The sequence below is a fragment of the Vanacampus margaritifer genome, chromosome 4 (genome assembly GCF_051991255.1).
Source record: "Vanacampus margaritifer isolate UIUO_Vmar chromosome 4, RoL_Vmar_1.0, whole genome shotgun sequence".
Classification (NCBI taxonomy): domain Eukaryota; kingdom Metazoa; phylum Chordata; class Actinopteri; order Syngnathiformes; family Syngnathidae; genus Vanacampus; species Vanacampus margaritifer.
The window spans coordinates 13,066,681-13,138,417 of NC_135435.1; the positions used below are offsets into that span (position 1 = coordinate 13,066,681).

The 71,737-nt window shown below is 39.7% G+C and overlaps 3 protein-coding genes and 1 long non-coding RNA gene across 13 annotated transcripts; 2 read left to right on the forward strand and 2 right to left on the reverse strand.

Moving 5' to 3' along the window:
• Positions 1-2,313: 2,313 nt before the first annotated feature.
• cyp19a1a (cytochrome P450, family 19, subfamily A, polypeptide 1a) lies at positions 2,314-7,480 on the reverse strand. The gene is made up of 9 exons (XM_077563173.1): positions 7,285-7,480; positions 7,059-7,209; positions 5,960-6,114; positions 5,714-5,896; positions 4,091-4,205; positions 3,905-4,013; positions 3,664-3,826; positions 3,344-3,585; positions 2,314-2,835 (listed from the first exon to the last, which is right to left on the reverse strand). Exons 1-9 carry the CDS (start codon positions 7,478-7,480, stop codon positions 2,578-2,580), a joined length of 1,572 nt encoding a protein of 523 aa, XP_077419299.1. The 3' UTR covers positions 2,314-2,577.
• On the forward strand, positions 3,051-4,284 carry LOC144050154 (uncharacterized). Its single transcript, XR_013293794.1, has 2 exons — positions 3,051-3,559; positions 3,659-4,284. It is a non-coding gene; the product is annotated as an uncharacterized LOC144050154 (long non-coding RNA).
• Positions 7,481-12,675: 5,195 nt separating the features above from the next.
• Positions 12,676-18,558, forward strand: gldn (gliomedin). 2 transcript variants are annotated; one of them, XM_077563172.1, is made up of 10 exons: positions 12,676-13,440; positions 14,051-14,102; positions 14,178-14,195; positions 14,294-14,392; positions 16,130-16,231; positions 16,303-16,419; positions 16,570-16,653; positions 17,476-17,601; positions 17,679-17,829; positions 17,914-18,558. In XM_077563172.1, exons 1-10 carry the CDS (start codon positions 12,847-12,849, stop codon positions 18,377-18,379), a joined length of 1,809 nt encoding a protein of 602 aa, XP_077419298.1. In that variant the 5' UTR covers positions 12,676-12,846; the 3' UTR covers positions 18,380-18,558. The 2 variants fall into 2 exon arrangements, with proteins under 2 accessions (XP_077419298.1, XP_077419297.1); XM_077563171.1 differs by having other exon boundaries at positions 14,051-14,195.
• Positions 18,559-20,262: 1,704 nt separating this feature from the next.
• On the reverse strand, positions 20,263-59,085 carry dmxl2 (Dmx-like 2). 9 transcript variants are annotated; one of them, XM_077562982.1, is made up of 55 exons: positions 58,642-59,085; positions 52,449-52,574; positions 51,389-51,460; positions 51,174-51,249; positions 50,809-50,953; positions 50,360-50,426; positions 50,086-50,258; positions 49,825-50,005; positions 49,540-49,720; positions 49,167-49,385; positions 48,796-49,067; positions 47,717-47,986; positions 47,414-47,643; positions 47,132-47,334; positions 46,741-46,862; positions 46,450-46,539; positions 46,216-46,324; positions 45,994-46,113; positions 45,586-45,813; positions 45,164-45,450; positions 44,573-44,739; positions 43,834-44,485; positions 41,296-41,625; positions 41,098-41,217; positions 40,757-40,892; positions 38,960-39,070; positions 38,664-38,833; positions 38,176-38,273; positions 37,882-38,047; positions 37,300-37,564; positions 36,978-37,180; positions 36,421-36,792; positions 35,866-36,048; positions 35,490-35,786; positions 35,210-35,401; positions 35,048-35,124; positions 34,693-34,820; positions 34,049-34,294; positions 33,302-33,376; positions 32,212-32,402; positions 31,938-32,071; positions 31,764-31,849; positions 31,467-31,668; positions 31,033-31,150; positions 30,052-30,117; positions 29,345-29,431; positions 28,711-28,832; positions 28,467-28,605; positions 26,247-26,307; positions 25,983-26,110; positions 25,828-25,905; positions 24,678-24,769; positions 24,554-24,606; positions 24,236-24,453; positions 20,263-22,083 (listed from the first exon to the last, which is right to left on the reverse strand). In XM_077562982.1, the coding sequence occupies exons 1-55, from the start codon at positions 58,726-58,728 to the stop codon at positions 21,874-21,876; spliced, it is 9,231 nt and encodes a 3,076-aa protein (XP_077419108.1). In that variant the 5' UTR covers positions 58,729-59,085; the 3' UTR covers positions 20,263-21,873. The 9 variants fall into 9 exon arrangements, with proteins under 9 accessions (XP_077419108.1, XP_077419102.1, XP_077419101.1 ...); XM_077562976.1 differs by having other exon boundaries at positions 34,693-34,823; XM_077562975.1 differs by having other exon boundaries at positions 51,174-51,252.
• Between the last annotated feature and the right edge of the window lie 12,652 nt (positions 59,086-71,737).

Below are 71,737 nucleotides of genomic sequence, written 5' to 3' on the forward strand. Positions count from 1 at the left end.
ATTTAGTCAAAAGTAATTATCTAGCGCCTTGTTGTGTCACCTTGTTGCCAAGGAACTATATTGACGTGTGTTGAGGAGCATAATTTCGACAAAAATAGTGCACTGGCACCTTCTTGTGTCACCTTGGCGCCAAGGAAATATGTTGATGTAAGTTGGAGCTCTTTAGACAAAAGCAGTGCTTTGCCGCCATGTCGGGGCATCTTAGTGTCAAGGAACTCTGTTGAAGTGAGTTGAGGAGCTTAATTTAGTCAAAGGTGGAAATGTGCTGCCATCTTGTGGCTTACCACCAAACAACATTGTTACATAAATAAATAAATATACTGTGCTGAAATATTGATCTCATCGCAATTATTCATACTATTTACTTGAACGTGTACACGTGTCATGATTATTATATGAATTCACCACGTGGACACACAAGAACTTCTGCCAACCATCATAACAGCATTTAATGATTCTGCCCGTCACTCGACATCACCAGCATAGAGAAATAACCAAAAATCCATTCTTTGACATAAATAAATCGTTTTCAGGCCAACTGTATGCAATTGGATCATTTCCTCTAGCACACCTGCTGATCAGTTGAAAACTTTTGGGATGATGAAACAGCATCTGAGGGGGCTGCTGAACTTTTCTAGACATCGCTCACATGATCCGTACCGGCGAAGAGCAAGTTTGCTCCCGATCCAAGCGAAATTGTGTGCAGAGGCTGCTTGGGTAGGGAAGTAAATACTTGCATGCTGTCCATCTGTCACAAACAACCTCAACTTTAATTTCTCACAAAGAAGCTCTTCTAAATTCTCGCTCACCAACCATTTGAATCACAAGAAGGCAGACACAAGAACTAACAAACCGCTAAGAATTGATCACAATACTTGGCGAGCGATACGCAAGCTGAGCAATCTGGCAGACACTGACTCGAATCCCACAAACCGCCAAACATCACAGAGCATAGTTCATAGGTCGCCGCGAAGTAAAGCTGAGTTCTAAGGCCAGCTCATTTCAAAGTCAACTAAGGAGAATAACATACCTCAAAGCAAAGTCACAAATACAGGAAACTTGTGAAAACTATCAAACACAGGAAAGTACGGTAACTAAAAATAAAAGCGCAGCAAAACAACACAGATGACAACAATGCCAGAAAAACAAACATTTTGGCCAAGCTTGCTACTAAAAGCAATTACTCGTCCTTGATATCCAGTTTAAGATCCATTCTTGTACACTCTTTTTCCTCAAGCATAATATTAGAATGACTAGGGCGCACTAGTAGAAAAATTCACGACTGTATAACATATACATTAGGGGTGGGAATCTTTGAATGTCTCACGATTCAATTAGATTCCAATTTTTGGGTCTGCGATTCGATTCAGAATCGCTTTTCGATTAAGGACGATTTTTGATTCAAAATGATTTGATTGACAATTAGTTTTGCTTCAATCTATAGATGTGCAAGGAATTGTAATGATCTACTCAAGTCTGACTCACTAATGCTAATTAGCGCGCTACTCGCGGCACTTTTAGCATTCAAAAGAACGTCTCCACAATGCAAAAAATATAACTTTTATTGGAATAACTTGATCGTGACTTTTTCCTTCTACTCTCTAATGTGGCTAGAACTTAACAGTGTATTAGACCACTTGGAACCACACTGCTCCTAAGTGGCCAAATCGGGTACAACATGAACAGCGCTCCAAATAAAGGCACACACAGACAAAGGTAAGACAGTATAAAATAATTTAGATAAAATCGATTTTAGGACATTTAAAATCGATTCTGAATCGTACTGAATGAGAATCGCGATTCTTATGAGAATCGATTTTATGGCACATCCCTAATATACATACACTACTGTGACTACTTTGGCATACTAATAAAAATGTATTTACTAGTAAACTCAACGAGGCTACCAGTGTGTGATATATGCCTACTATTTAGGCCTAGTAGTGTTACTAGGGCAACACAGGTTGAATTACTTACTAGTTGGCTTCTAAGTGGTACTAGTAGTGGAGAAAAAAAACTTTTTTGGGGGCCTAAAGACATAAAAAAAAAAATCTTCATCCTATTCAAAGACATCATACTGGGTGTATCTCAACATCTCTATGTAAAATAAAACACTAGGTTTGAATAGAACATCATGAAAGTCAGATCTAATTGCTGTTCTGGTTGAGGACCTCATTGTACTGTTACAGTGACCTCTTGTGGCTGCTATTGGTAACGACAACACGTGAAATAGTATGAGCGTTCTTTTTTGTTGGATCGGCGCGTCCTAATGCACGACTAAAATGTTGCACAACAGGGGAAAAAATGCAACAATCTTCTGCAATAATTTATTGAAAGTGAAAAATATAATAATGAAATACAGTTTAATATGGTGTGATAGTTAATTTGATACACATTGACAAACATAACAAATAAGCTCTGTACAGCCATGCAACACATACTGGCTAAAATATATTCACGTGTAATTTTTTTTATATTGAATAAGGTGTACCCAATAAATACAGGTAAGCAATAATGTTCTGTATGTGTGTCGTCACTATATAAAAGTCTGGGAACAGGAAAGGCGGCCAAAAAGTCTCAAAGAGGGTCCCAGTGTCCTCTCTTTCGGGGTAAGAATGTCATGGCTAGACTTTGGCTGTCATGCTGTTGCGCCACAGGCTGTTGGGAGAGGTTGTTGGTCTGCGGGATGCCGTCCAGGGTTAAACCCTGATGAGGGCACACACAATACTGGGAGAGCAGCGTCACCAGGATTGATTTCATCATCACCAAAGCCACGTGTTTGCCCACGCAGGCTCGCGGACCCGATCCAAATGGTTGGAAGTACCGATGTGGGGCCTGGAGAAGGAAAGACACTTGGAAGTTATCAAAGACTTACTTCAGTCCAGTTTTATTTATAGTAAACCTTCACATATTCACAGTTTAGCATTTGCAGATTTATTTTTATTTATTATAATTTTTTTAAGTATCTTGTGGCCACCATCTTGTGGCCTTTTTCGGCAACTAAACCTTTTTAGCCAATGAATATGTTGACGTGAGTTGAGGTGCTTAATTTAGACCAAAAAAGTACTTTGCTACCATCTATTGGCATCTTTAGGCAATTACAGATATATATAAACATTGCTCTGGTGCCACCTAGTGGCATGGTGGTGCCAAGCAACTGTGTTGACTTGATGGGAGGAGCTTTTTAGCCGGGGTCACTGTAGTGTGGAATCTTTGTTTTAGAGCAAAATATTAATCCCATCAACCTTAGTTAAGAAAAGGAAGGACTAACGCGAACTGTTGTGAATATTGAGTATGAAAAAGATCGACCTTGTTCCTCTGAACACATTTTTTGTCTACTTACATTTTTTTCAAAGTTTTTTAGACTCAGTTCATTGGGTTTGGGGAAGAACTCTGTGCGATGCATGCGGCCAGTGTTGAGAATGATATTTGTGCCCTTTGGGACCCTGTAGCCGTCAATGACGTCATCAGACAGCGCACGCCGCATGGTGAAGTCCACTACTGGGTGGAAACGCAAGCATTCTTTGATGAAGCTCTCCAACACTTGCAGCTTGGGAAGGTCGTCATTTTGCAGGGCTCGCTCACCTAAAAGCAAACAATTCACCTCAGTTAAATACTAGAACATTTTGACTTATTTATTTATTTATTTATTTTGTAGCTCACCTATGACGCTGTCTATCTCCTGGAGCAGCTGCAGCTCCACACATGGATGCTGTTTGAGAAGCAGCAGCATGAAGAAGAGGCTGACCGACAGAGTGTCGGGCGCGGCGATCACCATCTCCAGCACACACTGCCTTACGTTCTCAGCAGAAAGTTCACCCCGATTCTAAAAGCAAATATTAACAGTTAAACCATCTTGTGAAGTCGAGGATGGAACAGACTGAACAACTTTTTTTTGTCCAACCTGTGCGAATATGAGCTCGGCAGTGAAGTTGATGTCCAGTTTATCCGCCTGCTCCATTTCTCTCCTCTTATGTTCCACGAGGCGCTCGATGGCATCTTGGAGCCCCTGGCTGAAAAGTGAACGATAACATTGACAATGAATTCGGTGAGTTGATTTGATGGATTTCAGCTCAATAACAGGACTCACGCTGTCGCCTTGTGCCTTTGGTGGATCCAGTCAAACTTAAAGTAGACGTCTGGTTTGATCAGGACGCTCTGCCAGGTGTCAAAATACTTTAAAATCTTCTGCATCAGCTCCTTTTCTGGACAACAATGCAACATTAGAAAGGCTTGTTTAATCTACATCACAAATGAAATCTCAATAAATTATTATCTACTTCATGTTTCTTGCTAAATTGCTTTGTTCATTTCATGGGTGGAGTTTACATGTTCTTTCCGGCCGTGCCTGTGTTAAAAAAAAAAATTTTTTCCCGGTACTCGGGTTTCCTCCCAAATTCCAAAAGACATGCGTGATGTATTAATTTCGTAGTCTGAATTGAGTTTGAATGGTCGTTTGTCTATGTGTGCCCTGTAATTGGCTGGCAACCAATTCAAAGTTGACCCCGTCTATTGCCTGAAGCCAGCTGAGATGGGCTCCAGCACCCCTGCGACCCTTGTGAGGAATAAATGGAGCTAATACTCATGCCGCACTTTTCTGAGAGCACCACTGCCACCTAGTGCAGCCAAATAAATATGTTGAGGGTTGCGTTATTGTCACTGAAGAAAGCCTCATTATGTTATTGCAATACACCAGAGGGGTCTGTGAGCTGAAGTGCCAGGATGAGGCGACTTTTGCATTCACATGACATCAAAGAGCAACATAAATTGTCTATATTAGGGTTTACTTCCATATTTAAACATTCTATATGAGGAAGTGTATTATTGCACTGAGATTTAAATAGTGCTTAACTGTAGTTTGTGTGCCTATTCATCTGCATGTCAGTCTAATTTTTATTATTAAATATGAATAGATTTGATAGATGTTTGGACTTGTTTTTTTTTCCAGACAACCTACTGTACACACTTTAAACACAGACTGGGATCCAATCTATGAAACAGTAAGTAGTGATGGACAAATGAAGCTTCATGAAGCACTTGTGATATGTTTTGACTCCTCTAGATGGCACTCCTGGCTTAAAGATGCAGTGGAAATTTAATCAGTTTCAATTGCACTAGCCTTTATCTTTAAGCTAAGAGCACCATCTAGAGGAGTGAAAAAAAATTGCAAGTGCTCCATGAAGCTTTATTTCCCTATCACTACCTATGGATAAAAGTGTCATCATAAAATCGTCTTTTTTTTTTCTTTTTCAAAATGCCATAATTTGATGAAAACCACAAATTTTGTTAAAAACAAGAAGAAGTAATCATTGCCATATAAATCACCAGGATAGAATTTTCCAAGATTTTATTGCAGAATTTGCAGCCATTTAACTTTAACAGAGCCTCCAGCAAGATGCCAAACATGGAGTTATCCCACCCAAGTTCTCAATGACTCAATTGTACATCAGGCTGAAACCTTCCAAAATCGTCACTTTTCAGGAAACCCCAAAAACGGCATTAACATTGCATCATCAAAGTGAGCGAGCCATTTGGAACCCTTTATTTTGGTCAATAATGTGTTAAAATACCACCTGCATGTGGACATTTTTGAAAAAATATCAAATTGAGATGATGTTGATGCATTTTGTGACTTTCACAGTCACAGCAGGAAGCAAAACTACAATGTGACCAAAAATGTGTTTAGTCTCAATCAAAGTCCAAGCCTACTTACCATTAAAAGGCACATCCAAGAAGAGTCTATTGGAGATGTCAACCACAGTGCAACGCAGCAGATTCAGAACATCCACATTTGTCAAGCTGTCTCCTCCCGCAGCCTTCTTCAGTTGCTCCAGGTGGTTCTGCGTGGAGGAGACGCACACCTCCAAGGTCCGTTGAAGGCCCGGGCCTGTCAAGGCTGCAGCACAATGTCGAGGTCGGTCATATCCTTTCCTTGACCCAGTAGAAGTGCACTCGTTACCTTTGATGAAATATATGCGTGCCTTTCTCCACTGGGTGACGTCGTTGTTGAATATAATCCCTCTCTCGTTCATCCCGATGCAGCTCAATCCTAATTTGCTCCCAAACCGTGAGGTGTAATGTCCATGTTTTAAGACGTGGTGCACCGCCGATGCTCTGGTAGATGATAAAATCATTTTCAGGGGTTATGAAATTCCAGGAATGAACAAGAATTCCTGGGAATGAAGCAGGAGTTTACTAAATTGAAGATTGGCGGAATTTTTTTTTTTTTAGCTTAATCCTGACGAAAACCGGATTTTGTGCAAGTACGGTTGTCATGCAAATAAAATGTTATTAGATAGAATATTGCTGGCATTCAGTCGAAACTTTATGTCACAATTTGGCAAATTTCTTTCTTTTTTTTTCAAATCTAAAATTTAGGTCAGTCCCCACGTGGGTATGCTTTTTCTGAATTATTAATATTAATTAAGTGATAAAAATGTCTTGCTCTCTTGGATGATGCAATGTTAATGGTTGACATTTTTGGGGTCTCCTGAAGTGACCATTTTGGAGGTACAAGGGTTTGGCCCGACACTATCTTAGTGACATAGCATAACTGCTTGTAATTTTTTACTCATTGTCACAATATCCATAAATAAAATACCACTGTGCTTACAAAAAAAAGTGTTTTGTCTTCCCTGTGTAGATTCACAGTTACGGTACTATCGAGGTAATGATAAGGTAAGGTTGAGTCAAAGCAAATGGACTGTTTTTGTGTTTTTTTCCTCATTTTGCGAGAACATTTCAAATATATTTTCTGCTTGAAAAAAAATTGCCAAGTAAATGTCCAATTCTTCAAACTGTGCATAATATCTCAGTGACTTCCAACTTCATAAAAAAATACAAATAATAATAATCCTATGATGTTGGTAAAATATGATACTTTTGCATTAATGACCCTCCATTTCAATTCATTCCCAGTCATTCTCATGGAAAGTTTCTCATTTGAAGTATTTCCAAAATTCCAACTCATCTTCCCATGAAATACAAATAATAACAATAACAATATTACATATTACAATGTGAACGATTGACCTGTTTAGAGTTAAGTGAAAGCCAACCTGCTGAGAATTAGAGTCTCCTCGCCATCAATCCAAACTCTGACAATGTCACCATACTTGTCGTTGTAGTAATTGCTGGCTGTGCCAATGCCCGTCCAAATAAATCTCACATAAGACATTAGTGGCCCCAATCCCAGACAGAAATATGGACCTGTGGTAAAGAAAGGTAATTTTTTTTCAAACCTTGACTGAGAAAGACACCATTCATCTATTCGAGATGACCGACCTGGTACTCGCCGCTTGTCCGCGTGGCCCCAAGCCACCAGCAGTAGACAAACCATTAAAAGCAGACTTCTAGTTGCCACGGAAATCCCAACCGCTGCCCCCGCAGTTGCATTCTGGGACGTGGGGGCCAATTCCGACGCCATCGCCTCCAGCTCTACCACAGCCATGGTGCGTTCACAAGCAGAGATCAGCTCCATAAGAAAGTTGATTGAAAATACGCAGGACAAAAACGCCACGATGAAAGCCACGCAAGCGCTTCTTCTTTATAGGCTGTCGGCGTTGGTTATGAGCCAGGTCAGGGTAACGCAAAAGCCACAACACAAGGGGGAAAAGGGTAAACAATACACTTGGAACCTTGACGCTTGGATTGGGGCCCGTGTCCTTGAGCATACGCTACAGTGCAGTATTTGACATTTCGCTGATGAGAAGAAGGAGTTGCACTCCTTTGAACATCAAACGATGCATGCTTGGAAAACTCACAAATGAACACCTGTTTGAGGGAGGAAGACTTTTTAGAGTTACAATCATACTGTAAACTAACAGGTCATGGCATTATATATCACCTGCATAATCTATCAAAGCTTTTGACAAATACGAACATTTCTGATGTTTCCTCAATGCAACGCAATTTTAAATGCGTCCTTTACACGGTGAAAACAAATGGTGGATTGTAATGCATTTTGCCTTTTCATTTCAAAATGTCGTTTGACAACTGAAAATGTTAAGGCCAGCCACCATTTTGTCTCGTGACGTAAACTCGGGATTGTCAATAGCGCTCCCACTAGCACTTGAAGGGATACTTGACTCATTGAGCCAAAATATTTTGTCTGTTTCTCATGAACAATTAATACCTTTAAAAAAACTGTGCCATGATTGGTCATTACTTCCTTCCTCAGCACAGGTGATGTCCTCTTCAGTCAACAGCAAGTGGGAAAATGTGTTTTAAAGGTATTAATTGTACATGAAAAATAATACAGTTATCAAATTAATTCTGAACAAAATACAAGTATCCCTTAAAATCCCTGTAAGTTACAATAAATGCCACATTATAGATGAGTGTGCTGCCCAGTCTGCCTGGCAAGCTAGAAGGGCAACTGGAGTCCTTCCTGGTGTCTCAACATGTGGCGAAATGACACGTTGAGCTGCTGTCGTCATCTCAAGAAGGAATGTTTATTCTTTAGGCATAATTCAAGTTTCAATAACAAAATAACAATCCAAATGTTTTCAATGTCGGTGTTGTCAAAAAAAAATGCCATAAGGTGAGTTATAAAACTTCAGCAAGCTATTAGCCTTAAATGCAATAAAACAAAATATCTCTGCAAAATTGCCTCACACTGTAAACTATTTTCACATGAAATAAAGTCTCAAGCAAACATTTACTATTTCAAATGGGGTCTGATGCCAAAGTGTGCCACTGGGCGCCATTTTAGCACACCCAAAAAACAGTTTAAAAATGCTACAATTGAGTAATGAAGTTCTCAGTCTGCAAGTTCTTATCAATTTTCTTCAAACAAATCTATCAATTCATTTTATAGGTTCTTTAAGTAGCAGAAAAGATATGTGTGCAAAAACTGGTTTAAAAGTAAAAAACAAAACCTGAATGTAATTAAGTAAAAAAGTAAAGAGTACAAAATATTTTTGACTGTCAACTACATATATATATACACATGTATAATATATACACATGTATACATGATACAATGCACTGAAACACACGAACACACAGATAACATGGTGCATACTGTTGTTTAAGAGCGAGCTAGTGTTGGCATGAAAAGCCGTCAGAAAAAAAAAAGAAAGAAAATTCAGCTAGCTACCTAAAACAGGTAGGTAAATTAATTGCTAATGAGTACAGTACAGTATTTATATTTCTTTACTTACTAGCAGTCAGTTTTTTTTATTAACACTTTTTTCAGAACTGCATGTCAGCACAACATTTTTATTATTTTGCAAACACATTTTATTTTTATTTATTTTTTATTATTTATTTTTTTATGAGCAAACACATTTTAAATGGATTCATTTTGTTAGTTGATTCAATTTAATACATTCTTTATCACACTATCATCCTGAGTCACAAATTGGAATTGCACAGTTCAGAATTTCTTGACTTTGGTAATGAACAGAATGTATTGAAAGAGTGACAAAGCCTTTGCTGTTTGCCAGAAAAAATGCCTTTGTTGTAACGAGTATCAGTCAGCCGCCGCCCACTCTCGTCCGAGAATGCTCTGCGTTCAAATGGCCGACTGTGTTCTGAGACCTCGATGTGATGGCGGCGTGTTCCACATGATGTCAGAGACCCAGATTGTTTTGCATGATTAAGCAATGGTCCTCATGAGCAGATGTTAATCTAACCTCGCCTCTGAGCTCTGTGTTGTGGTAAACCACATCCCCCTTTGTTTCAAGGGTCAACAAGCGCATTTAGAGTGTGAATTATTATGGATAAATCAACAATCATTTATACAGAGCGAAGATGTTAAAATAAATATGATAGGGATTTAATGGACAGTGAATTCAAACTAATATGGTTAACATTATCATTGAACTGTACTTTAAATAATTCACAAATACAAATATTTGATACATCTCCTGAACTTAGGTCATCATAATTCCTTGGCTTCCAAGATGGTGGAAAACTACTACTTTTGTCAAGTGAAGTTCCTCAGTTCACGTCAATGTAGCACCATTGAATTGAGAAGTCAGTTTTATAACAGTAGCACATCTGCGTATGATTTAAAATACAACGACGTTTGTCCTTGTCTGGAGTAACCAAGCGTGACATCATAAGCTTGTGTTTGGAAAGAGATAAGGTCGACAGCTGCACCTCAGGAAGGGTGGAGGAGGGGCCATAGCGGGACTTCACTCGCACTACTGTACTTATGTTGAATATGCTAACTTGCAGTTAGCTGCACTTAATGGATGAACATATTGAGATTGATCTATCATCATCCATTTTCTGTCCTCATTTTGGGTCAAGCTAGACCACATTCAACACAAATAAAAATGTTTCTTATATTTCATATTTTCCTAGCCAGGTGTTTCAATACTTTTGTCCACATTATAAATCTCCTTGTAGTGTACAAATCCTCTTTAAGATGCATGTTTGCATGCTTACCCAGATAAGCACGCGATCATATTTGCTCTTTTATGTGTTTACATTTTGCCCGCAGTCTCGCCTGTCTCGGAGTGAATGAAAGGCAACAAAGAAGAGCGCCCTGACGTGCTCTTAATGCAGGATGTGCGCACGTGCGCTGGAGGGAGTCAAGCTGCTCAATAAACCGTCTGTCGGTGACCTACAGCTTCAGGCCAGAACACCAACTCTGCTTCATGGAGTCCAGGACCTGCAACCAACTGTAATCTTACGCTTCCAGCCGTCTCTTATGTGCGTGCGTGGATGTGTGCACGAGTACTTTTAGTTGAGTAGACAAGATGGACATATTACATATTGCATTTAGGGTATCTTTCTTTCTTTCTTTCCTTCCTTTGTTCCCTCCTTTCTTTCTTTCTTAATTCATTTTTTTCTTTCTTTCTTTCTTCCCTTCCTTCCTTTGTTCCTTTTTTCTTTATTTTACTTCCTTTTTCCTTTCTTTCTTCCTTTCCTTCCTTTGTTCCTTTCTTTCTTCATTCCTTTTTCTTTCTTTCTCCCTTCCTTTCTTCATTCCTTTTTTCTTTCTTTCTTTCTTCCCTTCCTTCCTTTCTTTCTTCATTCCTTTTTCTTTCTTTCTTTCTTCCCTTCCTTCCTTTGTTCCTTTTTTTCTTTCTTTTGTTCGTTCCTTCCTTCCTTTGTTCCTTTCTTTCTGTCTTTCTTCATTCCTTTTTTCTTTCCTTCCTTCCTTCCTTTCTTTCTTTCTTTCTTCATTTATTTTTTCTTTCCTTCCTTCCTTTCTTTCTTCGTTCCTTTTTTTCTTTCCTTCCTTTGTTCCTTTCTTTCTTTCTTTCTTTCTTTTTTCTCCCTCATCACTCTCCCTCCCTCATCTCTCTCTCTCTCTCTCTCTCTCTCTGTTTGTCTGTCTGTCCATCCATCCATCCGATTGTATTTGTTAGCATGTCTACGGTGCTTTGCATTATTCGTTAGCTATATGCTAAACAGGGTATCTATCTATCTATCTATCTATCTATCTATCTATCTATCTATCTATCTATCTATCTATCTATCTATCTATCTATCTATCTATCTATCTATCTATCTATCTATCTATCTAGTCAATGGGTAGAGATGATGGAAACATTGCTCATGATACACTATGCTAAAATAATCCTGCTTATCTCAAATAGATACCCACAGTTTTTTTTAATGTTGCCATTGAAACATTTAATTTGAGTGAGACCGTGGTAACAGTGTTCAAGAGGGAGCTTGAAACAGTCATGATAACGCCAGACAGGCTATGATTACATTTTGAAAGATGTGAAAGGGTGAGGCTTCACACAGTCGTTAAGGTTCAAATTGTACGAGATTTCCTGATCATGCATTCACATAGTTTATTTAACCGTCATGTATGCGCTACAATGCATGCAACAGGAAGTAGCCACTCTTTCACTGTCAAGAGCATTCAAGGCCTCCAGCAACTTTGCAGGACCTGTCATTTTCCCGCAGAAATGTCACTTTTACGGCCCAAATCGAAGCAATGGAAACAGGTCATTGTCACAGTTAGTGGATGGAAGCTGCGAGGATGTGACAAGAACGAGGGCTGCGGGGAGAAAATGTAGGGTGTATGAGTGTGTGGAGAGGGGGGGGTCTTGCCGGAAGAGAGGTCATGAACTGTCTTGGGGGAAAGTCTGCAACTATGACACGTTGACGGGAAGAGTATTTCTTTGATTATCAATGATGGAATGAATTTGTCGTTAGCACCCTGAAAAAGTGGAACGATGGGAATTCATTAAAAATGCATTCATTTTAAATGAAATGGCGCCTCACTGACTGAAGCAAACTTTACTCCCTTCAAATTGAATTAAAAGCAATAGTTTGACTTTAAAGTAGCACTAAGGAACTTTTCAACCTTAATAAAATATTTTTATAACTCTTCTGATAAAACTGACGAAAGGCAGAGCAGGAAATAGAAAAGTGGTTAGAAAAGGAGAGAAGTAGGCCTATGATAAAAAATATATATTGAAAAGTCAGTCCATGGTCTTAAGCAAACTATAAATTATAGTACATATAAATTATATTTGCACTACAGCTGAATTTGTAGAGATATGTGAGTGCTTTTATGTGTGTGTGTGCTGGTGTGTGTCTGCCCACGGCGATGCTCTAGAATGGACTGCGCTGAATATAAATCAGGTGACTGAACAGGCGGGGGTTTCTTCCCGGACCAGTCCAGAAGATTGTGTCATGCCCACTCCTACATAACTGCTTTTCATGTACACGCACACGCATGTACGCAACCCACTTGGCCAGCAGCACAACAAGCACTGTATTGACCAGCCAGCCTTCACGTAGTCTACAGACTCACTTGACTGGTCTCTTTAGAGTCTCATCTCATTTCTGGAAGGAAGGACGACTTTTTTTGTGTGGACTTCACAGTGGTGGCTGTAAATATTTCTAAAGTAAATTTAGATTCCGCTGATGCTGAGGTGCATGGGTGACTCCAAGAGAAGAGCAGGTGACGTGGTAACCATGTGGATCCCGACCCCCAGCATGACTCGCCTTCAACGGCTGGTGCTGTACGGAACGTGCGCAGTGGCCTTATTGAACTCTGTGGGCCTCCTGGTGCTTCTGTTCCAGCAGAATCAACAGCACGTCCTTCTGGAGCAGGCGGAAGCCAGGCTGACCCAGGTGGAGCAGAGCTCCGTGGTGGAGTTTCTCCAGGAGGTGCCCAGAGATCAGAGGAATGTCGGGAAACCCCGTTATCAATATTCCAGAAACAAGAGGAGTGATGCGCTCGAGCTGGATGAGGAGCAGGAGAAGGCGTTAGAGGGGACGCAAGAGAAGGAAATACGGATGGATGAGGAGCGGGAAGAAGAGCAAGAGCTGGAGAAGGAGCTTCACCGCGGGGAAGATGTGGAGACCAACCAGCAGGAGGTCAGCCAAGAAGTCGGAGAGGAAACTGAGATGAAAGCCAAGAATAATCGGAAGTACAAACACCGTCATAATCATCGTTACCACAAGGAGGGCGTGCACGATGACATGATGACCATGCTCACTTATTCCATGGTGCCGGTAAGATCACAGATAGATAGATAGATAGATAGATAGATAGATAGATAGAAACGCCATTTAGCATATAGCTAACAAATAGCGCAAAGCACCATAGACATGCTAACAAATACAATCGGTGCAACAGTGATGCCACCAATATGCAAAATAGGATTACACAGGCGTATATTCTTTATCCTCTGCAAAAAAATGAAAAAAGTGGCCAATATTACTGAAGCTGACTTTTCTTCCTGTCTCTCTGTTTGCATTATACTGTCACACAGTGGCCAAGGTGTGAACAACAGAAAGAGCAGCACAATGCCCATTGAATTGATGCAGAAAATAATTGTCATTTATAAAATAAAAAAAATCTACAAACAAGTGAATGCTTAGGGGTTCACCATCGAAATTATTTTTATTTTATTTTATTTTATCTAAATAAATGGTAAGCATAATTTAGACAAAAATTTACGTATTTTTTTTCTATGTAAAAAAATAAAACTTTCCCAAAAAAATGCTTAAATTGATCAGTTTCACATTTCTTTACTTAATGTACAGAAAATATACCCTTTAAATTGTAAATAAGTTTAACACTTTATTCCTATTCAAACTAAATGTTCTTCTTTTGTTCCAGATTAAATTGTTGATGGACATTTGTAACAGCACCAAAGGAGTCTGCCTAGTCGGTACAGTCTCACTCATCCGTGCACGATTTGTATTCGCCCCCATATTGTCTAATGTTCCTCAACTGTCTGTTACAGGGCCCCCGGGACCTCCTGGTATGTGCCATTCACTTCTTAACATCATGTTGTGTAGGTCACCCATTCTCGTTCTGGTTCAGAGCCCAACTTTTTTTTCTTTTTTTCCCTTACTCTAGGTTTGCCCGGTGCAGACGGCATGCCTGGCATTAACGGGACAGACGGCGTTCCGGGGCTGAATGGCCTTCCTGGAACTGATGGTAAACGCGGAAAAAGAGGTGAGGACGATTTGTTTAGTACTTTTTACAAACTAAAAAGCTTTAATCTGAGTATCTGCTACCATCTGAGTGTAGTGAGTTCTGTATCTAAGTATGATCAGGACAGCAAAAATAAAAATGACATAATTAGGACATAAAACACATTACTGTAGCTCATTTCTTAATTAATCCGTGCATCACAACCGATATATTGCTGCAAACAAATTAAAAAAAAATAAATAAATACACAGCTTTTGGCGAGTTTTTTGTTATGAGTGAGAGTTTTTCATGAGCATGATTTTTTTTTTTAGTGTGATAAAGTTTTTGTGTGTGTGTGAACGTGTTTTTTTGTGCCTGTGTGAGAGTTTTTGTATAAGTGATGTTTTGGTGAGTTTGAGAGGTTTGGGGGCTGATAATGAGAGTTTTATTTTAGTGTGAGTAATTTTTTTGTGAGAATGTGACTTCTGAGAATTTGAGAGTTGTTTATGTGTGTGAGAGGCTTTTAGTGTGAGTGACAGCTTTCCCGCTGGCAGAGAGTTTTTTTGATGGTTGTGAGATTTTTGTTTGTGAACATTTGTGTGAGACTTTTTTGTGTGAGAGTTGTTTCGTGACTGACTGTTTTTAAGTGAGAGATTTATGTGTGATGTCAGAATGTGTGTTGCACTATGGTGTGCTTAAGAATTTTTTGGTACATTTGAGAATTTTTGGGTGTGAGTAAGAAGTTCTTTTTGTGTACAATGTGAGAGGTTCTCTTGGCACGAGTGACAGACTTTTGGTCTGAGAGGTGTTTGAGAGGTTTTTTGTTTGGGTGAGAGGTTCCTTTGGTGTATGAGAGCGGTATCGTTGTTGTATTTGAGAGTTTTGGGTGAGGGTAAGATAATTTTGGTGATAATGAGAGTTTTTTGCATGAGTGAGAGGATTTCTTGTAAGAGTCCTGTGATTAGGAGGTTTGTGCATGTGAGAGTTTTTGTATGAGTGATGTTTTGGTGAGTTTGAGAGGTTTGGGGGTTGAACGTAAGAGTTTTATTATAGTAGGAGTCATTTTTTGTGAGTATGTGACTTGTGAGAATGTGATAGTTGATGTGTGTGAGAGGTTTCCCGTGTGAGTGACAGTTTTTTTGTCTGGCTGAGAGTTGTTTTGGTGATTGTGACTTTTTGTTTGTGAACATTCGTGTGAGAGAGGTATTTTTTGGTGACAGAATTGTTTCATGACTGCGAATGTGAGCGAGAGTTTTGGGTGAGGCAAGAGAGTTTTGGTGAATATTAGAATTTTTTTGTATGACTGAGATGATTTAGTGTAAGAGTTCTGTGATTGGGAGGTTTGTGCATGTGAGTTTTTTTTGGGTGAGCGTACATCTTAAGTGAGTGTTTTTTGTGCATGTGAAAGTTAATTTTGTGTGGTTATTTTTCAGGTAAGTGAATTGTGTTTTTTTTTTTTTTGCCATGTTTGAGATGTTTTTTTTTATGGTGTGAGAGTTGTTTTGCGAGTGGGAAAGACAATAATAATTTTTGTGTATGAGGCTTTCTGGTGAGAGTGACAGGTCTTTTGGTTTGTGTGAGAGTTTTTTAATAAAATGCATGAGATTTTTGGGGGATGTGGGTAAGAGGTTTTTGGTTCGTGTGAGAGGTTTTCGGTTTGTGTGAGAGGTAAATGGTATTGTTGGCCCATCCTGCACCTCTGCACAATCTCTCCAGTTCATGAGATGTTTTTAAAAGCATTGTTGATTGCATGAACACAGTCTTGATTGTCGTCCAAAGGACTTCAAGGTGAAAAAGGCGAACCGGGGGAAAAAGGAGACCAAGGAGAGCCCGGCAGCCCCGGAGAGGACGGGCAACCATCCAACGACGTCATCATCGAGGGTGAGTTGCGGCGGGTTGTTGTCATTCCGATCATTATGAACCCTGAGGACTTTTAACTTTTTTTTGTGTAGGTCCTCCTGGCCCTCCTGGTCCCCCTGGACCTGTGGGCCCCCCTGGATCTCCAGGTCCTCAAGGGCCCCCAAGAACGAGGCACCACAGAGCCCACCTGCAAGCGGCTCAGACCATGGGTGAGGGGCAATATGGATTTTACACGTATTTGATCTTTTATATTTGATACAGATTAGTTACTGCGAGTGTGGGACAAGGAAATAAACCATTTTAGGGTTATGTGCTATTTGGTTTTTTAAATAATGGATTCCCTTTAATGCCTTTTTCAGAGCCATTCTATTCAATTCCAAATGATGAGACCTCGTTTGTGAAGACGACTGGGAAACTCCACGAGAAGGCGCCTAAGGGGAACGGTGTGTTCTGAGCAGGGTTATGCTAGTTTGGATTTTTCTAAAGAGCTAATTTTTATTTTCATTTTTGAAATTCACTTAGTTTTAATTAGTTTTTAAAGCGGGTTTGTTTTCAATTTTTCAAAAATGCTTTGTTGTCATTTTGATTTTATTAATATTAGTTTTAATATTCAAACAAATACTGTATGGAGTATTTGCCAATTGCGATATTTAAAAAAAGGTCATAAGGTGAACTACAATTCCCAAACGACTGTTTGACCTTCCTTCTTCCGCACAACCGAACAGGAACAGCAAAACCTAAACATTTAAAATCAACCTCAAAAGCTCTTGCATGAAATGTTAAGATGCTAATGAAGGACAGTTTGGGTATAATTCTAATTACTTTAATAAATGTAAATTGTAGTTTTAGTTAGTTACCATTTTTTTAACACTTGTTTTTATTTAGATTACGAAAATGCTCATTCACTTTTAGCTTTAGCTATTTTGTTCGTTTTTATGAACTGGAATAACCTTGGTACAAAGACAACATGCAAAATAAGCACCATGGGGGGTGGGGGGGGTGGTTGTCTTGTAACGACTAATCAGTTGATTTAATTGGCCGATATTAGCTCTTTTGAAATCAGCAAAAATCTGATGATTTTTGACAGCATAAGACAGAGATAATAACATTCTATCATTCTCCGCTAAAAATGTCCCATTTTAAACCATTGCAAACCAAGAAGAAGTTATTCTATTTATTATGTATTTTTTAAATTATTTGGTTATCAGAATTTGAGTCTGTCATATATTAGAATCGCTACAACGTCCATTTTGTTTCCCCCTCAGAGTGCCTAATAAAGTCTCTGATCAACCCCAGAAATGTGACAAAGATGGAGAGCACATTCGGCACATGGATGAAGGACACCGCCGTGCTCAATGACGAACGCGTATGGGTGGCGGAGCACTTTTCCGGTTGGTTGGACTCGGATGGCATCACGCGGTAGAGCAGATACGCTTTGAAGTGAGGAATGACTTCTCTTTGCTCTCAGGTCGTGTGCTGAGGGAGTATCCGAGCGTTGCGGCGTTGCAACACAACAGCAGTGACACGGTGAATGTCCGGAAGTTCTACCAGGGCTGCGGTCACATGGTGCACAATGGCTCCTTCTACTACCAGATCGCAGGCACGTCCAGCATTGCCAGGTCAGCAAAGTCGTGGAAAGCCATTTGAGAAGCGCTTCATGATTTCCATGTTGAATGCAAAACTGACGTTGCGTTTGCTAACAGGTTTGATTTGGCTACCAAGAAGCTTCACACACTCACAGTGGATAACGCTCTCTATCACAACCTGGCCTATCTGCTGCATAACTCCAAGACCTACTTCAAACTGGCGGTGGATGAGAACGGCCTGTGGCTGATCTTTGCTTCCGATGTGGACGAGAGCATCGTGGTGGCCCAACTGGACCAGAAGACTTTCTCCATCACTTCCTATATAAACACCACCTATCCCCGCACTAAGGCTGGCAACGCCTTCATCGCCTGCGGGGTTCTGTATGTCACCGACACCAAGGACGCCAGGGTCACCTTTGCGTATGACCTGCTGAAGGGCAAAGCGGTTAATGTAACCTTTGACCTGAGGCACCCGGGTGGAGTGCTGGCTATGCTCTCCTACAGCCCCAAGGACAGACATTTGTATGTTTGGGACAACAACTACGTCAAACTCTATGTGGTCCACTTCATTTCTGATGAGTGACAACATGCAACACAATTGATAATGAAACTCAATTTAAAACAACAACAACTTTGTAATCGAAATATACAGTATACTGTAGTTACTTCTTGGAAATGATGTCTGAAATCTACTATTAGACCACGGATTCTCAAAGTGCACTCAAAAAGATCACTGAATTAAATGTTCAAACTGTGCTTAACCCCTGGGCGTTATTTTATTTTGAAATGGCTTGGTCAGAACCAACAAAAAGCCAAAAAATGGTCAAATAACGCCCAGGGGTTAATGAGACAGTGGCTCAAACAGTATACAGTGGATCAAATATGAAATTACAGTGGTGCCTTGAGATACGAGTGACCTGACTTTTCTTCCGATATTTTGCTTAGATTACAGAAAAAATGATGCAAACGCTGTATACTAAACATTGAACAAAGAGGATTACACCTTGTGTATGGTATTAAAACACGCTCGCACACAGACACACACACACACACACACACACACTATATGCATCTATACGCACATCTATATGAAATCTCATCATCAACCCAAAATCCCACTTTATTATTCATGTTGACGGCACTGAATGGGTTCCAATCTGACTCATCGTACTTAAAAAAAACAAAAAACATGTCACAGTCCAACAAATGAAATGAAAAATCGAATTTGATCAAAAATACATGGAGTGCACCTACTGTATATAGTGTTTTATTTACACAATACGGTGCCCAGAGCTTCACTGACATTCACTTACCGGTATTTGAAAACGTATATTTTACTACAGCCGATCGGCATATGGTGGCTGCCCTTCTAATTCTTTTTTTTTTTTTTTCAGGTTTAAAATGGCTTACTTTAAACCATGATCCCACGCCGCATTGTGGTTCAATCTGGGTCGGTGCCGCGGAACAGCTGCATCGTATAGCATATTTAATGCTCATTAGCTGGCTAACTATTCCCACCAACGTGCACACACTCAAAGGAGCGTCACACATGCACCCCCCCATACCTACGTCATACATACTAAAATATTATAGTCCAATTTTCAAAATATTCAAAATTTATTTTGTACATTATCTATGTGCATTAGGTACAATTTGTGCAAAAATACATCTAATGAAACCATTATTTGAGTAACGTTTTTCCTCTGTGTTTAAGAGTAGTGTTGAAGTTCAAACTGTTTATAATGTGGCGTTTTATACTTTTTAGGCGCCACCTGATTATTTGATGAAGACTTAGTAGCAAAATCCACCCATTATTAATCATATAGGGGGCCATTTTGTCACTTGCTGTGGACTGAAAATGACATCACACTTGCTCATGGCTCAGGTAACGACTAATTAATGTTCAGCTTCAGAAAACAGATGAACCGTGATTAGTCGTTACCTGAGCAACTGTGATGTCATCGTCAGTGAACAGCAAGTGGCAAAATGGCCGCCACCTGAGATGGCTAAAAATTGGTGGACTTTGCTGTTTAACTCATATTCCACAGATGCTATATTATTTAGAATATCGTGTTTAGGCTAGCGGAGGCGCACAGAACATATTGTAAAGAACATTTTTGGGTTGACTTCTTGATATATAATGTTCAGGGTGCGTGCATTATAGAACAAGTATCATGATTTGTGTAAAAAGTAGAGTGCTGTATTTTTTATCCCATTTTCAATGTTTATTAATGTGACATTTTGGAGTTACTAGCAGTTTTTTGTCCCACAATTTATATTAAAAAAATATAATTGATACCAATTTTTTAAAGCTATAAGTGTTGTCATATTTGCATTTTATCTCGATGTATTTGATCTCTTTCTCTATATCCTGTATATAGTTTATGAAATAGATTTGTGAAGGAGCAAAACTGGAACATTATTTCTAGACATAGGAAACAAGGAAATCATGACAACAGCGCCATATCACCGGATGAAATAAAAATAATTTATTCACTTTACAAAGGTAAATCTCACATCATGACCTGTTCTTTCTTTCTGGTGTCGGTGCTTTTGCACCTGCCCGTGATACTAGTTTGTGTTGCCGTGCATGCACACACACACACACACACACGTATACACACACACACACACACACAAAGACACCAGTCGGGTCACTGGTAGAACACATACAATACACGTAATGGGCGGAAATTGGGGAAAGAAACACTAAATTTGTTTTTAATAAATACCTTACGTACACCTAACAAAAGTTACAACTAATTCAGCCATTATGATACAAACCAAAAATAATGAAATGCTTTCATGTTTGTACAAGCTGCTGGGATATTTCATATATATATATTTATATCATTTATTTATTAAAACTATTTCAAACATTTGACTACTAGGCCAAATAAAGCCAGACATTCATTTGTATTTAAGTTTCTTCTTCAAACTCCTATTTGAAATAAATCCTTTTAGTGTCTCCATAATTTGAGTGCAAATATCTATTGATTATGGTTGAACAGTAAAAACAACTAGCGAGGTAACGCACATTTACATACAATGGACTGTGTTGCACGTCTCCCAGTCAAGTCAGATACAGTAAAACCCCTTACATTCCTAAAATAAAAGGCATTAAGTTAAAGTTTCCAACACAGAAATTGTCAACCAAACAAACACATCAATAAATAATAAAATTCAATTATATATATATATATATATAAAAAAAAAAAAAATCAACATCATATCTTGTGCAAAAAATACCAGAAGTGAACCTTTGTGTTTCCGCTGTGGGTGATTGACGATGTGAGGAGAGCAGACAGATGAAAACATTGAAATCACAGTCACGAGAGTAAAACATCATCTTCCCGATAGGAGTTTTCTAGCAGTGAGGCTGCCGCACAAACAGGCATTTGAGGGCAGGTAGGCGGACACGCACGCACGCACACACACACAAAGCCAGACCAGGACAGGTCAGGGTCCGTGAAAATGGGCGGGGTCACTACAGGAGCAATGCAGCATCAACTCTTCCATAAGGGGTGAGGAAAGCCAGGCATAAAAGATGGAGGAGTGGGGAGGAAAAAAGAAAAAGAAAAGAAAATGTCCAACAAGTTGCTTCACACTTTGGATACCACTGACTTACTAACAAACCACAGTGCTGGTTACAGTAGATGCTAAGAGAGTTGAGCTGTGGGCACAAAATGACGACAGTTACACACTTTTTTAAAAGTTTTGCCAGAGTACTTTTACAGAGCACTATCAATAGACCTGTGATTGCACCGCGTAACGAGAACAGGACATGCATAGCTTCCCTATGGACACGCTCTAAGAGTAGAGACTCTTCGATAAAATGACAAGAAATCTAGCTTTAAAATCAAGTATGTTACTTAATGCTTGAAACCTTTGCTTGCAGCTCCTTTGTCACTCAGAGGTGAACTTATGAACACTCTCAAAGATGCCCAAAGTACGGCAATCTTTTCACCAGCTCGTCTATGACTCCATTAACGCCTCGTCAGTGTTACATAAGCGTCGGCGATTTTTTTTCTCTCTCTCTTCCTAGCTCCTCTTTGAACCTTCAAAAGTGGAAGAAAATTACAGGACGTCGATTAAGCTGCTGGGGATATTGTAGCGGTCGGGGAGGACTCTCATCTTCAGGGTGCCGTCCGCCCCGCAGGTGAAGATGCGGTTACCGGGACGCGTTTCCACCTGCATGACGCCGGCGCCGATGTTGCGGAAGATGGACTGCTTGGCGTGCTCGCTGCCGAAGGAGTGCATGAGCCCCTGACCAGCCAGCTTCCACACCTGGACAAAGATGGCCGCACCATCAATTCAGCCTTTCAAAAACATGTTAAAGTCTTATCTCAAGGTGGTTTATTTGTGTTTGTTGTTGGTGCTGTTGTTCTATGAACCACTTCCCATTCTCTGGGAGGATGACATTCACACATTTTTGTTATTTGAAGCAATTACACGTGAATAAATATGGATGTTTTCCAGGAAATATTTAATAACACAGGTTATATGTCAGATTCAGTGGTGGGTGAATTTATCTAGTTTCTTCATTTCATAGCTTTCCATTCACTACATTGCATTCTTTGTGTTTTTTAGAGTTTTTATCCAATCAGATTTCAGCCCTTTTGTATTGCTATGTCAGTCTAATCTGCCCACGGCTTTCTGAATCAGTAATGCTGGCATCTTTGATTTAAACTATATAAACAACGGATCTGTTTTTTGAGATTTCAGATTCATCCTCCCATGGCCAGTGAGCTGATTGGTTAGTTACATCAAAACCTGTTACAGCCAAATTTGACGAGCAAGAAGCACACATTACTTTTAACTCATTTGCTCCCAAAAACGTATAAAAACGTTCTATTTCAAATATTGCTATGGACCCCAAAATGTATTTATATATATATATATATTTTTTTAATGTTAGAGCATACAGAATGCTTTGATGCAGCCCCTGACCTGAAGAGGTCGCTTGCAATGCAATGTAAAGAAATGATAGTTATTACAAAAAAGGGTCAGCAGAGTATAAGAGTTCAACCAGGGCCATTTTGCAACATCTAATTTTCCCAGTGTTTTCAACAGGTTTGTGAATAACGATAAAACATAGCTATATTCTAATGCCAATTGCTGCAAAACGGAAACAGATACAAATATATATTTTTTCCAGATGAAAGAAGAGACTCTAATCTTTCTTTTGGTAGGTTCCATGTTTTTATAGCAATAGAACGCAATATTCTGTGGGCCATGCAAAATCAGTCAAAATCCAGTAAAACAGCCGGGAGCGAAGGGGGGTTGCTTCAGTGAAAATGGCTGGGAGTGAATCAGTTAGTAATCAGCATCTAATTATTGTGTATTTTTGTATGTCATATGAGATAATTATTCATTCAGAACCGCTCCAGATGAAGTATGGCACAGTTGTGTGTTGTTATATGGCGTCTTTGCACATTAATAATAGTTCCTATAATTAACAATCTATAATTGCTACATGATAGTGATAGTCAGATTAAAGATAAGAATGCATGGCAGTAAATTCTGTGGAGCAAATTTAAACTGAGTCTATTTGGTCCCACTCTAAACCAGTTATAGTTAGTTATATATATATATAAACCAGTTAGCGAAAACTAACAAAAAAAAAAAAAACTAAACTAAAATTCAAAAAATAATTTTGTTAACGAAATAAAATAAAAACGAAAATGCTTTTTAAAAAACAAAAACTAATTGAAACTCCATTTTATGTTTACAAAACTAACAAGAATTATAGCAAAAATGTCCTTTGTTTTAGGTTTTGGTAATTTATTTAATACATGAGCCTTTGTGGATGATTTTTGGATGACGCTAGGTAAGAAGTGTGTTACTTTTTTTATTTTACCATATTGTGCACAAGTAATACATATGAAAAAGAAGAAGAAAACTAATACTGAAATGAACTAAAAGTAAGCATTTTTTAAATAACTAAAACTAATAAAAACTATAAGAACCACCCGGAAAAATACTTAAAACTAAATAGATTTAAAAAATAAAACTCAAAACAAAATAAAAATGAACTAAAATGAAAATTCCAAAACTATAATAATCCTGCTCTAATCAGAGTAAAAGTTACACTTGGAAGAGAGTAAAATATTCGGAGTGAATTTTACTCAAAGTATTTTTAGTGTGTACAAGAGATTCATGAAAAAAAACTATTAAAGATTTTCCATTCAGAAATTCAAAGTACATTTCGCAAGGAGAGATTTTGACTAAATTTTACTAGATTAAAAAAAAAAATTACACAAGGTTTGAGGAAATATTACTCTCTTCCAAGTGTAAATTTTGCTCTATTTAGAGTGCGGCCAAATAGACTCAGTGTAGAGTAAAATTAACTCTACAGAATTGACTGTATGTGCTCATTATGCATTGCATATGTGTGGGATATCTTTGTTTTTTGAGAGGAGCATTGGTGCGTCGTCACCTTCATGTTGCCCTCTGCAGAGCCGGTGACGAAAAAGTCCTCGAAGGTGTCCAGGGCCAGTGCCTTGATGGCGGAGTCATGGGCTTGGAAAGTGTGGAGCAGCTGTCTCTGCCGGATGTCAAACACGCACACGAAGCCTTTCCGGCCTCCAGTGATCAGCAGCTGCTGCTTCGGAGCATACTGCAGCACAGTGGCCCCGTTCTCATGACATGGGAAGGCTAAAAGGACAAGAAGGACCAAATATAGACGACATGAGGGGGAACATTTAACATACTGTATGTGTTAAGAAAATTGTGTTGAGCTGCTTGGCTTTCTTACCGTGGACCATAGTATTGCTGGGTGAAATCAGAGTGTCCCACAGGCAGACATTTCTGTGGGAATGCAAGATGAGTTGTGTCAATGTGCACCCAAAAGGGAAAGAGCGGTGCAACTCGATGCTGACCTGTTGTCGTTGGACTGCCCGGCTGTGGCGATGAGGCTGGAGGATGTGATGAAAGCAAAATCGCCACAAGTCTTTGTGTGGCACTGCCAACTCTGCCGGTGTGATCAGACAAAGTAAACGTTGATCAAGAGTGTATCAGGCCTTGTTCAATTTTTGGGGTCATTTTCATTTAAGAAGTGGAAGCTTCCTTATTTTAGTTGGAGAGAGACTGTTCACTAATAACCATGTTACACAATATGCAACTACAAAATTGACATTTTGTATATTCTCAGTACCACCGTTTTTTTTGTGATATTGCCAATTGTGCAGCGTTTTGATAGGCAGCACTGAAAAGCCTCTGCTTCTAGAATTAAAACATAATTCTTTATGATCAACAGTGGTTAGGGTTAGACTTCCTTATTCACCGGCCTGCTCACTCTACCATCGAAAGGCAGTTTGCAACGGCAGAGTCCAACCCAAGACACGCTTAGGACCGCCCCCTCATTTGAATAACATTTCATGACGCATTTCACGCTAACAATGTCTGCAGCATGAAATAAATAAATATGAGAGCAGAGTCTTTATTTATTGATTGATATTTAAATCTATGTATATATTTATTTCCATATTTATTTTTGGAGTCTAATTTTTGTGTGTGTGTGTGTATATATCTATATATATATATATATATATATATATATATCTTTAAATAGAAATTGTCCATTTGCTCCATTGGAGCGCAGTAAACCTTAATTGCCTGTTTCATAAGTAAACAATATTACAAGATATTGCTCCCTTATCCAAAAATTGATACACATTGTAATATGGTGTTAAGTCTCCAATGAAACCCATTTTACCCCAATTTTATGAGTCAATCAAGATTTTTTTTTGGTGCAATAGGCCTTCATATGTCAAAATGGCGTTCCACAGGCTTCAATTCTGGGGCCTCTCTCATTGTACAGTATCTGCTGCCCATTCCATTTTAAGAAAACAGAGATGGTTATTTTAAAGTGCACTGAGTAAATATAGAGTTGAGTTGAGTGATGGAAGTAAGCGTCCTGACTGTATTGTTTGCAATGTCAAAAAGGGTTCGGTGAATGCGCATAGAAAACTGGTGGGTTTCAGTACATCCAACAAGTCTAAGAACCACTTGGATGCCAGTTGGACTCACCAGGTAGGGTTTGGGGTTGGATGACGTTTGGTTAACTTGCCACAGACTGAGGAATCCCTCTCCGTCAGCGACTCCACACTGGAGCAATCAGTACAAGCTTGTCAAACAGACAAAACAAAAGTCACGTGTGAGTGTACATGCGCTGTTGCGCGTACCTTGTTGCCCTGGGAGTTGAAATAGAGTCGAGTAACTCGAGCGTTGCCTGCTTGTCTGAAGCAGATGAGCTGCTGAGGTCTGTTCCATTCAAACATCCTCACACTGCCATCCTGGGCTCCTGTCATGTCTGGCACAAACACACACACACACACACACACACACACACACAAGCCGAATGATTATCAAGTACTTTTGGAATGCCTGAATAGTGTGCACATCCATCCTACCAAATTCCTGTGAGAGCACAGTGAAAAGATACTTACAATACTGATAAATGGGATGGGACGTCATTCTCTTGACATTATTGAGATTCCTCTTCATGATCTGGAATGACACATCAATGCATAATGACGAATAGGGTGAAACTCTCATCAAACAAACCGTTTTTTCCAGCTTGCAATCTGCATCATACAGCACACATTTATCAACATGGCTGGAACAAGGAGAACCCAGTCCGCATGTACGTGTGACGCAAAGTTGCACCTTGGCTGCACGGCTGTGAGAGCGGCCGCTATCTGTGTTTCTGTGTCCATCTCAGCCATGCGAACACATTCGCTGCCTGTATCAGCCTCCATAGACTCAGCAGGCCAGCTGTTTAGGCGGAACATCTTACTTTTCATCCACATTGATAAGAATTGAAAACACAAACTTCTCAGGAAATGTGGACAAAGATATTTAGCGGGACTAAAACGTTCTATGAAAGTGCTGCCATCTATGGAACCTTGCTAGCATTTATTCAATATCCTTCATATCAATATTAAGGTCCATAAGTACAATCTTATAATTCACTCAAAACATTTTTTCCACTACTACTGTCACCTTTGGCCAACTAGTGTGCAATTAAACCTTAATAGTAAACTACTGTGCTGCACTAGTAATCCTACTAAGCACAACAGGTATGAGTCATGCACTAGTAACCTCCTGGACCAATTAGTAGCACCAAAATGCTCACTAGTAGTATGTAGTGTCCTACTCGTATGCCCAAGTTTTCCTACAAGTGTGTACACAGCATACACTAGTGGACAAATATTACTTGTAAAAAACAGTGGCTAGAACAATGGACCTTAAGATGTAATATCAAATAAATGCTCAAACGACATTCCATATTTATTTATTCTATTGTTATTCATTATTTGATATATTGTGCTCATTTTTTTCTCACCAGTAAGCAACACGTAGTTGTTCTATTAATATGCCAAGGAGCATTCTTGTGCATGGGCAAAGCAGTTACTGGATGCCAAACTTAAAGTGACAGTGTGTAGGATTTAGTGCCATCTAGTGGTGAACTAATAGCATGCATACTACGGTGCATCACACTTGGCAACCCTACCAACAATTACTATAATTTATTATTTGGTGTGAGGGAGTGAGCGAGTAGCCCGGTAAGCAGTCAACAAGAACGGCTAGAAAGAACTTGTTAGAAGTTAGCAAAAGCTAGCGAGAGCAAAGCAGAGGGAGACAAGCGAATCATGAGACTCAGCGACGACCGCCAGCAGGCCCCAGTGGTGAAAAGTAAGCGGCGATTGACCCATTGGGTCCAATACTAGCTGCAAGCGCTACCAGAGGCTAACTATATTCTTGCAATTCTTTTCCTTCGGGTATTTGTAGCAGAAAGATGGAGGCAAAACATGTCAGCCTCGTGTTAGGCGTGGCGCCACTTAGATAATACAATTAGTGATTACTAGACCTACGATTATATAAAAAATGTATGTTGATGTGATAGAACATTTTTTTTGCACATTGTTGAAATTAATAGTATTTTTAAATGAATGAATTATTAGTTAACCACTAGATGGGATTAAACCCTACACATTGTTCCTTTAAGGTTCATTCATTAGTATGCTCTTTGTCCTCACAAGTAGGACTTTGGCATATTAGTAAATAGGGTAATGACATGTTGCCAGTTAGGGAAAACTGCACACTAATTGGCAACTGTGTTCTACTAGTACTAATAGAGACATTATAAAAATCTACTAATTGATGTCAACTAGTGGACAGTCTAGTCTCACTCATAACGTAGTTGTCTTACTTGGGCGAAATAAATGTAATACAGCAATGGAATTTTTTTTCTTTTTTTTTGCTAGCAACAAGTAGTGAGGAAAAAAAGAGCATAGTAGCACATACATGGTGGACCTTAAGATGGATATCAAGTATATCAAATAAATGCTAATATTTTCATACAACATAATGTTTGGTACAAATTCATGCTGTGAGGTTACTGATGGAAAACTCAAAGGTCTGTGTGGTCTTTTGCCTCAGATTTAAGATTAGTTTCCCCCTGGTGGCAATGATTGAGAACTACATACAATCTGGGTTTTAATCTGCTTCCCTGTGAGGAGCTGTCAGGTTGACACCGTCCTCTGTGGGGTTTCTACGTGTACTCCGGCCTTCGTCCATAGTCCGAAAGTATGTGCATGAGGTTCATGAAGACTGTTACTCCATAGATGTGAATGTGAGCAGTGAATATGTGCATGAGCCCGTACCACGCTTGCTCCCATACTGGTCTGACCGCTTCCCAGCCACGGCATGGATGCAGAGACGGCGATCTGTGGTGGTGCAAAGGGACCAGAACTGGCCTGGGCAATGTTGGTCTGAGATGATTTGTAGTCGATGTCATCAGAGCTGTAGAAACATACAACATACTTTTACAATTCTAACAATTACTAAGTAGTTTTTTTTCATAACATTAATAAAATAATTTTAAGGAAGTGGCAGGATCAATCAGACCTGCGTGACTCCTTATCAAAGTCCTCTCCGATCCAAGCGTAGGGTTGAACAGCCACCAGCGTTGATACGTCAACTTCCTGGACGTCATGGGTGGAGGCCAGCACTATTTCATTTGAGTTAGCCTAGCAAAGAGTGTGAGCAGGTTGGTGAGAGACATTTTCAAGAACATTTGTGAAAAGCAGTAGCTCCAATTAATATAAGTACTCTACTTGAGCCACTTTATTCAAGAGAATCAATGGTGTCTATGGAGATTTTTTCGAGCTCTCTACTCATCACACTTCACAGCAACTTCACAGTTTTCTGAAGATGTAAAATTTTGAGATGATATCCTTTTGTCTTGATAAATTGTATGTCTAATAATTTATTTGCGATATCTGACCATTGCCAGATACTGTTCAATGTCTATGCTTCTCTTTAACATTCTGCCATGCAAAATTTGTGACTGCGATCCAAGGTCGCCAGAGACCTATTCAGCATATTACTTACCGGTTACCACTTATCTTTATTGTCAAGGACCCTAATAATTTACAGTGATAACCAAACAAATAAGCTTAATGAAGCTAGGATTAGTGGAGCTTTTATATTTCCCTAGTATAAACAATAAATACATTTCACCGAGGATCACACATTTTACCTTGTTGATTGCAAATGCCATGATGATGTCAGACTCCTTGTGAATGATTTTTGCTTTGCCTCCTGGATATCCCAGATCTGCCTCCACCTGGACATATTAGGAAAGTAGACAAAAAGCAGGTTAAACTGTGAACATTTAGAGGCCTTTTAACACAAAGTGTTTGTTAATCAAGAAGCAAGATGGAGAAACCAACTCAGTTTCAGCCACTGGAATATTTTCTAAACACCAGACATGTGGAAGCAGCATTAGAAGAGTCGAGTTCACAAGAAACGAGTAGGTCGAGAAAGATCTGACAGAGGTACCCAAAGTGGACAAATACAGTGAGAAATGACAGTGAGCATGCAAGTTAGTAAATACATTTTGTGTGCTATGTGCTTAAGAAGAAAGCTTTAATTCAGTTGCCTCCAAAAGAGTGAGAAATATAAGGACATCCATCTAATGGTTAATGGTAGGGATTGGATGTGAGGTTACGACAGTGGAAAGCACAGACAACCCTGTGGGGGGAAAGATTAGCCTTGACTAGATTGTATGCTTGAATAAGAGAGCGCAGTCATTATCAGGCCAAGCTGGAGAGGAGACATTAACCACAACCAGTAGTTTTTATTTTTATTTTTTAATGTCGCTCCTTCAAGCTTTGCCATGTTGTGATTACCCCAAACAGTCAAAGGGACAGACAGAGCCAGCCTGGCAATACTAGGTCATACTACCTTGTTGAGACCGCTAGCTCCAGCTACGCAGTTTGGCCTTACATGGTCCATATGGTTGTCTACAGACTACACCACACACATATAGGCATAGAACACACCAACACGACACAACACAGCACAACACAAAACCCATGCGCACACACACAAAAATAAAACATGAAATGAAAAATTAAAACCAAAAACGGTTGACAGGATTTTAGATGTATAAAATATGCTTGAATATACAGTATTGTATGATGAGGCAACCTCGTCAACATGCAAAGAGTGTGGACTGTGCAATACTTATCTGATAGTTTCTATCTAGTTGTGTAAGCACACAGTAATGAGCAGTTCTAGACAACACAAAGGTTGCTTCACTGTCACGTACTTGAAGATGTCTCAGAAGTCAAAGCAAGGATAGTGCCAATATCAACAGATGAATGTTCAGGGCCTGAATTACTAAAGGTTTGCACGTGCAGCTTGATTGCTCATGCTAAATGATGTGGAAACTGATCTACTGGCGCGCCCCGGATCGTGTCTATCAAAAACGCAAAATTGTAGCGTAGTCAATTTTGTGGAATCTGTCAAGTGTATATGTAAACACATTAATTTAGCACATGCAATTTGATTTATCAAACATGAGCTAAATCTTTTGTTTTGTTTTGTTTCCCAACTATACTTTTAGCTATTTGTTTGTGCTTATTAAACAAAATAAAGTTGATGGGAACTAAATATTTTAAACTAACAAAGTTGCTGAATTAGCACATACAAAAAAAAAGGTGTCCTCACTGAGCCAGATGGAGGGCTTTGTGTGCCCCACTGATCCTAGGAGCTAAGTTGTCTGGTGCTTAATGCCCCTTGCAGGGTCACCAGGGCAAACAGGTGAGTGACCAGACAAAGCACGGCTCAGAAACCCGAATGCAGATGACCATAAATGGACCCCAAAAAAAAGAGAAAAAAAAAGCATAATATTAAAATAAAATAAGAATGTAAGCAGCTGACCTCGCTCTGCTTCCTTTTCTTGGTGAAGATGTAACGAATTAAGGACTCCTGAAGAACTTCCTGTTTGACCAGGAAATGCCACAAGCGGCGAGCTGGAAAGGACTGATGATTTTTTGTCCTGAAAGACATTTAAACATGTCAGAATGTATGAATTCTCAGATTCTCTCAATGTTATCCTTCATACTGCATGAAGATATGATATTTGGATGCATGAGAGCGCTCACAATTCCTAACATTACGCCAAGAAGTATTTCCTCCAGAGAAATCGCATAAAATATCAGATATTCCCGTATGCAGTAAATATGAGTGTCTAAATCATGTATTGATGTTCAAGTAAAAGTGCAGGCATTACCTGCATGATGTTTCTGTTTATGGTCTGCTTCTAGGTCAATGTGTGTATCAGTGTGATTGATTTACTGTACAGTAAGTCTTACTTGAAAGGAGTGTTGTCTGGTTCTAGCATGGCCTTGTGTCGCAGTATGGCAGGACCGCCCCCGGCGCTGAGGTCAGTAGGGTAAGTGTTAATGTAGTTGGGGGGCGGACCGTCAAATTTATTCATGGTCTCCAATAAAATATGTTCCCAGTTCTCAAGGGTCTTCAACACAGCGTTTGTGAAAGGTGAAGTGACTGGCAAGTCTGCAGCAAAAAAAAGCACACACAATATTTCATTTTAAATGAGGTGAATATGCTTAAAGCTAACTGAAGATTAACCTAATAGTGTACGTTTGTACCTGCAAAGTCAAGCCCAGTGATAGGGAGGAAGTTCTTAATACTGTGATGAAACAGTTTCACCATGACCAAGCGGATCAGAGCCCAGCTAAGGTGCCAAATAGACAGCATGCAGGATTGTTAAAATCAGAAGCGCAACCTAAAAAATGATGGGCTAGAAAAGAAGCACAGCTCACCTGTAGGAGTTGGGGTCAGAGTGCTCAGTCATTTGTGTGTCCGAAAGGAAAGCGTCATCATCATCTTCATCATCCTCAGCTCCACTTTCATCCGAGTCACACAAAGCATTGCTGTCTGACAACGGAAGGAAGGGCTAATAGGGGAAATAGAATGCACGTTATTAACATCACATTTCATTAGTTGGGGTGCATGAAGCAAACATTTCAACTCATGACAACAACCACATTTTCTTGATTCATTCTTAACATGAAAAAAAAGCAGCTAATGCCTTACTTTAGCCACAAAATAGTCCCACATGCTCAGCTCTGGGGGAATAAATTTCTCCCTGTAAGTGGGTCTTTCTGCGGGCAGCGGTGGTGGGGCGGCTGGTGTCTCCTTCACAGGGCGACCAGGCACAAGCATCCTCATATTAAATCTGCGCCTGTATCGGTCCCCATCCTCAGCTGGGGGCTGAGGGGGAACCACTGACGGACAAGACAAAGACACGACATATTTCAGATTTTAACCTCATCAGTTTGCTCCAGTCGGCAAAATGCTGGATAAGGAGGATCAGAGACTTTGCATCACTGCAATGGCAAAATATCCAGAAACACATCATGACGTGGATTGCATCAGCACCCAGAACACAGCAGAGTACACATCCAACTGGCAAAATGTAATCTGTGCAAAAATGCACTGTACAGACATTCAGCATACATTTGCACAAACCTGCGCTATTATCCTGCAGGACTATCACTGGCATTGCACCAGACAAAACAAGACAACACAAAGCAGAGTTGACAGAGCAGTTACTACACACACTATTGTTTTAGTGAAACTGATGCAGTGTATCAAAAATATAGACAGCGACATCAATGGTGGTGACTTTGTGGAGGAACTCAAATGATGATGAAAATGATGTCTGCATCACTTTTTTAAGAGAACGGTTGATAACCATGTGAAATGTGTGTTTGTGAAATGGTGCTCAAAAGGTCAGAATTTGACCATTTATTAAAATGCATCCTGGTTGGATTTGAAGAAGGCCTTTACTTTGTTTCTGTTCTTCAAACGCTCATCTCCACTTGCCACTATCTCTTACTTTTAGAGTCTAAATGCCAGTCTGTATCTTCCTCCTCTACAAAACAAAATGAGAACACTGAGGAGTGTGTGATTCAGGCAACTGGTTTAAACCACTGTTACTCAATTTTTCAGTCTACAAGTCTACAATGAAATCATTAGTTCTAATAACGTTCAAACTACTGGCACACACTAACTAACTATCATACGTTGTTAACATCAAATGATGAACACTCATTAATAAAAAGGCTATTTCAAGAGTTTTGGGTCCAGTGCTTCATTACTCTAACAAACCCACAGGATGTACCTGGTTTAGGGTTAGCGTCACAATTAGTCTGTGGGGGATCAGCTTGGGCTTCTGCACCGTCCTTGTTTGCCCCAACTGTTGTTTCAGCAGCACAACAATGGATGACAGCATGAGTTGAGCACAGAGGACATTGCACGCACATGCAGTACACACACACACAAACATATGCCGTTCGCTTATCAATAAACCCACTTCAAATCACACACAGCTGTTTGTAATAGACATTCAATGTCAACCACACAACAAAGAGAAGGGGGGCGTCATCAGCAACAGTGCAAACCTGTACATCTACCATGCACTTCAATCCTGCAAACCACCAGCTTGTTACTCACAGCTGGTCTTAGTTGCTGGCGGCCCACCTTCCCTTGAAACAAGAGGAGGGTACTGTTTGGGACACTGGGTTTCATAGGGAATGGGTTTGGGGGTTTGAGTGAGGCTGCCCTGCTCAGGTCTTGGTGACGCCTGAGACTCCTCTGGCCTGGCTGCCTCAAAATCAGCTGGCACTGGGACACAGGGCAGAGTGCACACTCACACAAGACACTACACAACTACAACAGCATCTTCGGGAGGACATCGGGCTGAGTGAATGTTTTTTTTTTTGTTGCACTGATATCATATCAGAAAAGCATTACGATGAAGTAGACGACAACAAAATGAGGCTAGTGCATGTAAAAGTAGAGACAGGTAAAGAAACTGAGACTAAATGAATAGACATAAAGAAATAAAACGACATATTTTGAAGTATACCTGGTGGGGCCTCGGGCCTCTTTGGCTTTATTATGACTTTGGCTCCTCCTCCAAAGACTGCGGCCCACATGCGGTTGTTGAGAGGATGTGCGGCAAGGCGGAAGAGTTCATTGCTGTTGTGAGTGCCCAAGCCATGGATGAGCAAGGCTAGATAAACAGCCATGACTGCCTCGCACAGCAGCACGTTAAGTCTTGGCTGGTCCTCCTCCCGGGCAGACGTCAACAGAGAAATCAGGGACGACACACCTGGAGGAACGGAACACACATACATAACATTACCAAATATCATATCAAAGAACAAAAATGCAGTCTCGGCATGATATAAAGGCAATTCACAAAGCATTAACATAATGAGCAGGGTCTGCCTTTCTGTTTCCTTCCCAGAGGCCATGAAGCTCCTATTATAGAACACCATCTGCCGATTTGCATAAACACAGACTTCCTGCTTTGCACTGCTTCCTCTGCTTGTCATATTCTCTTGATATCATGTCGTTGATGCTCTCTCATTGGCCGGTTTATTGACACTCAGACTTTTACTTTTATGGTGACAACTGAATTGCATTCTAAACTAATTATGACAAACATGTCTAACACAGACAGCCATTCAAGAACAAAGAATGGAGTACAAATGCAGAACTTTTTACCTGGCCACTGAGCAGGAGCCGAGTTTGGAGTGATATGCTCCTCTATGCTTTCTGTGCGGAGTCGTTTCCTCTCACTGAGCAACAAGCCCTGGTACACCATTCCAGTAAACTGGTTGGCCTCTGTCTGGCTGCTGGAAAGTCAATAAAATGGTATGAGTTTTCGCCTAGAGTGAAAAGGACCATTACAATAAATCCCTTGGAATTGGATCTACTCTGAGTTGGCATCGTTGTTTATCTAACCACAAAATACAATTGTTTAAAAAATAAATAAATCAGAAAGGCACTGAAGATGCATGCAAAAAACAAAAAAAGCCAGTAAACATTAAAATGCGCAAGAGGTAGAGTGATAGAGTACCTGTAACTGTGGCTGTCACACAGCGCCTGATAGATGCAAGCAGACAGAGACGCTGCCAGTGTATGCAGGGCACTTACCTGAAGCAGAGGAACACAATTCATTTTTCTACATTTCAATCAACTCATGCAAATGACACTGAAAGACTGTGATTCGATTTCTGACCCGGTCATCTATGACATCTGGATGCGGCGGAGCCTCCATGAGGGTAACGGTGTGCAGGATATCGTGAATGTGGTTGCTGAGATGAAGCACAGGATTAGCTATGACCGTTTTGGTGGGGGCAATGCAGGCTGAGAGCAGAGGCAAGGTGGTTGGGAGAGGGAGGGGAGATTGCAGCTGCTTCACTGTGATCTCCTATAAAGGAAGATATGCGGATTATTCATTTAAGTTAGAAATACATGAGACACCGAATCCATACACATTAAAAGGCATATGTGGCTACCTGCTGGCTCTCTTGCAGTAGGAACAAGAGCTCCATGCGTACAGAGGTGACTCCTCCTCCTTTGGCTCCATGGAGGCTGCAGTAAGAGAGGAAGACCCTGAGCAGGGCCTGGTTCTTCCTCAGCCAAGCCTTGCGCCTCTCCGAATGCTGCTGCTTAGCTTGTAAGCGCCGCCGCTCCATTTGGTGACGCTCATAGGCACCAGCGTCCGTTCTCTCCAACATGTCATCCGAGATGTCCACTGATGCTGCTCGTTCCGCCCAGTGCTCTGCCTCTGACTCTTGCTCCTTGCCTTCTACCTGTATATTCGGAAAAAAACCCACACATTTAAAATACCACTGGTTTCAGAAACTACATGAAAAATGTGAAATCATCTACCTTGTAGTTGCAGATGTTATGCATGGCTGCAATCTCCTTCTCGAGCCAACTGTAGAGCTGAAAACGAAGTTTGCCTCCATCTAACTCGAAGCCCGTGGCTAGTGTCCGCAGCTCTGTCATTAGGATTTTTAGGCAGGCACGGAACTTTAGCTGCTCGGCTATCACATCCACCTCAGACTCACCCTAAAACAAACAAAGAGCGATTATCACTTTCTTGCTCGCTATGAAGCATTACATCAAGCTCTACTTGTTCCTAAAATGTTTTTTTTTTTTGCATATACCTATAGATTAAAATACTTTATTTTATTCAATCATCTAAATCAATCACAATTTGCAAAATTGTGAACTGTACCAGTTTTGTAAGAAGGGATGACATTTAACTACAACTCCAGCCATTAAATCAGTGCTCGAGTTTGAAAATGTCCCAGTTTGCTCCACTACAAAGGCGTTAATATCTAAACTTCAACTCATTACATATTGAGTATATTTGGATGGTACATTTAAATGAGTTTCACTGTTGCAGTAGCATTATAAACAGTTTGAAAGTACTCCAACCTGTGGGTCATCTCTTTGCAGCTTTGAATCAGAATTTCCCTCCACTTTTATTTCCGTTTCAAGTTTCTTCATAGTCAGACAATCCTCATCGTCGTCTTCATCATCGTCCTTGTCATCCCCCCAGTCAAGCTTAAGATCATCGTCCTTCAAGTTGCCTATGGGCTGGCTCCAGTCCATCCCACCCGCACCTTCATTTCCTCCCCATGCGGGGGGAGCAGGTGAAGCCCAGTCTATACCCGTGTTCTGTTCCAGTGGCTGGCTTGAGTTTACATTGGCCTTGGATGAAGCCTTGCTGAGGGGAGAGGAGCCTGATTTCTTGGTTACTTTGGGAATTTTGGAGAGTACCTCCAGGGCCAAAACTGGGCAGCCCACCTGCAGGGTATCAGATTGAATTGAAATAATAAGTGTGAATAATTGTCAGTTAGCCTCCGTCTAATTCTTTCTAATTAGCATTTAAAAAAAAATCAGATTTACAATTTGAAACAGTCAACGAAAGTTGAATTTTCTGACAATAACAGAGGAAGTGGAATTGTGCAAGTGCTCGTAAGGAAGCCCACCTTGAAATGTGCATTTGCAGTGGTGAAGAACAATTTGCGCTCTATGAGGTTGATCTCATCAGCACTACTCTTTTCTGCAGTGAGACCCACTGTGGTCGCCGTACCCTCTGAACTCGCAAAGTGCCGCCGGATGATGAGCGGGTGGGTTCTTAAATAGTTGTAGAAACTGAACACCACGGGGTTGCAAGATTTGACCATCACATCTAAGACACAATGCAAAAAAGTAAGCGAGAGACAAATAAATATGTAAATCGAACAAACTAGGTCTTGATTAATGTCAGTGAGACTTAGGCAATTTACTGAAGGTCTCAAACCAACTCACCAGGGTTATCATCATCATCTTTGGGGATGCGCTCTAAGAGTGTGTCCAGGGCTAGGGTGTAATCCTTCATTATCCAGTATGCTATGCTGCGCAGGAAGGGGTCAGGGTGAAGTCTAGAACAGTGGTAATGACTTCCGTCCCTGTCACATCCAAGGACCTTCTCATAAAGGAGACCTTGGCAGGTGGATGAATTCTCAAAGTCCGCTTCGTATAGCCGAGCGACTATCATAGCTAACTGGAGATCCTCCATCTTCTCCATCAACACCTACACACCACAAAACGATATATATGATATGAGAGGCAGATTAAAAATACATCTTAAATGCTTGGGTGTGTAAGAACATTTCTTTTTTGCTATCTATGTTTTGACTATATGGCATGTCAAACCTTGGTCAAAGAAAGATATGTGGACATTTACTGAATCTTATCAATATAATTTGACTTAGTGCTGCAGAATAATCAGCTATCTCAGAAACAACAAGAAGCTCTATTTTTAGTAATCCATATAAATGTGTGAAATATACTGCACGGAAACGCAACTATTTAGTGAATGTAAATACTGTATGTGAGAGTTGTTCACACCTCGATCGCGTCTTTGAGTGATCCAGCCAGCAAGAAGAAGGCGGCCGACTGTTCAAATCGTTGCTTTCCAAGTAGAGAGAAAGCATTTTTGAGAGCTGCCTTTCGCCAACGGTCTTCACTGAAATTATTCTTGAAGAACTGCGTCATCTTCTCGTCATGTTGGGATCTGAGAGAAATAATCTATTTAACTTGATATCCCCAAAAGTTCTCCTTTTTAATTAAACGGGATCATTTTCAACGACAATAAAAAGAAAATAACAAATAAGTGTGCAAGAAAAAAAAAAGAAGTCCCACCTGAAGAGCCCCCACAGGACAGCCTTTTTCTTCATGGCCAGGTAGAAGAGAGCAGCGTCTAAGGGGTCATTGTGCCTCTGGAATGCAGTTTTGCCTAACTGAGAATACAGGAAGAAATTCATTACTAAAAACAAGTTCACAATTTTACAAGGAACTGATAGACTCACCATATTGCCAGTCCCAAATGCGATTCATTTATCTTTATCATTTAATTGTACAATATATTTAGAAAGATTATTTTGTGACACAGCATTCAAGTCCAACCACATTTGACATCAAAATGTGCTGTTTTGCATTCTTTTCGGTAAATTTCACATGAAGGCTAAAAAACAGGGAATTAAAGGTAACAAAAAAAATAAAATTTTGGGATTATTTCAGTGACAAAAACTGTTGCGTGAATAAGTAAAATAAACTGTAGGTGCTAATTGAAAGCATGTAATAATTGTTCTCCTTCGCACCCTGTTCTTAGAACTCAGATCTCTAGGTACCTTCTCCACCATTTTCCTCAAGGTGTTGATGTTGCGTATCCACCAACCAACACCGACAGCTCGCAGCTCAGACCACTGGGGGTCACCTCTCTGCATGGCCGGAATCATATTCAGCAACTCCTCCTCTGCCTCAGAGTGAAAGGCCCAGGCAAAATGGCATGTTGACAGGCCTAACAAGAATAGATCGAGCAAGAAGATGAGTCACGATGGCATGAATTAGGATTCAATGATCTGCAGAGTTTACCGTATTAAATAAAAGAGCAGTGTCAAAAACAAAGTGTTTTTTTTTTTTTTACCTTGGTGAAGAAGCTGCATGCGGTAAAGTGGGGGCAGAGAGGTGAGCAGGCAAGTATGAAGACGCATGGCCAGCAGGTATCTCAGTCCACATTCATCCAGCGCTTCACCTCCTACAAACACACCAGGTAGCTGTCAACTAGTGCCACTGTTATTCCTTGGATTAGGAGATCTCGCCACTAAACCCTTAAAAAAAATATCCCTTAGTATTACTACAGTTCATGCATTGTCACTCTGTTTCTCTTGTCCCTGAACCTTCTTATTACTGTCTCTGTGCTGGAACAACTTGCTAATGTCTTCTCGTCAAAAGACTAAATAAACAGGATGACAAATTACAGTATAAAGACAAAAAGATAAGGAAAAGTGCTGTTTGTTTATACACTTTCAGAAGCAGAATGCTATTATCACAATGATTTGATGGTTGAAGATTAACTGTGTTCAGGAACACACAATGAAAAAAATCATGCTTAGTTTGATATTCATAACCTTAAACCGACTGTGTGATCTCTTACCAAGAGTATTGTTTCTGACAAATTACTAGGACTGGGTATCGATTTTAATTTCTTCAATCGATTTGATTTCGATCCACAAGAGTTCAGTTTGATTCAGTTTCTATTTTTTCGGATTCAATTCACTTCAATTCAATCTGATATTGATTAATTATGGAACATCAATTCTTCTATATATCGGGGTATGATAAAAACTTCACAAACATTAAATTCCAAATTAAATTTTGTGGAAGCAGTAACTGGTTAAATTATTTAGTTTATTAATAAAAGTAGCATGTGTTATAATCACTTAAGTGTTACACAAACATTGACATCAGTAAGGATGAGATGAAAATATTTTCTGAATTCTAATTAGTGTTGTTCCTATACCGATACCGGTATCAGGAGAGGCCCCGATACAGCATTAAAACAGTGGTCTCGGCATTGGCAAGTACTAACAAGTAACATGCCGATACTATTATTTCTGAAGCTAATATACTGTAGTACTTTTATAGTGTTTTACTTGTGCACAACATTCACTGATGTGTGACGTGTTCACTGCATGCCAAGCTAGGATATCCTATTGGCCCTTGAATGTTCTGAACCAATGGCAGGGCAGCTTTTTCATGTTGAAAATATCGGAACGGTATCAGCACCGGCTGATACTGCAAAACTGGGTATCGGAATCGGGGGCCAAAGAACGGTATCGGAACAACACTAATTCTAATTTGATAACTAAATATACATTAAAAATATTCAGAATTGTCTTAAAATGCAAAAAGTCAGGTCTTTCATAAATGTTAGAAAATACTTTTAAATTCATGTGAACAGTAAATTTCAAGAAAACACAAAGATACAAAGGCCTTTAAAATTCTAGTTTCTTATGAATTTATGGCAAAAAGAGATATTAAAATAATCGACTCATGGTTTTTTTTATACATCAATAGGGAAATTAATCAATTTCAGGGAATATCAAGGAAAATTTATTCAATATTGATTTTTTAATTATTTTTTTAAACCAGCCCTACAAATTGCAAAATTACAATTTCAAAAGATTTTTCAGTAAACACGTGGACATTGCTTTTCTCTTTACGCAAAGTGAACAGTGACAATCACAACATAATGCTTATTAAGTTTTAGTGATCTTAATTTCCAAGGACATTTGGATGCTGCTGCAGCAAAGTGCTTGAATTCACTGTGGTCTACACAGCCTGTATCTAAAAAAATAAACCCTTGCCCCAGCTAAACATTACACAACACAAATTATGTTTTATCTTACATAAATGATAGCTTACTGACACCATTCCTGACCTGTGTATTTTTGGTCAGTTGAGCTGGTGACCTCAGCACTTGTGGTTGCCACCGTGTCAGCCAGGGCCACCAAGAACATTTGCTCAAGTCGGGTTAGTCCAGGAAGGCTGGAGTGCATGAGGTGACTGGACAACACCTAGACAGGCACAAGGTATATGTGGGTGAAGGATGACGGTGCTTGTTGTTGTCACCATGTTATTACACTATTGTATTTCTAATCATTAAGATCTGACAAATTCATTTTTTTTTCTTCTCTTCAATTTCTACATTTAATAAAAAAGTAGGTCATAAAGAACCTGCATAATGATCTATTTTTTCCAGCCTTCCAAGCTTCTTAATACCTGTGCATGCTCCGGTCCAAAGTAGGCAGGACCATATTGCGAGAGGTTGATAACGCGAGACTTCTTCTCTGGTTTGTCAGTGGCAAAGTTCACAAAGTCATCCGTGGTGACTGTTGGCACCTGTTAACACAGTGAAGAGCATAATCAATCATGTCAATCTTGAAAGATAAAATACATTTTATTACATCGTATACGAACCTGGAAGAGGTCAGCGTACTGGTCCTCGGCAGACATGTGCCCTGCCTCACCGTTGGTCACTTTGGGTCCTTTGACCGTTTCTTCTACCCCCTTGAAGGAAGTATCTTCGTCAGCTATCATGAGCGCGTAAAGAGGCAGCGGAGGGATGGAGTTGATTTCGGTGTAATCCCGCCCTCCGTCACGACCGGCCACAATGGTGTCTTTTGCAGTGCTGCCGGTCACACTGATGGTCCGGGACAGATGTCTCCTGGCTCCGCCCTCACCTGCCTCCACATCTCGCACAACAGCCACCTCCCCAGCAATACACTTCACCAAATGAGCAAGAATGGCCTGACAGAAAGAGAGTGAGAGTTAAATACTACTGGGGCAGTGGCTCTCAAAGTGTGGTAGCACTCTTTAGTGGTGTGCTAAACAATCACTGAATTGCATGTTTAAACTTTGCATATTGAATGTTGCCGTTTATATTTTCTCATGTGGATTAAACGACTTCATTCTTATTCCATGTACGCAACATTAATCAAAATACCGTGTTTAGACTCGTGGGGCACATACAAAATTATTGCAAAGAAAATATTGCATTTAATTCCCCTTTAAACTTTTTTTTTTTTTAATCCAGTGTTTGTTGAGTTGTATTTGACTTAACAAAGAATACACTTGCATTTAACTGTTTGTTTACAAATTTAACTTTTTGTGCAAAACATTATTTTTATTGAATCATTATTTAAGTCGTTTTTAAAAATATTTTTCAATATTTTAACCGCAGTGTTACTGTAGAAAGTATTTTTCAGACAGTACTTGGTAGGGCTGCTCAATTATGGAAAAAATAATAATCCCGATTATTTTGGCAATAATTGAAATCACAATTATTCCAACGATTATTTATTTTTTGGTACAAAACAAGAAAATGTTTAAGCATTTTAAAATATTAAGACCAATTAAAAAAAAATAGAATCAGTATAATTATGTACGTTCCCTTTGAACCAAACAGAACTGTGGATATGTCCACATGCCTGGATATGCAGAAGATAGTTGGGGAAGATGGCGACCGCTGTGTCTAGCCTCACTCGAAGTGGAAGACGCCAAAGATCTCTACCTGTTTGTCACGCTAGTGGGCCTGAATGCTTCTGCTAGGGATTGGAGCCCTCTGGCATCATCGACTGCTCAGGAAAATGCAGGATGGGCACACAAAGGCAGTGGAAATAGCCACTGTGGCTGTGAGCACTAATACTGGAGTGCAAGCCGGCCTGTCCAAGGCCTGTGACGACATGTCACGGGTGAAGAATGACCTAGCTGTATCCAACATCGCCACGACCAGAATGGGAATGGACTTGGCTACAAGGCTGAGCGATCTGTAGAGGATTGCACGTCGCAACGCAGCGGTGAACAGGAATGGAGATGAGGAAGAAACAGACTGACGGGTGTGGCTGGACGTGGACTGCTACTGGATTGAACTAAATAACAAGGGAACTAATCAACGTTTGATCAGCAAATGCTACTCGGAAGATGAACTTTTGAATCAATCAAAAACTTGATAATTACTTAACTAGATGTTCGACGAATTAGCATCTTGATGATCTGTGTCCTAATGTATTCTGGGGATGGGAATTGATGAGTTTCGGCTTCATCTGTCAGCCTTTTTTCTTTTTGGGTGTAATTGTATGTGAAAATTAAATGTTGTAAATTGTCATAATGATTGTCCGAAAGAAAAAATGAACAAATAAAAACAAAACAAATTTATAATAATGTATATTCATAATATTATTTATTTATTCATTTATTTATTTGTGTTGGCAAAAACTTGAAGTTGGAGTGCAGCTTGTGCACTGTGCAGTAGGACAATCATTTATTTTTTGGTACAAAAGAAGAAAATGTTTAAACGTAAAAAACACCAAAAATATTGAGACAAAATAAAATTATTTGAAACACTATAATTATGCCAGTTTCTTTTGGATGAAACAAAATTGATTAAATTCGTTATTTAAAAATTTAATAAATGTAAACAACTCAAAAACTAGTATTAATAATCTTTTTTTCTGATTATGCTGATTATGTAATTGTGAATGTTAAGTGTAATAATTGAAATTGTACCGTAATTGAATTTCGATTACAGTAATTTCTGGACTATAAGGCGCACATGACTATAAGCCGCGCTAGCTAAATTTGGGGAATACTCGAGTTTGTTACACATATAAGCCGCACCCGACTGTCAGCCGCAGGTGTTACCGCACCAGTATATAAGGGTTCCCGCCACTTTAGTTTCCATAATGAGGGTGCAAATTGTCTCGCTCTCGTTCTGTCTCTCCTACTGTATTTGGGCTCACTTGTTTGTTTTGCTCTGCCTAAAGATTTTGCACTTCCTTTATAGTGTGCCACCTTGTGATCTGATGGATAAGCCGCACCTTTGTATTAGCCGCAAGGTCGAATGCAAGCGAAAAAACTAGCGGCTTATAGTCCAAAAATTACTGTAACTGCACAGCCCTTGTACTTGGTGTAAAATTTTCAGAACCACTGTATTAGAAAGGGATGAGGATGACTTACCTTGGCACGGCGAACCTTTCCCAAATCCATGAGCTCAAGCAGCTGGGTGGGATGATACTGGGGTAGGGTTGGGGACAAAGAGTGAGCTGCCTCAAAAAGTCCACCCTCTTGAAGTCCAGCCGGGATACGTAGGGCCTCATCTACTGCGGCGCTCCCTTCAAACACACTCTTCGACCTGGCTCTCCCTTCAAAGACTGAGGAAGAAGCTGTGGTTTGACCTCCAGCAATGTCCGCAGATGACAGGTTGCTCTCTTCTCCCTCACCGGGCTTCTTATCCTGGTGCCATTGGGCATATACGTGCATCTCACAATCCATGCCCACCACCAAAATGCCATCCCTCACCCAAGAGAGTGAGACTGGCAGAGAAGGAGTGCCATCCACAGAGGACAGCAGGTCCACGGTCCTTAGTAGGATCCATCGAGAGCGGATCCCCTGTTTGATACTGCCCCCTAGAGGAAGGGTGATGACAGCCACACCCTCTTTGCTGCTTGTTTGCTCATTGACCATGCCAGAGATTCGGCCGTACATGAGAATGTTGGATCCAACCCCCACAGTGAGGATGTGAGAGCCATCTTCTTTTGACAACCAATCCAGATGGACGTAATGCTTGATGTTGGGTGAGTTGTGGTCTCGGCTCATGTAAAGGTCCGATCTAGTACAGAGGGAGAAATTTCCTTTTAGATTTGAGACAGCTAGGAGCGGTACAGCAGCTTAGTGAAATAGGCAGTACCCTCCTGACCTGCTGTAAACAAAGAGGTTGGAGTCCACGCTGACTCTCGGGTCCAAGGTTGATGATGGTCTGTTAAATTCTTCCAAATGGAGAGTTTGCTCCAAAACCCATTCGGAACCACCAGTTGATTCACACTCATAAATAGACACGTGCATGGAGAACTCTTTTCCAGAAATCTAGAGGGGAAAAAAGAAAGATGTTTTTTTTTAAATAATGTACGATATAAAATGTCATAATGTGTAATGTTCTTCAGTCTTTTGTAATGCAAATATGTATTTCTACAGTGCTACAATAGTTATCGTCGCTGTTGGGCTGTAACCTCATAAGTCCAAATATGGTATAAAAAAAAAAAGGATTTGGGAGATGTACAGATCCTACCTGACAGTTGTGATTTGTATTTTGCACATATGGTTTGTTGACTATTTGACATTTGAAAAAAAAGTATTTATACCTGGATAAATGAAATCATCGTCTATTTGATTTAAGCTACAAAGCCTTGCTGCTTTTAGATCTTTTTTTTTAATGGAATTGCATCTAAGGGCAACAATAATTTAAAAGTGTATAATGTAATATAGGAGCAATAGATCCTTCAAACCTTACCTGTCCTTGACGTGGCTGCTTAAAGGCCACGGCCAGTCTCCCAATGTAGGAGCATGACACGGCAACAGGCCGCCCCGACACAAACACGGCGCTGTTGTTGTCTTCCTCCTCGTTCATTAGAGCCCATGGCTCCCAGCGGTACATCCGCTTGTCCTGGTCATCGTCACTATCTACATGATCACCCTCTACGGCACAACGCCAGAACCGCACCCGAGAGTCAGAGCAGGTAGTCACGATCAGATAAGGAGCCAGGCACACAGGGTAGATGGAAGAGGAACTGAGATGGCCTGAAAGAAGAACAAAGATGAGAAAAATGGAAATAATCTCTTACATGTGGTGCTAGATATTCATCTTAATCAATCCATACTAGTCACATTTAGATATGTAGTCTAACTCTGAGAATAACAAACGTGAGGACTGACCAGCAGACGGCGTGGCTCGGGTAACCTCGACCCCGTGGGGCAAGTCCATTCGCTTGCTGTACACCAATTTGGAACTAAGGATGAGTTTGCTGGCCGACTGCAAGTTGACCGTGGAGGCTGAGCGGGGAAGAGGCCTGATAGGGGAGGTCTCTGGAGATGAGTCAGGGTTCACCACTTGATTGGGAACCATCAGCTGGCTCGGGAAGGTAGAATCTTGGTTCAGATCATCTGGAGACAGAGATAAATTAACACTAAAGCAGCCTTCAATCTCTATTTTAGATATGACTGTTGGGTGCAGTAATAATAAATAATTATTTATATAAAGACTACAAAATGAAATAAATAAAAAACATCATCATGCTTTTATTCAAATAATTACTGTATATGATGCCCCCCCCCCCCTCTTACCAACACAGGCCTGGACAGACTGGAGGTGCAGGTGCCACATTTGCAGCACTGAGTTCCTGTTGAGATCCTTTTCTATCACCACCAGGAAAAACTTCTCCGAAAAAGGGGGAGGGTGGTACTCTAGGTTCAGAAATGTTTGATTAATACAATCTTTGAATCAGGTTTGCAAATTTGCAGAAATTATTATGATATGCAGTATTTTAATCATATAGTGTAGTGCACCTTCACCAGATGGAAAAGCAGTCGCGTGTGCGTCTGGTTCCTTTTGAGGTTTATAACCTAAAATGAAGTCCTCTTGGAAGACATGCAGCAGCTGGGTGTTGGCACCACACTGTATTATACATGGAAATAGAAAACTCAATCATATATTCTTTGTATGCAGTTTTAGCATTTCAAGCTTTGGACTTTTTTTCTTAGAAGGCCGATGTGAAATGTAGAGCAAGAGTAATATCTCACCTGGTTTGTAATGACATCGAGCTCTATGATACAGCCAGGTCTGGCGGTGGACTGCTGACTGACGATGTTGAAAACTTCACCAACTAGTTTCTGAGCCATGACACAATGTGTGTGAATTATATGGTACAGTATTATGTTTTGGTTAGTTCTGCTTCAAACTCGACACACCACTCCCTCCAAGTTAGTTCACCATTTTTTCTCCCAGTTCAACACAGGAAAAAGGGGACATATTATGATTATAACATCACAAGTGTCATTTGTGTGTGTGACTGTGTCTGTTAGTGCACTCACAGATGTTTCCGGATCTGACAGTTCGTCTAGTAGCTTTCTGGCATCGACGACAGCTTGATACAGACGAAGGTTCTTACCATCTGATGCCACAAAGCAGGCACTGGCACTATTACAGTATGTTCCTAAAGAGTACAAAAAAAAAGTTGGAGGGCAAATTAAAATGGATTTATAAGGCTGTAGAATATATGGGGACAGGATGTTGATTTCCTTTGCAAATAGTAGCCGAGTAGTGCATGGCATTGAAGGTACTTTGATGATCTGAATGCTAGATATAATGCACTTGTAAATACCAAATGCATGACAGCTTCTCAGAACTGAATGAAATGTTGCTGCACTGTCCTTTCTTTTTTTAAACACGGACGTTAACATGAAATATCGCAAACATGTTTACCGAGCACGGAGCTGGGGACAAGTGAAGGTAGCCACGCAACATTGCTGAAAGCAGAGGTGTGCAGAGAGTTGATCCGGGCCAGTTCAGAGACTCCTCCAGTGCATGAGAGGGGTCCAATGTGATCCACTCTCCACAAGATGAGTTCACTGTAGATGGCATTGGGGTCGTGGAAGGTCCTTGTTGCTGCATTGCGAAGCTGCTTCCTAATAAACAAAGACGGGTACCTGTGATTTTTATTGTTACTACCTCTCCTGGCATGATGCCTTTTTCTTTGCTCATTACCTTGGAAGTCCCTTTGGAAGTGGAAAGGTGGGAGGTTGTTCGCCATCCATGCTACCGGGAGCCGAGGGAGGTGTAAGCAGTGCATTATGGTGTGAGGATGTGAGCAGCAGTGGCAGCACTGTATGGCAGGCTTGGTCATTCAGATGGAAACGGTGGCCACAATAGCGAAATTTGTGGGACACGGTCAATACATTGGAGAATGCAGAGCGCTCGGCGAATGTCACAGCCCACTGCAAACAACATTTTTTTTTTTAGGATTCTGTGATAATACAAAATACTGGTTCCTTGCCCAAACACACACACCTGGTTAAGAGATCCATCAACATGCTTGGAGACCATCATGACAGCAGGACTGGTGCCAGGATTGGGAATAGAAGAAGAGGCTAAGGCAGGTGCACCGAGGCCAGCCAAGGCTGAGGCGGAGTGAGCGACATGTTGAACCATTATTCCCTGCTCCCCTGCCCTGAAACTCTCCCTCTCGGTCAAAGTACAGGCATACATCAGGATGTTTTTACTCAGCGAATTGGCATCGCCTGTAGGAAATGCCACTGGGATACGGGAGGAAAAGGACACCTGTAGGCAGATTTCGGAGGAAAGAAAATAACAATCATAGAATAATTGCTTAACCCGATTTGTTTTTCGACAATAATATATTCTATGCGGCCCCACTAGTCTAAACATGGTATTCTGGTTAATATTGCGTTAATAGATTATGAGTTAAGCAGCAAAATCCAGCCGTTTTTATCCATCACAGGGGGCGGCCATTTTGTCACTTGCTGTCAACTGAAGATGACATCAATGTCGCTCAGGTCTCAGGTACCAACCAATCACAGCTCAGCTTCAGAAAACAGGTGAGCTGTGATTGGTCGTTGCTTGAACCCTGAGCGACTGTGATGTCATCTTCAGTCGACAGCAAGTGGAAAAATGGCCGACCCCTGAGATGGATAGAAACGGCTAGATTTTGCTTCATGACTCATATTACAAAAAATGCAATATTAATCAGAATGTCATGTTTAGATTAGTGGGGTTACATATAACATATTATTGTCAAGTAATGTTTAAGGTTGACTTCCACTTTAACATTATACTGAATATATTTGCTAATCGTTAATGAGAGTCAAGGTACGAGCTGTATCAAATAGTCTGCCTTTACAAAGAACTGTACTACATGATAATGAGAAATTACTGCAACAGTTGGTTGCCTTATTTAGCTACACGAGAGGCAAATGCTCCTACACTATAATCACTAGTGTGTATATGCCTAAATAAGCATGTGGCACAGTAATCACTTAAAAGCAGCCAAGCTAATATTTAGGAAAAATACTTCACAATTATACTTGCATTACACTGCATTGTTTTCCTATCATCAAAGCTGTGCTTACCTGAACCTGCCTGAAGATGCCTTGGTTAAATTCATCCAAGTACTTGACATGCCAAACAAGAAACGAGCCGTCAGTTGGGTGGATGGTGAACAGCATGTCAGGACTCTTATTCCACTCTGTGGTTAGACTCTCCATCCTCCTCTCCAGCAGCATTGAGGGCAAAGGCAAGCTGGAGCTGGATCCTGGGGAGGATGCTTTTGTGCTTCCCTGCTCCCCCGGCTCACCCTCCTCTCCAAGCTCAGATGAGGCTTTGTCAGACATCTCATCCAGGTCTACAAGCCCAAAGGAAATGTGCTTAATAATCATGTGCTTGCGCTACATATTCATCAAATTTGTGTCATGAAGGGATGCCCACTGGACTGTAGTCATACCAAAGTCAAACTTCAAAGGGGATCCTTCGGGGTCCAGGGGGTCTTCTGTTGCATGGTCTAGCTGCTGTTCAGAGAACTTGCGCAGCTGCAGCATAAAAAGATCCATCGAGCAGGTGAAGCTTAGGTCTTTATTGTTGAGCCAATGAACCACAAATCCTCCTGTCCCGCTGCCATCATCTGCGTTGAAGAGTGCAGAGTCTGCCAGCATCGATGGGATGTCTGAGAGTGAAAACAAGGAATAAAGAGGAAGCAGAGATAGGTCGATCATTGAAACACAGTAAATCAATACAAATAAGAACAGCGTATGCTTGTAACTGATAGGACTTCAAACTGATTTAAGGTAAAGACAGGCTGCTTTGGAGGAAAAGCCTACCTGTGCTGGGATTAATACTGGCTGAGATGTGGAAGTGACACAATGCGTTGGCATGATGCGCAATGTGGCGGTGAGTGTGTGCATCCTGTGTGCCAAGCTGAGAGGGGAGCAGATCACTGTGAGCTACCAAAGCAGATGATCGTCGCCTTCCCCGACGCAGATGCTTCAGGTGATGAATAGACTGTTCAAACAAATCAAAATATTAACAAATGGCAAAGATTTCAATGAAAGAAAAAAACAACTACATTTTGGCTAGAAATGATTTCTGCTCAGTCTTATAGATACCTCCAAAGCGTGCTGAATCTTGTCCTTATTGCCTGCCAAGCCTGGCAGGCTGGAGCTAAAAGAATGCGTGTTTTCAGATATTTGCCCCCCAAGCAAGCTGTCTTCTGGAAGCAGGGTCTCAGACCACAGCCTGCACACGCCATCCTCACAAGATGTCAGCAAAACATTGCACACTGAACCCCTAAAAAACACATGAAAGATGCACTTGACATACACAATGAGGAATTACAGTGCTTCAATTTTGTAAATGTGACTTCTTACTTTGGCATGTACTTGCTAGTCTTCCTCCAGGACATACCAGTGATCGAGCGGGGGTGGGCCAGGTAAACAAAAGAGAAGTGAACAGCGGGCGGTTTCTTATCTGAGGGGTCCTGGACCACCACTGCAGAACGCCAGCCCGTGGTGGGATACCACACTTTGAGTAAACAGTCATCCTGCATACACAGACATTAAAATGTACATACGGATACAAACATCATTTTGGGCTATTTAATACTGTGTCTTTTTATTTTGCAAAGTCACATTATTGGCACACCTTCCCAATTGTTGCAAAGTACTCTCCATCAGAGGACCACTTGGCAACGTGAACAGATGCAGCAGTCCTGTGGGGCGCATAGTCACAGTGGCTTTATGCAATGGAAAGACAGCTCACTCATGGCAAGCACATAAACTGCCATTTTGCAATGGTGGGGTTTTTTTGTGCTTGAAAAGCTTTCACTTCCCTGTTTTGGTGGTTTTACTGATCATGCATGTTTGTCATAAGATGCCGGACAACATGGATACAAACTTAAGTTAAATCACATGACTCAACAGCGCAATCAATCAAACATCAATTGGAAGCATTTAACATTTTTTTTATTTATAAATGTGTAATTTTTCCTTCTTAAAAAGACTAAGTAGATTTAAGGCTCCCTGCAAATCGTCACGAAGAAAGGACACCGTTTCCCTTGTCGGTTACACTTGATATGCATAAACAAGACGCACTTGCACTGCCAGACACAGTTCCAGTCATTAAGAACGGGATGGAGCTTGTCCTCAGATGCCTGGCCATCCTCCTCCTCAATTAGGGCATCTGCCAGCGGTGGAGCCCACAGCTGGAGCCGCTCGGTTGCTGCTAGGATACGATTCCCTGAGGACAAAACGGCACTAGGTGACACATCTCGCAGACAAGTTGGTTACTAAAGAACACTGGGCATCATGTGTGTTATGGGGGATGCATAATACACAATTGCACATGTTCTTCAGGGCAACAAAGAAGGTAAGAGAATACAAGCAGTGTATGGAGAGGATTCATTTAGTCTGTTTTTCTTTCTGGGTTTGGTTTAATGACACAGAAAGCATATGCATACCCTGTGGGTCCCACGCCAGGTTGTAGGTGATGGCATCAAGGAAGAACTGCCCTGTCTTTTGCCACTGATAGTTAAGCTGCTGTTAGTGACAGGAGAGCGACACACACACACACAAACACAAACACCATGCAATGTTATTGGCTCCCCCGCCCACTTCATCATATGACATTTTTCTGTAAACAACCATTTTTATTAAACAATTGTCTATACGCTACCTTGTGGCGTTTGTTTGGGTTGGTAATGAGAGGTTCAAAGATGCAGACTGTGTTTCCGTAAGAGGCAGCAATCTAAGCATCATTCAAAACCATTAGGAAATACAATCAATCAATTTTTAAAGAGTCACATTTGAAAAAAAAAAATCCTCACTAAATAGACTGGAAGAATTATTGAAAATGAGTAAAATAATTCCAATAAATACTATACTTGACATCATGTTACTAAGTTTAAAAATATGTTAATAATGCTGATAATCCACATCATCATCATTAGGGGTGTGAATTGCCTCGTACCTGGCGATTCGATTCGTATCACGATTCATAGGTCACAATTCGATATCGATTAATTCCAATACGAATCCATAAATTGATTAATGCGATTTGTTAATACTCAAATTTAGAAAATACTAAGCAGTAAACTTGTACATGTACACTGTAATATTTGTATGATTTTTTTTTATCTGAAACTTCAAGCTTATAACTGAGCCACTGTATTTAACAATCTGTTGCTATCTGTTTCATGTTTGAACACTTGAACAGCATTGAAATTAAATATTAAGGCTTAATGTTCCATAACAATCTTTCATGCTTAACATGTGAACCCTAACCCTAAGTAAGACGTTTTGTTGAATATTTCCATAAAAAATTGATGTTTAAACATCGATTCGGCCGCATATCGAATCGATTAGAAAATTGTGCGCTGTAATATGGCAATATATTGCCAAATCGATTTTTTTAACACCCCTAATCATCATCATCATCATCATCATCATCATCATAACAAAAGAGAACAGCTACAGAAACGTTCAGTCCTTTTTCTTGTTCTCTGTCCTCTTCCATCTGCTGCCTTTTAAGAGCTGGCCACACTTTTAAGAGTTGTGGCCAACAGAGTTAAACATGCACAAAACTAACTACAGTACGTTTAACATTTCACAAAGGTGTTGTGGTTTCACAACTCAAAGACTGCAGGCAAAGTCAAAGAATCGGGAAAAAAAAGTCAACAACAAAAACCCAAACACATTGCAGGAGGGAATACATTGAGTGTGAGGTCAACACTTACCCTGCCAAGCTGATGGGAGCATTCCACACAGCCCACCTGAATGTTCCCATTCTGAGCTCCTGGGATTATCTGCACACACTCGAAGTCACTAGCCAAGATCACGACATCGCAACCTGAGCCATAGGCCTGAAAATGAAAAGGTCTGATCAATATGAGCTTTCAATGAATGCATAAAAAACAAACATGCACCATCAAGTAGTAAATAACTTGAGGTGCAGACAATACTTTGGTTTCTACATCAAATATATAACACAAAAGTAAAGCTCTTAAAATGGACAAGATAATAACGCATCAACACAATGCTTCTAGAATGTACATATTCATGAACCAAAGTTACATAATTGACTTTAGTCAGGAGTTACATTATTCAACAACACCACCTGCACATGATGCTTTTCAATTGTTTTAGTTAGCATACCAGCCCAAATAACATGTTAGAGCAAACTAACGTGACATCCCTCATGGGAACACAAACGGTATTAAATCATAAACTCACTATTTGGCATATACACACAGAAAAAAAATGTTGGAGAATACAGAGAAATTGTGAGTGTGATGTTGACTACACTATGCCTATGTGTAGCAACTTTGGGAGAGAATAAGTAACATACTTTCATTTTCACTTTTAACTGTGCACAAAGGACATTCAAGGATCGTCAACAAAACAGGTTCCATCATCCAACCACACCTTTTGTTATTCAATATACTAAAACACAATGATGATAGTATATCAGGGGGGAAAAGCATAATGATATCTTAATATCTTAATAATCTTAATCTATATCATGGGAGAAACCTTTAATGCTTAGTAATCAGATCTATGTTCAAATTGAAATTAGGAACAGCAAAGTAAATTAGCCTCACAACAACAGCAGTGCCTGAATATCAGCCTGTGTCTTTCATTATTCAGGAGAACAGGAGGAGAGGCTGGGAACCACTGAGTCACACAAAAGGGACGCTTTACAGTCACCACTCAAAAACAAACTAATCGTAGCGGTTATGGCCCCGGTGGTTGAAGCAAAATGACTCTTTGCACGCTGTATGTGAGAGGCAAGTAAAAAGAAATCTGCAGTCTGTGCATTACTAGTCCCTTGCTGCATCTGCTGCAGAACATTACGACTAAGAATTAAAATGCGGTCACCGTCACGCACTTCTCTGAGGCTGCTGTGTATGCGATGGAGATTCCCTTTAACTCACTATGAGAGCAAGTAATTTCCACCTAGTGGGGCCCTGAGCCAGACAAGTAAACACGAGTACACCCGTCACCAACTGGAGTCTCTGATCACCTCTTTGTTCGTTCGGTTTGTGTGTCCTGTTTCTCTTTCATCATCGACATGCGCGACAGTCTCCCGCATAGCAAACAAGGTGCTGAGGAAAAGGTGTACAAACAGGGACTGTTTGTTAGTTTTAAGAGCATAATACTGATATGAGGTTGTATGGCTAACAACTCTTCAGCTGCCCTGTCAATGAAAGGCTCAAAAGCCCCCCCAAAAAGAAGAAAAAATTAAAATACAATTTTATTATAAATCTCATTGACAAATACAATTATGTGCTTTTGTAACATTTAGCACATCAGCACCAGCAGTGTAAAAATAGACCACTGAGCTCTCATCTCTGGTATCAAATGTAATGCTGACTGTATGCTGAGAAGATCAGCATCACCGCATCCATCTATTTTTAACACTGTTCTTGTTCAGGGCCGTGGGGTGATGGAACCCACCCCAGGTAACTTTGGACAAAAGCCAGATTTCACCCTGAACTGGTCACCAGTTAGTTCACAGGGCACATACCGTACAGGGCACCATCAGACATTCACACTCACATGCACACTGTCACCGAGTTGGTTTGAATAACATTTTTTCACAGCAGCCATTTCAATATTGGCACTATAATTTAAACAACAGGAAATGGGACCAATAAATCAGACGGCTTGCGCAAACAAAATGTACAAAACGGATATTAACTCATTTACACGCAGCCATTTTCACTGAAGCAACTCCCCTCGCTCCCGGCTGTTTTATTGGATTTTGACTGATTTTGCAAGGCACACAAAATACTGTGTTCCATTGACATAAAAACATGGAACCTACCAAAAGAAAGATAAGAGTCTCTTTGTTCATTAGGGAAAAAAAGTATATTTGTAAGTGTTTCCGTTTTGCAGCAAGTAGCAAGTCTCTTCTACTTTGCTGCCAACTTCTGGAATTTTTTTGTATTAACTACCATTGCTTTAAGCAACCTTTTCAGGTCAGAGGCTGCATCAAAGCATAAATACGTTTTTGGGACCATGGCAATATTTGAAATAGCACATTTCTATACGTTATTGGGAGCAAATGAGTACAAACTTTTCTGGGGGCTGTGCATGGGCCAAGGATTAACATATTACATTTTAGTGAGCATCTGGATTGCAAGATGCAATATATGTCATCTACAACATTATTATAATCAATTGAACTGTTCACCCTGCAGAATCACAATACCATCAACAGTCTTCATCTTTCATAAAGCAGGAAGCCGCCTGCAAACTAATGAACAGATAGACATAGACAAATATGACTCCCCTTATACAATAGAAGGCTTGGCAGATTTGTGCACTGTAATGAATAATGGTGGCTTACGACTTTTACACGTTAGATGCACTTTTGGAAGGTTATGATTTCTGTTTGCATTCTTCTGGATTTAGAACTATACTGCACAACTACTAGAGGGATTATACCAAATGTGTTGCAAAGGGAGCTTGCTTACTGTCAATCGCTTGAAATGTTCATTCGGCTGACCTCATCCAAAATGGCGCACAGAGTTGTAGTTTTAGATTTGCTAAACAGCTCAATGCAACATTCCACCTTGTCAGTATTTACACTAATTAGAATGTCGCCGAGTCTTGATAAATTTGACCTTATTGTAGCACACTACTGCAGACAGAATATTGCAATCATGAGAAATCACAAAACAGAAAATGTCTGAATGAGAGAATTCTAATGGTTTCCAGTTAAAATGTTTGGCCTTGCTCAATTTTGGGAGAATCAATTGTGACTTTACACAAGAGTTAATTCTCGTTTCTTGGAGGACAGCTTTGTCATTGAAATGTTTTTTTTATAGAACTGATGAGCAGTGCAGACATCTTTGTTTGCAAGGAGCATCTTTTAATGGCAATTTTGAATAAACTCAAACCTCAAAGGAGATGACGAATGCAGCTGTTTCTTTCTTTCTTCTTCTTTTTAGACCAAAGTGTGTTTTTTTTATAGAAAAGTGTGAACGTTGTCATGCACTGACTGTGGCAATGAAAGTAGAAGAGCATGAGAATGAGAGATCACTTCTGTCTTTCTTCCATCCATTGCCTCTTATTCCCAGAGCCTAACTCAATCATGCAGACATGTTCTGCTGCTGCAGCTGCTCCCGACATTTGCCTGCACGAGCTTGGCCGCCGCAGTCAAAAGCCTGCGCTGACAATATTTTGAATATCAAATTAAACATGTTCAAGGGAAAAGAAAAATAAACTACGAGAGAGCTCTTTAATATTTAAACAGCCAACATCCCAGAAATGTACTTTGACCCCCTCCAACCTAGACTCACGGCTCAAGCCACATATAAGCCTTTTTATGTTTCGTAGTATGGCTTCTGTGAGCGTCATGACAGACTACCGTGCATTTTCAGAAACAAATGACACCACTTTGGTAGACTGTTTTCTAACCTATACCAATTTTGTTCAAACGTTTATAATGTGACCTTTGCCAGCAAAGTCAACTTCTGTAGTTTATAATTAACTAACTCTGGGAATGAAATAGTATTCAAAGTGCAACATTAACAAATGCACGCCTTCCTTGACAATATCTAATCCTTCCCATGGAAAGCACATCGCCCGAGCAATCAAACTAACCTCTGTGCTCGCTAACCAAAAACACACAGTTGAGGTTTGTCAGGAATGTTCTACGACAGGTCTCATATAAGCTACATTTGAAATCCAAACTACAAAGTTCCCCCCTGGAAGCAATCCCCCTGGAGTTTAATGCATTTCCTGCCATGCCCTAGACGGCTTCTTCGAAATCCTCCACAGCTCTGTCGTCATGGCCATCTAGCTGTTGTCCACAGCTTCAAAACTGGTCTCTTTGAAGCTCACACGGATGGGTTCAGTTCGGGCTAGTAGCGAGGTTGCTCCAGCAGTTATGTTCTTGTCGGCCAGGAACTGTCAGATGCTCAGGGCTCTTTTTGAATTTAGAGATGGCATCCATCTGCCCACAGTGCCTGCTGCCTCATATGGGATGATTTCAAATACAGTCGTAAAGAATTGTGGCTTGTCAATATGCATTTCAGCAAATTCCAGTCTTATCAGTTAAAGTTATTTTAGCCATGATTGTAGGTTTGTGAAATAACATTTATCTTTTTTTAGTACAAAAGAGCCCATGGTGTCAGTGTGAGTGGAAATGTACTGGACAGATCGTCCAGTGTTCTTCAAATGTCCTCTTGGACAGAGGGGGAAAGCACCAAGTACAGAAACTTAGGCCTCAAGGCAGCGCACACAATTTTTGCTTTAGAGCTAGCTACTCTGCAAGTATTAGCCTCACAGCAAAGCTTGCATGCATTCCCATTCTCCATCTGAGGTTAACATAAGGGTAGAGGACAAGTCCTCTATATATTGCAGTTCAAAAAGAAATGAGTCAGGCTCCACCAAAATACTCTAATACACTTCAGGAAGTAGCCAATGTCGGGAAGAAAACACATACAAACAGACAAAGCATGAATTTTGCAGCCATTGCACTGGCCTTAAATTTCATTAGGACAGAAACACTTTTGAAGCAAACAGTCATTATACAAAGAACTCCTAAAATGTTTACTAAAATATTTGCAATGCAGCTTGTCCCATATAATGAACAAAGCCTATGAATCAGGTATAGATCGACACAGTTCCACAAAGGGCTGCCAAGAAAAACCTGACATTTAGAGGGCAATGTCTCATGGAACATAATTAAATACTGTCTCGTATCATAAAAAAAAAAGAAGTCAATATTGTCATCACCATTATCATTTACTTGCTGAACAAAAAACATTTTGCTTACCAATAGTCTCTTATTGGTTCATTCCAAATGGTCCATTTGAAGTAAATGTGAAAAGTAATTCAAGTGGACTATTCCACATTATTTGCCATCACAATAGCCACTGTAATGCTATTCTATTCGTGCCTTGCTAGACAAAATGCAATATTGACCGGTTGTCTTGGAGAAAAATGTTGGGAAGCTGCCAGACATCAAAATGAAGAATATTTATAGCCCACACAAGTCATCATGTAAAATGTTATTCATACACTGTTAAAGTCGAGAATCTATCAAGGACCCCTTACTAGCTGTTGATGGTGGTTAGTATGGGGCCGTCACCAGAGATGTGGCTGATATTACTGCATAGCAACGACACAACTGAAAACCCCTGTAGACACCGCAATGACAAAAGATTCAGAATCTCCCTTTTACGGGACTCTACAAGTAGACTTGCTTTTTGGTAGGAGCTGCAATGTGGTCCTTGCCTGGGGACCCTGCCTTTATGTGACAAAGCGAGCATTTATGCTGTTTCATAAGCATCGCATGAATTTGGCATTAGTTTCAAGAGTCTCAGAGGCCTCCAGCACGTGTGTCCATATAAGGCTGTCTACGTCATGGCTGATGCTGGGATGACAGCCAGCTAATGATCCGTGAGGAGGATTTAACACCAAATGGTTGCGAGCTAAGCCACTACTACAACCAAATACTAGAATGCCTCTCACCTCTCAAAACACAGCCCCCTTCCTCGATTTGAGCACGGTAACATTTAGATCACCATAAAGCACAGCAGTTGCCAGATACGATAATGGATGCGCAAAGGGATTCCCTTGCAGTAATTGTAACGTGACAAGATGCTGCTAAAGGTCATTGAGTGGCTGTCGTTAAATCCGGTGCATAAATAACAGCGGTAATTGACAGGTGCCGATATTGACGTGGAAAGGACTGTAATTGTAAATAATCCACGAGGGTGGCAGGAGAAGTGTCGAGTGTTTGAGATTCTTACAGTGCGGCAGTTTGCTAGCTTCCTACCCGGTTAGCTGATAGCTTTAGCGAGCTAGTTCGCCCCCGTCCATCTGGTATGAGGCTAGCTAGCTAGCTAACCACTCACATAGCTCGTCACTAGTTAGCATCACCTGAAGTCAAATAATATGCCGATAGAAACTCACCGTGAACGGAACGTCATTCACGCTCCCCACCGAATAGCAGCAATCCCCCGGGTTCACCGCTCCCGTCAGTACTTGATGTAGATGCATGTTTCTTTCCCCCCCTTTTTTAGCAGCGGCAGATGCCGTTTTTAATTATTTATAACGAGTCCACCCTGTCGATTTCTCCATCTAGCAGCAACTGGGGATTCCATCAGTTAACGTTCGAGTCGTCCACGGCCCAGCGTCTTCTTGCTCCACAGACGTCGTGCTTGGATGGGGGGGGGATTTGTTTTCCAGCCGTAAAAATGTAATTTCACATGACCGTGTCATCCATTTACACGAGTAAAAGCCGCCATCCGTCGCCTCTCGCTGTCAACACCATCCTCACGATTAATCGTCAAAGCCGAGGCAAGAGAGGCAGCTGAGGCTCTGCAGCGAGCCAGGCTGACATGCGCGTTCACGCCGTTGCCTAGGCACGACTGGGCTGGCTGCTCATAGAACCACAGCACCTAGATCACAAAGACTCTGACAACTACTTCATTAATATTCACGTTTTTCAACGGAGTTATATAACGGAATAATTTGAACAATATAAGACATTTGCCTTTATGAATGTTTTTAAATTAATTAATTAATTTATTTATTCACTTCCTAGACCATGACTGTACATTACTATGATGATAATGACGGCAATAAATTATAATGGTTGTGATGGCTCGCTTGCATGTTTCCTGGATGGCATCGAGCAAGAAAAATAGAACTTAGTAATTTATATGTATAGTTTAAAAAAAGTTAATGCATGAAATATACTGTAACCCTGTAACTTTCCTAGTAAAGTTAAACAGTAATAAAATTAAACATATTAACTGAGAAATCTTACGCAATAATTTCATTTAAAATTTACTTCAACATATGCTGTAAAAACATTTGTAGCAAGTAAAAACCAAGTAGCACATTGAAGTATACCTAATGTTTTTAAGTAAATGTGAATAACTGAAAAGGATAAGTAAATATAAATATGAACTCAAGGTAATCTTTACAAGGACAAAAAATATTTTTTTTATCATAAATTATTATTATTGTTATTATATTTAGTGCTCACGACCAAATTATTTATTGAATTTGTTCTTTATCAAGCACAAATGTTTTATTTTTGGCAACTAAATTGTAAAACAAAACAACGGAAAGTGCTGTACATATGATCAAATAATTAAAGAAATAAGAAGCTACATAAAAAAATTATGAAATAAATAAATTAATACATGCTTCTCAGCATTTTATTTGATATTCTAAAAGATATTTCAATTTTTTTTTTCTGAGCCCTCAATGTATCAATCAGTCGCCCTTTAGCCCAGCTGCTGGGAGAGAAAAAAAATCCTGGACTTGTGCCTGTTGCACAATCTTCATCCGGTGTCACGAACCTTTTTGAAACTGATAGCTACTTGCTGTACAATGCAAAGAGATACCAGTTTAATGTCCATTTTTGAAAGAATAAATCTACTTGTATTGCCTTTAATTACATCCGTTAGTTCGTCCTTTGGTGAGTAACACACAGGCTACAGTAGAAATGGTTTAAATCTTATTTCCCATTCAGTCCTCTCCCTGGCTTCACTGTACTTACTGCACTAGCGAAGCTTTACTATGTACATCTCACTTTGCCTTACTGCCATTGCCATTTATAAATAATTTGGTATTGTTTACATTGTACATTCAACATCCTTTACTCGACTCCTACTGTATGTGTCTGTCTGCCATTTTAATGTTTATTGTATCTTATAAATTGGAGCTGTGCCTCAATTTCATCACATCTGCCCTTATAAGAAAATAAAGGCTTTCTATTCTAATATATTCTATTAAAAAAATAATTGCTTATGCAATTGTCACCAAAAGTTTGATTTGTTTTCCATCAATTCATCTTCACTTGAGTTGCAGGTGTCACGGAGTTAATTCCTACTGATTTTGGATGAGATGCACGATCCACCTTTTGGTTGTGAAGTTTGACCACAACAAATGAGTGAGACCGACCTGCCTAAAGTTCAATGCCTATTGTCTGTTATCGCTCTATTATCTATGATTACTCGTCTCACACTGACGAGATTTCATGAAGCAAGTCACATGTTACTGTTTTTTTTCTGTATTCCTCTAATGTCTTACCACATAATCTTGTCAGTAATGAAAGTATTCACACCGATGTACTGTATGTAAAAAAACAGCCGTCAAATCAGTGGCGTAATTAGTTATCAACTGTGACATCATCATCAGGAGCCTGCCTGCCTGCTAGCAAAGACACACAGGACGGACGGCAGGCTGGAAAATGGTAACGAGGCAGTGGCCTAGAGAATACATGACATGAACAGTGTCAGTAACTGCATGGCGTATTTTATCGTTTGCCTATCTGCATACCAAAAATATCACAATAAAGCGATTTTGTGTATTGGAAGAAAAATACTTGTTATAAGTGCTGGTGAGGAAGGGAAACATTTTCATGTTATGCTATCAAACCCTTTGTCAACAACACGCTTAAAATGTGAAGAAACACCATATAGTGAATTTTTATGTAACAGCCTTACACATTTCATAAGCCAAGGTGTCATATTTGCTGAGCATGCTCTAATTTCCTTCATGCCAAAGCTATTCTGTTCATCATTTCGAATGAAGCAAGGATTATTTCAAGTTGCGACATCATAGCTGACCTGTGAATACAGAATGTAAAACACATTTTGTTTATTTGTGTTACAGAGTGAATGAAGCACAGCTGGTAGACGCTGTAAATAACAATGTATGTATGTCTATACATTGTTGGAGGGTGGCTGATGTTTGCTAGACAAGCCTTTGCCATCTAAAGAGAACATCATTAAATGCATTATAGATTTTCTCATTTCATGGATGGCTGCTAGCTGGAGGCTGCACATTCTACGCGTAATGGTAACAGCGAAATGGAACTTGGACGTGTAGTTGAATAAATAAATAAGTGGATGCTTAAATTAATCCTCATTGTTCCAATGTGAATGTGACCGTACATCTTTTATCAGATTTAGGGGAAGTTGGAGAATAAGCAATGAATATTTAGCACAAAACGACCCCCCCTGCCCCCCCCCCCAAAAGTATAAAACACAAATAAATAAGTAAAATAAATAAATAAATACAATAAAATAAAACACATTAGGCCAGTGGTACTTCTTTAAAAGCTCTCTATGGTGAGAGGGTGAGAAAGGATGACTTACTGTAAAGTAGCAGGAAACCTTTTTTTTATAGGCATCAATAAATAAAGCACAAAAAGGTCTAATGCGTTACACAATAAAATGGTTAAAGTGCTAAATAAGAATGAAACCAAAACAACACTTGTGTATGTTAACGAGCATCCACCCACTTGTGAGACATAATAAAGTGAAGTGAGAATAATGGAGGAAGATTGGAGAGGAGGCAAGTGTTGAACCATTCACCTGATTCATGAACAGATGTGACTCGCACGCCTCCGGTCGTGTGCTTGACCCACAATCTGTGTCGCAGTGTTCATTTTTGTTCTCCCCTCACGAAGCTGATTGTGTTCTAACTGAAACCGTTTTTTCCTTAGACATATTGATATTTAAGATAGAACTGCCGTCTTACTTGATCAGACACCTTCAGCTATTGTTTGTTATATGTAGTCATGACTCATGGTCATTATATATTTCTCAAAATATAAAAGAGGGTTCTCTTAAAGGTAATGACCGTGACGACTTATTTGACCTGTAAAATGAAGACTGAACTTTAAATGTCAAAGAGTGATATGCTGGTGCAGTAACATTTTTTTTTAAATGATTCACTTGTGACCTAAACTGGGGAATACATTTTTGCCAAATGATTGGGAAAGTGACATCATAGACCAACCTAATTTACCATTCCCATGCTTAACTTCAGAAATTCATAATCAACACTGATTTATTTGTGCTTTTCAGTTATTTTGCTTGTTCTTACTGTAAAAATGTGACCTGGGTAATACCATCTTTCATATTTGACTTTGGCTTTTTTTTCGTTCTTTTTTTACATAACCTTGCACCTTAAATCTCATTTTGTTCACGCTCACTCTCCTGGCGCTCCTGAATCTGTCTTGCACACATTGCAATGGTGCACAATCTCTTAAAGAGCTCTGTGCCTGCAGGGATACAGAAGATTGATGACGACTATCATCAGACTGTTGTCTCTCTCTTTGACACCATCATGACTTTTTCTTCCTCTCTCTATGCTCCCTCTTTTCATCTTGGAGTAGTTGTGGTTGGTTGAGTCTCATGTGAAAAAAAGAGAGCCCACTCTCATTCAACTAGAACTATGATATGTAATCGTATGTACTATAAATGTAAAGTAGATGAATAACATAGATACAGTGAGCAAAGTGAGTATTTCCTTTACATTTTTAATAAATATTTCATTATATCTTTGAATTGGACATCACTGAAGAAATTACATATTGCTGCTATCTGCAGCCAGGGTACAACACGTACAGTATACCAGTGTAAATGCACGGTCACCTCAAAACAACTCAACACACCACAATTGATATCTAAACTTTTAGCAGCACAAGTGAGTAAACCCTGCAGTGAAAATGCTTAAAATGTCTCCAAAAATCTATTTTTTAATTTTCACCTCGTATATTACACACCTGTACCACCCCCCACCCCCCTTTAAATATATATATATTTTTAGCCTTTCACAGCTAAATCTCTCACATTTTCTGTGATGTTTCACTGCCACTGTTGTTCGCTGTGATACGACTTTGTGTCTACAACTGTATGTTTGCGGATGAGAAAACAGTTTTGCTTTTTGGCCACATGCCCTGGCTTGTTGGATTTGTAAATCATACTTGAATCTAAAAGACCAAAAATAAAGCAGTTTATAGTTTTTCCTTCATTGTGTTATATTAATGGTTAACTTCTGTGATGAAAGCAACTTACGTTTGAGGTTTTCCTTCAACATTTACCAACTCCATTTAGTTTGATTCTTATACATATACTTTCAAATAGTCCAGCCATTTCGAATACAATACTGTATATCAATTTTTCCATTATCTCATTTTGGATTGTGGATGAGATGGAGCATATCTGATTTAGGGCAAAAGGCCGATTACATCCTGGACTGGTCGCCAGTCAATCTCAGGATACTGTATGGAGACAGACAACCATTCACAATCATATTCGCACCATCACTCTCGTCAGCACTGAAGCCAAGGAAGAGTACCACTACACCATCAGTGAGACCCTGCATACAATGTGTGTCAAATTCAATTATCTACATAATGACAACATAAGGTCATCATAACATGCTCATAATTACTCATTAGCTGACAATAATGAGCATGATTATCAAAATACTGTATAGATGGTTGGATAGCAGATGCATTCTACAGGTAACATCACACATCTATTTTGTAATGGAACACTATTGATTACACTACAATTTTGACTGAAGTGATAATGGCACATTGAAATATGGTCTTTAGAAAGGAGCATTTTCAAACCTCTTTGAAAGAGTCAGCTTTTTTTTTCCAAGTTGAAAAAGCTTTTGTTTAGGATTGCAACTTATGATTTCATTTCTTTTCATTATTACCACTGCATCAATTACAATAGAAAATAAATATGATGTCATGGTATTGTTATATTTCACTGTACATTACTATTATTACTTTTCCTGGGGGAACAAAGCTTAATGATTTTGTCTGTCACAAATATGCTCATTATTCCCCCCAAAAAATTAATACACAAACCTTCTGCTTCAGTTACAAATTAAAAAAATCATTAGTTTCTAATAATAATAAAGTAATTAATTTGCTCTTAAAATCACAAGTAAAAATGTATTCATGAGCTGCATAATGCAGATGAAATTGAGTGTGATATCACATATTATCCAGAAGAGGTCACTACTGACTTGCAACATGTCAAATGGCTTTCTTACTGAAGTACAGTCTACAGATGATGTACTGTAATGTCATTTAGTGAATATAATTGCAATTAAAATCATGTTAAATTAGCACACAGCGGCATCTCCACACCAACATGCACATACAGTACAGTACATAACATACAGTATAGGTGTTGATGAACAGTAAGATTATTTTATTAAGATTAAAAATGTAAACTTTACACTATCCAAACACACAGATTTAATGGGACCATGGAAGAAATCAGTCATAATATTTCAAACTACAACCAAGGCAAATTAGATCTGAAACAAAGAAAATAAAAGTATGCATAGGCCTATATATTTGTTTTTAAGTTGATGCTTTCAAATGCTTATGTGTGTTTTTGTTCTTTGGCTGATCATTAATCTGAACAATCAGATTAAATGTTCCCAATCAGAAAAGCAATGAAATGATCACTCTCAGACTTATCACATACGAGCATTCAGGTGGGAAAGAGTGACTCTGTCGAGCCATAACACTGTAAAAGACCTTGACTTTAATGGTGCTCATACAGCAGCTCTTGTAAATGTTAAAGGAAGCTCATAATAGACTTCTTATCAGAGCAGAGGAGACAATGAAGCCAGCAAAGATGGCCGTTCCAAATAAAGGGAACAGGTCAATGAATTGGAGAATTAAAGGAGAGTCTTTCCAACCTGTTAAAAAAAAAAGGAGAGTCATTGTTCTTTGAGAGGCGAAGAGATTTAGGAGTAAGGAATTCAAAGGTAACGACATTAAACTTTACCACCACGTATAGTGAAAAGCCACAGTAGGTGTAAAATCTCTTACACCTATTTTTATGACACCCCATCATTAGTGGCACTGAGAACATGAAAACGACAAGCTTGGTCAGATCATTTCCTCTAACAGTGAACGATATAAGAAGGCTTTGTTTCAGGGCCTTCTACTTCAAATACTGGGTAAAAAAAAAAGAGGCAGAACTGCACTTATCATCGTAATACTTACTTTTTGCATAGTGTGTAAACTTCCTACTATTTTTCACAACCCTAACTTTAACGGTAACTCTAACCCTTCTGACTGTATGTCCAATGGATATCAAAAGTATACACACTGTTTTTTTCAAAAGTCCCAAGACAAATAATTTAAACATTTTCCACCATTACATGTAGAACTCAAGAGGAAACATTTTTGGGACTGCAAGATAAAAAAATGACATAATGTGGTTGCATAACTGTGCACACCCTCATAGCCTTGATGTGGCTGCACTCATAAATTATGAGTCATAATTAACCAATTATGTTAAATGGGAGGTACTATCATTTAAAATGCCACTGATGAACCCCAAATGACTTCGGATGTTATAATAGGCTCACATTAATGGTGGACAAGTTTAACCTTTTTTTTTATCACAAAAACCTGGCATTTGAACAGGGCTATGTTGACTTTTTATAGCCTCTGTAAAGTCTGAAGATCATCCTAGCGCAGTGATTACCAACATTTCTCTGACATGCGAACATTAGCCAATTTCATATCTATGCCACTGATGTATAGTGACAATCAGGACAATTAAATGTCAGGGACTAGGAACTCTACCATGAAGTTCTGAGATTTATTACAAACTCAGCATGTAGGACACATTAGTGTACTCTTCACCCCTTAGCTGGCTCTAGCACTGGTACACATTTATATAAAATGTTTTTCTTTATGAGCTTACGTTTTATATCTGCTCCAAGTTCACGATGATTTCAAACTCCATAAATCTTTGATCTAACACCAGACTAGGTATGTTTTAAAATTCATGTCAACTGAGGCCAGAAAGAGAAGCCCATTATAGTTTGACCCTTGGTCTTTAAATGACCTTCAGAGTCAAAGCACAGTCAAGTCTCTTTTTCAAGTTACAAGTTGCTGAATTTGATGATAAAAAGTTGCTCCTGCTGTGACGTGTAGCACTTTTATTTCTACATTGACCTTGTAAATCTGCCTCATGGTGTTGTGTTATGCTAGACTGCTGTTGTTTTGTTAAGTCAGTATTTACTGCTCTCCATTCCGGGTGCATGTCTATCCACAGTATTTTTTTTTAAATCTATATTATTATGTTTGCCTTTGTGTACCTTGTGTTCTTTTATGTATACATTGTATTGTTATTGTTATAATGTGAATTATGCTTCACTCTCTTGGCCAGATCACTCTTGAAAAGGAGACCTTGTTCTCAAAGCGGTTTTATTTTCTTATTAAAAAAAGGTTTTGATTGAGTGACATAATTAATCTGTGAATTGATAGTGTACTATGTGATTGTATTTATTTATTTATGTATTAAATAAAATACATGCTTTGGCTGATTGGGTCAATAAAGGTAGAGAAACAGTTAAGGGATCAGTGCATTGTATCTTCCTAACATTAGGAGGCAGTAGAGAATAGGAAATACAATACGGTATCGTCAGCGTGCCATTTTAGAACAACGTTTCTTTCAACAGACACTTGAAAAAGCAACGGATTTAATCACATTAGCTTACTTTTATGTGCGTGTATGAACTCACTGGGTTTATGTCTTCTGAATGTGCATTAAAGCCATTAATGCTGTGTTTAAATAATGGTTTCTGCCAATGATGAATAAAGGAAGGTTTGAACTTTTGTGCACCAGAGTGGGTTAGTTATGATAGATCTTGTCTGCACACTTGTATTTTGGTAAGTTAGCAAAAGAAGGCATTGCCCTTAGAGGGCCATTTGTTTCTGTGATTAGATTGTGCCTCCTACCATAATCACCTCATAAACCCCTCCCGCCCTTGCCAGTCACCTCTGCTCCTCCGCCTCCTCCGCCTCCTCTTCCTCCTCTCTTTCTTTCTCCTGGTCCTTGCATCTTTTTATAAATTCCGAATCAGGGCCCCCCATCAGCCTCTTGTCTCTTCCGGTTGTGTATCTTCCCCGCCTCTTATCACCATTATAGAATGTGGCTGGATCAGGCCTGTAAGAATGAGCAATGAGGGAGAGGAAGCTGTGAAGCGTGCGGTGGCTCAGGCCAACACGGTAGCCATTATGGGGCTAAAGCACTACCAGCATGTTTGATGAGGGGGAACAACAGAGACTTGCCCTAGGATACCCCATTAAACTCCCCCTCTTTGTCTTTCTGTCTGCAGATGAATTCACATCCACACACGCGCACACACACACACATTCCTTATGGGTCTTGCTCGTGTTCTATGCTATCCAAAAGCCATGTCTGTCATGAAGGTGCCTTGACTTCTTTCAACAAGCAATGCTTCACATTTGTCATCACTGTCAAGCAAAAGTACATACAAAAAGTGATAAAAGAGCACAAGTATCAATAAATCCAAATAAGTTTGGTAGCAATTTTATCCAAATTAAGAGAAGATAACCTGTATTCATCCCACAAAGGGGAAGTGTGCAACCAAAATAAATAGTGGTGCCTGAAATTTGATTCCAGGTCGAATCTTTTGATAAGGAAAATACCACTTTCCAATATTGTATTATATATATATATATATATATATATATATATATATATATATATATATAAATACAGTATAGTAATAACTTAGGTAAATAGAATGTAATTAATTGCTGCACCATCTGATGCACGCAATCTGGCCACCGAGTGGCAGTAGAATGTGGCCATGTCGACAAACAAAAAAGTTTCACTCACTGTGAGTCAGTAATGTACAGTAATATTAGTCTTTTCACACAGAGGATAAAGAATATATGCACGTGAGTTTTGATATGCTGTCTGTCTACATGCGTTAGTTCCCCATTTGTGTTAAAACAAAATGAGCATTCCTTAAATTGTTGTGACACCGCCACGTAGATGCTATTCATTAGTTTTTCCGTTATTATGTATTAGCATTATGTTGACGGACTTAAAAGGCAAAGTTATGTGTGTGTGTGTGTGTGTGTTTACACGTGTTTAGTTTGACAGTAAACTTCGAATGGGAGTTTACATGTACATATTAAATAATATAAACAATATCAATAAAATCTTTCAGAAACTATTGTTTGGTGTTAAGTGAATTTGGTGAAGGAAAATCTCAAATATTTAGAGAAATAAACACCAGAGCATAATTAGAGTGATTTGGATTAAAATGCTCAATAACCTTCTCACTCATGGCTACAGATTATATTCTGTTCTTCGAATATACTGTTTTCTCACCTGACAAACATGTTGAAAACAATATCACTCATTAAATATGAAAAGTAGGATAACGTACATTATCGCCTACAATAGGACGGGAGGGGAATCGCTCAAAGCGCCAAGTGTCGTAAATTCAGAACATTTAATGGCTTTCAGGGTTCTGGTGCGTACTGCAGAGTGCTTTGTTTTAGCATTTTGCGGATTTCTGAGAAAATGTGTGCGTCCCTGTTGGCCAAGCGTTTCACATGAGAAGGAATTGAAACAACTTTCACTGTCATACATGTTTGTTTGGATGGCTTCCGTGCTATTTCCCATCCGCAAAGAAATCACGCACGTTGTAAACGAGTCGCAAATTAGTCGCAAATTAGTCTGCTAATCTCTGAAGCTACTGGAGTTTATGTTTATTGGCCTATTAAGGATATATTGAGTATCACGTGCTATGTCATTTCCAAGTTTCCAAATTCTAATAGCATGATTACCCAAGTCATTTTTAATTTACTGTCACAATGTAAAAAAAAACAAAAAACACCAATAAAACATTTTTCTCTTCATGTCTTGTTTGTTGAATTTCTTGTGTTTTTAAAATTGTTGTCAGAAAACGTTATAACATTGCTACGTGGCTAGCAAAACGCGTTTCTCATAAGAAATTCTAAGTCAGAACTGTCCCCCCCCAAATATTTTGAGTTTTTACTGACAATTTTTTGGGGGGTAGCATGTCAATTATACAAGGATTTTTTTTCTTTTCGTCCCTAACCCATGCCAGTAGCGAAAATCCACTTCATAGGACTTTTCACAGTGAAGACTCCCTAACATCTTTTTAAATTCTTTTGAAATATGTTCACTGAAGAGGCAGCTTTTAGCTCAAATGTGATGCATGAATTATTGTTTTTTGTTTACAGATTTTGAGCTTGTGAAAGGTGCGCTTAGCAGTATAGGTATATGATCAACATCAGCCTTTTTATTTCCTTTGGCTATCTTGATCAGCGAGACCACATTCCTTCTTTACCAGCATCACTTAAGAAAACCTTTGTACATATTTCCTAGACCGGACGACTGTGACTTTGTGCAGTTGAAGATGTACCGTTTGCGAGGCTTTTATTAAAAACGACTTCTCAGCCTTAAAGCTAATTTTAATTTGTACCAGACTTGGCATAAAACATCAGTTCCATGAAATGAGAAGCCAAGATAAACTCTAAAATTTAGTCACTAAACTGAAGTGAAGGAAAGAAACGTGAGCTATTGCTTCATCTTATATTCAGTGTTGTGGCATCATAATAATGGGAGATTAGCAAAGAATGCGAATTGCACAGCCACCAACCGTTAAACTGCTCAGAAAATGGAAGTGTTACCTTCTTCACCTCTTCATTGCAAATCTAAAAATACAAACCGAATTGAAGCCCATTCAAATGTATCACTTCTAACCAGAAGACAGAAACAATTTCTCCAATTCAATACATCGGACAGCTTATACGTCTCCTGAGATGAGGTCCTCAACATAATACTCCTACATCTGTCATCCTAACAGTGCGTGACATGTTGAAAGGACTTGAGGTCAGCGTGAACATAGCGACAACAAAAATAGCCAATCAGGCAGAAAAATGTGCTTTGTAGGTGCTGTTGATCATCACAGGACGGCTTTATTGATTTGCTGTTGGAACTGTGCATCTATGTCTGTGTGTCCTGCGACTGTGTCCTGCGACTGATATGTTCTCCGTGAGAGTGGGAGCAATGAGGACATCACAGTGTGTATCAATTACTGGCTACTGGTCTTCAGTTTTGACTACTGTATACTATATGTGATAATGCAAAATACTAACACATGCCAAGAAAAAGTGTACCTAAATACTGAAAAAAATATATGAATTGCACATAAATTAGATACAAATTCTGAACTGTATTTAAAACAATGTACTATACTTAAAGTAAAAACAAACAAACATGTACTGCATTCAGAAACAGTTTAAACAGCACCATGCTTCATTCTAATATGTTTGATATGATTTCCTGTGTAGCACTAGAGGTACTCGTGCCACATTGGAAACAAGTGGGCTAGCTACGTACGTGCCCTGCGCTGGCTGTGATTGCCTCTCGCACAAAAGTCAGCTGAGACAGACTCCAGCTCACCCGTGACACTTCTGAGAATCAGCGGTACAGAAAATGGATTGATGGATTTTTATTGTTATCTCTATCTTCCCTTCCATTTCAATAGGGTACGCTGAGAGCGGCAGGGCCACGGATCATGACCATGGTTCAGTCAGAGAGCATTCAAAGCTGGAGAGCCTGATAAAATAGGCATGTTGACACAGTTCCGCATAAAAGGCTTGTGGAATTTAAAAAGAAGCTGTAGTTAAAGAATACTCGACACATTAAACTGACAGCTCAAGGTAAGATAGGCACAGTTGAAGTGTGTGCCAAGGAGTGTACAGTCAGTTTCTGTTTTATACTTTATTTTTGTAACTAGAGCATTTTCTGAGAAAACACAAAAGTTGGATCCATTCATTCTTAAACTAAACAGTTTGCACCTGTGTTGGTGTTGGTGAGTGAACCTCCTGTGAATTGCAAACACTTGCCAGCTGGTCCAAATTGTCAACTTCCTTTTTCCAAACGAAGAACATGAAAGCAGGGAAGATGCTGGGAGTCCAACAAAATGAAATCTGTAACTAAAAAGCGGCAGGCGTCGTCCTGCAATCGGATAATTGAGGCTGAAGGTCACTCATTTACCTGGAGGAAAACGTTAAACTTTTTTAAACAAGTGACTGAATGATTTGTCTCATTTAGTATCCTCAATTAGGATAATATCAAATAGAACTGAGCCTATAATATTGATATAATCAATATGGCGGTCGTTCCTAGCTTGAATGACGTCCTCGTAGCAGGGACGGAAATGCCTGCAAAGTAGCAGCAGCTTTGAAAGTTATAACTTGGTTTCAAATAACCTAAAGGAAAAAAAATCTTGCTTGTCATCAAGTACTTTGGATGAACTGCATTTATGGTTGAGTGGTGACCATATTGCTGTCAGAGAAAAACATAACTTTACATTGAAGGTCCCAGCTATATTATTCTGCGTAAAATTGTTTTCA

What these genes read in the sequence shown, in the direction of transcription:
- cyp19a1a (XM_077563173.1), bottom strand. Translation starts at nt 7,480, where the DNA reads ATGGAGCTGATCTCTGCTTGTGAACGCACCATGGCTGTGGTAGAGCTG. An exon ending in CAAAGGCACAAGGCGACAGC is followed by an intron (nt 4,014 to 4,090) that starts GTGAGTCCTGTT and finishes TTCACTTTTCAG; the next exon opens with CCAGGGGCTCCAAGATGCCA. An exon ending in CCGAGCTCATATTCGCACAG is followed by an intron (nt 3,827 to 3,904) that starts GTTGGACAAAAA and finishes ATTTGCTTTTAG; the next exon opens with AATCGGGGTGAACTTTCTGC.
- gldn (XM_077563171.1), top strand. Translation starts at nt 12,847, where the DNA reads ATGCTGAGGTGCATGGGTGACTCCAAGAGAAGAGCAGGTGACGTGGTA. An exon ending in TCACTTATTCCATGGTGCCG is followed by an intron (nt 13,441 to 14,050) that starts GTAAGATCACAG and finishes CTTTTGTTCCAG; the next exon opens with ATTAAATTGTTGATGGACAT. An exon ending in GGTGGCGGAGCACTTTTCCG is followed by an intron (nt 17,602 to 17,678) that starts GTTGGTTGGACT and finishes CTTTGCTCTCAG; the next exon opens with GTCGTGTGCTGAGGGAGTAT.
- dmxl2 (XM_077562973.1), bottom strand. Translation starts at nt 58,728, where the DNA reads ATGCATCTACATCAAGTACTGACGGGAGCGGTGAACCCGGGGGATTGC. An exon ending in AGATGATGATGATAACCCTG is followed by an intron (nt 37,181 to 37,299) that starts GTGAGTTGGTTT and finishes ATTGTGTCTTAG; the next exon opens with ATGTGATGGTCAAATCTTGC. An exon ending in CCATCCCATTTATCAGTATT is followed by an intron (nt 26,111 to 26,246) that starts GTAAGTATCTTT and finishes TGTTTGTGCCAG; the next exon opens with ACATGACAGGAGCCCAGGAT.